Genomic DNA, 72,089 nt, shown 5'->3' with positions numbered 1-72,089 from the left:
ACTCCCAATTGGAAGCGGGCCCGACGCCTGAGTTGCTCCATGCCCTCTCTCTTAAGCAATCAGAATATCGCGATCTTGCCTCCGATGCTGCCATCGTCATGGGTAGAGAACAACAGGGTAGAATTTATGATGTCGGAGACAAGGCGGGCAAGCTCCTTGCTTGGCTTGACAGGAAGGAGAGAGCTGGCCGCGTTGTTCCGGAGGTGTTGGGGGACGATGGCCTGCTTGTCACTGATCCGAGGGCAATAGTTGAGTCGTTCTCGGACTACTTTCAGGGCATTTACACTTCGGTCTCGGACCGGTCTGAGGCCGACTCCTGTGCTCTTTTGGCGGACATAGATCTCCCGTGCCTGCCGGAGGCAGACCGTGCCGACCTAGACAGGGACATTACTGCGGACGAGATAGCCCTTGCCATTCGTTCCCTCAGGTCTGGTAAGGCGCCCGGCCCCAATGGCATTCCAGTGGAACTGTATAAAATCAAGCCAGATGTCGTTTCTCCGCCCCTACGGAACATGTTCCTGGAGGCGCAAGAGACGGGCATGCTTCCCCACGACCAGAGGCTGGCCACCATTGTGGTTATTCATAAGGAAGGGAAACCAAGAGATTTGTGCCGATCGTATCGTCCCATCTCTCTGTTGAATGCAGAGCCTAAGATTCTAGCCAAACTGCTGGCCAACCGCTTGATTGGCACAATCGGCGACTTAGTGCACCCGGACCAGTCGGGCTTTATTCCACACCGCAACACTGCCCTTAACTTCGGAGACTCCACGGAGCCCTGGCTAGGGCCCACACCCTCGAGGAGCCAGCTGTTCTGGCATCGTTGGCTGCCACGATGGCGTTTGACTCCCTTGAATGGAACTACCTGTGGGCAGTGTTGGCGAAGCTCGGCTTCGGTCCGGAATTCGTAGGGTGGGTTAAACTTCTGTATGCCAGCCCGCTGGCTAATGTGACGGTCAATGGTCGAGTTTCCGCGTCCTTTGCTCTTCAGAGGGGCACCAGGCAGGGCTGTCCTCTGTTGCCCCTTTTGTTCGCACTTGCAGTTGAACCATTGGCAGCCTGGATACGTAACCACCCTGACATACATGGCATTCGCTGGTCCCCTGAATTCGAGGACCGAGTGTCATTATATGCAGATGACATCCTTCTGTATCTCACCTCCCCTTGCAAGTCCCTCATCGTGGCGTGTGACGTGCTTCGACTCTTTGGTCAGTACTCTGGCCTGGTTATTAATTGGTCGAAGTCACACTTATACGTTCTGAGAGGGGGGACACCTCGTCTTCCGAGGGACTGTGGCATACAGGTGGCGAGACAGGGATTCAAATACCTGGGGATCTATATCTCCACTGACCCCAAAGCACGCTATGAGAACAATTTGCTTCCCCCTCTTCTTCGTCTCCGACGTGATGTGGAGGGGTGGCGTAAACTTCCTCTCTCCCTGCTTGGGCGCACGGCGTTATTTAAGATGATGTCCTTGCCCAGATTCCTGTATGCCCTGCAAAATACTCAAGACCCGGTCCCGGCCAGATACTTTGGCGAAATCGAGAGCTTGCAACATGCCCTGCTCTGGGACGGCCGGCCACGCATTGCTATCACGAAGCTCACGCTCCCGTGGTATGATGGGGGAATAGCATTACCCGACGTGCGGAGATACTATTGGGCCTCCCAGTTGGCGGCCATTAATCATGGCCTATACGGACCGGTGGATAGTCCAGGGTACGCCATGGATCGGTGGCTCCTGGATGGCGGGAAATATCATAGGGCGCTGTATACGAGATCTCTTGATAGGCGGATGTCTGGCCCAACGAAAACCGCTGTGCACATCTGGAGAACGATCACAAAGGCACAGGGGTGGAAAGACAAACTTACAATGGCAACTCCACTTTATGACTCTGAGATTCTAGGTAAACTGTGGCACACTAAGGGGTTTGATAAGTGGGACATGATCAGGATCTCTAGGGTGGAGGACATGACGTTGCGAGGGGAGGTGAAGTCTTTTGCCCAACTACAGACGGAGTTCCAGCTGGGTGGAACGGAATATTTTCGGTACGCTCAGCTGCGACATGCACTCCTGCCCGCCATGCCGGAGGGTGCGGCAATTCCCGAAAGTTCTCCCTTGGAAGACCGGGTACTGGACGGCCACATGCCGGACAGCGCTATCTCTCTGACATATAAAAAACTGATGAATGTCCTCACGGATCTTCTTCTGGGGGTGAGAGAGCAATGGGTACGGGACGTGATAGAGATCAACGACGAGGACTGGCAATGTGCTGTGTCATCCCCTAAGGAGGTCGCTATCCCCGCCAGTCTTCGATTGGTGCAACTAAAGATCCTGCACAGAGTCTACGTCACTGGCCCCAGATTAATACATATGGGACATTCGGTTGACGACCTCTGTCGGCGTGGCTGTGGTGCTCTCGCCACCTTTATGCACATTATTTGGGAATGCAGCGTGATAGCTTCCTATTGGAGGCGGGTGCACATGATCATGAGTGAGGTGACCGGGGTAGAAGTACACGCGGAGGCCCGGAGATGCCTCTTAAATATCTGGGGCCCAACAGATCACAACACTGCTCAAACCCAGTGGGTAACCCTTGGGAATATGGTTGCAAAGCGGGACATTGCACAGATGTGGGGAGCAACAACAGCCCCGAAAGTGGTACAGTGGAAGGCCAATATGGATTGGTGTATGTTCCGAGAAAAGACTGTGTATGTGGCCAGGGGTAAACCCAAAAAATGGCAGAAGTTGTGGGAGGCTTGGAACGAGTATAGGGGTGACATCTGCATACCACCGGAATCCGTTCCACTGGAAGAACACTTGACCCCATAGCCTATAACTCCAACTGACGGTTCTATATCCCTATTATCCTGTGCTTCCTTCCCCCATCGGTTCTTTGTATCTATATTGTTTTGAATCTAATTGTTATCATTGTGCCTAGCTGACTCCTCGATTAGGCCTCACTGCATAATGGGTTAATTGCCTTCTTTCTTAGCGCTAGTTTTGGCGCCTCTTTCTGTACTTGTTCCTTCTTCTTATAAAATATAAAAAATGAAAAATTATAGCCTTCACTCGTTCTCGTACCTTGCTTCTTGCACACTGATTTGCTGCTTCTTGAATTGCTGCCTAGCCTCCGGGATGTAAGGCTGAATAGCTGTGTGCACTATTTGAAAATAAAGGTTTTAAAAAATTTTTTTTAAAAAACTGAACCCGGTCAAAACCGAACTCCTCCTCATTTCGAACAAAGAAGAAAATTCACAAATGGTCGAGTGGATAAAAGCCATTGATTCGCTCAATGGGAACCTCACCCTGGCTGATTCCGTTAAATCTTTAGGCATTACACTAGACTCAAAACTGGACATGACCAAGCACATTAAGATCTCAGCGAAGAGTGCCTTCCTCAACCTGAAGCTTCTAAACAAAATAAAACCTTTTATTCCACCCAAAGATCTTAAGCAAGCCCCCCAAGCATTGGTGCTGTCAAGACTAGACTATAGAAACGCAGTACTCTCCGGTATTCCTAAAACACATCTTGCTCCCCTGAACCCAACTCTCAATGCGGCTGCCAGAATGGTCACTGGAGTAAAGAAATTTGATCATATCTCTCCTGCTTTCAAAGAACTCAAGTGGCTTCCTATAGAACTGCGGGCGAACTTCAGAATAGCCTGCCTCACCCACAAAGCCCTTCACACAGGCAAACCAGAATATCTGACGGCCAAACTCAAAAAAGCTGGTCAGAACAGGACTCTCAGAAGCTCCAGCACCTTACTTCTCATCCCGCAAAAATCACGAAAACAGAAAACCGCCGCCAGGTCCATCGTCGGCAACGCACCTAAAATCTGGAACTCTATTCCCCCTCACATCAGAACTATTCCGTCCTTCGCTAAATTCAAAAGTCTGCTCAAAATCCTTTTCCTTGACCGATCCCTAACGAACAGATATGAGCAGCTGGAGCCTTGAGATTCACACTTCCCTTCCCGGATTCGATGTTAATCAAGATCTTGATATGGACCCATCACCGTATTGTCATTGTTATTTTTATTGCTGAACTGTCTTGCCTTACTGTATTTTGTGCTGCTATCTTTTCCTCTGCTATGTAACCGATGTGAATCTCTCCGATACCCTCCGGTCAGGTTAACGCTATACAAAACTTCTTATATAAATAAAAAAATAAAAAAAATAAAAAATAGAGAGAAGTGATATAGAAGAAAAGAACCCTGAAGGGGAAAATAAACACTCTGAAAGAGGGAGAGGCTCATGCAGCAAAACTTAAAAGACAGCAAAGCCATCAATTAAAGCCACATTAAAAACAAAATCATGATAAAGAAGACTTGTTTGCGATTGTTTGGTTTCTTACCTCCCAATACCATATTAGTTCCCTAAAAAAGAGTGGTAGAATCTTCCCCACGGTCGATTTGACCAGCGATACTGTTCGTGCGCCTGAGCCTCTGTATGTATATAGTCTGTTTGTTCACAGGTGCCTGGTGTGCACGTGATCTGTGGTCTCGTGCCTAATGAGCTGTGCATATATGTGTGAGCTGGTGTGTTGGTGTGTGCATGGATGTCTGTAGATTAGTTGTTCTATGGTCATGGGTGCATGTATGTATGCTATATGTGCTGATTGCATTATGTGTGCTTGGATCCACTGTACAAAAGACACCCCTATACTGCAGAACGACCCATTTCCTTTGAACCTTTTGTTTTTCCTGGCTGATCTGGTGCTGCTTAAAGATGAGCTCTGGAGACAGCCTACAGCTTCAGCACCGAGGTAAGCCCCCGAGCTTCTCAAAGTCTCCTGGCTGGAGGTAAGCATTGCATCTTCTCTCTCATGAGAGTTAGCACTCAGGGGCTGTTCAATCTAGCTTTAGGTATTATATGTCAATGGTGGGGCTGCATACTGTAGAATTACTTTACTTTTCCCATGTCACCTGCTTGCCTTCCCTCAGCAGAACCAGGTCAAGGGCGAGAATCCTCAAAGCATCCAGCTGTGACCGCGTAACACAAGGAGCCTAGAAGTTGTCATGGATTCCAGGATGCAGTGGTTAAGATTTGCCTCAAAGCCTGCCCAGTCTTGTTTAATGTACATTGTCTATTCGAATCGATGACTCCAATGCCCTGTCCCACGCTAGCTCATCCCAACAGGCCATAAAATATGGTTATTCAGTGCAGCCATTTCAATTTCCTTATGAGCAGCTAGCATATCCTCTTGTGAAAGAGGATCTGATTACTATTCCACATACATCCGTGTGTACATCCTTTCGACAAATACCCACGACTGCAAAACGTCTCATACATAAGGGTCTCTAAAGGCCGACGTGAAGCAGCAACATCAGACCGGGTACCGGACCTTTAAAAGAGATGCTTTCAAACTACCCACTACATTTAGTAATGCAAAGATTCATATAGCTTAGCCTATTAATCAAGAAATATTGTCAGTTTTTCAAATTCCTTTCAGTGATTTATTAATGTCTGTACCCATCTGCTGCTCTCATCCTCTTATGATCTGTTTCAATCTGCCCTCTTGTCAAGATAACTTTCTGGAGCCTGAATTGAATTAACTCCCTTTTCAACTCTTGTATGTTAAAGGTATGCATATTGGAATTGTTTAATGCAAGGTATCTAGGAAAATTGACTTTGTGCTGGCCAAGTAACTGAAATCCGTGCAATTTCCCTCATTTACTAGTCTACACCATGATGTTGTTGTTTTCATGCCCCCTCCACCTTGTAGTAAAACGTGGGGGTTTTGCATAGTGCATAACAGGCCTTGAATTGGTAGCAGAGACAACAAAGATGAACAGAGAAAACAAAACAGTGTGTGTGCAACAAATAGAGCAGAAATTCAAGGATGAAGGCACCCTGTACCAATACTTAAGTAGTACAGATTTGAGGAGCAGATTCAACTGAGGAGTGTACTTGGATTACCAAAAACAGCCAAGAGGGAGGCAGCAAAGAGTGATATCTGAGTCAATAGGGAAAATACTCAACGGAATGGCATTGAAATAGATGGTACTTTAGCTTCCCAGGTTGTTGGTTCTCATGGCAGCGTGAATGGAGTTCTGGTTCTGGGGTGCGCCCCGTGTAAAGGTTTGTTTGAGAGTTCTTATTTTCTTGAAGGTTGTAAGTTCCAAGCAGAAGGGTATTGGAGCTTCACAATGAATGGGATCAGTCTGATATAGTAAGTGTGAGAGTGGATTATAGCAGATTTCTAGAATGCAGAGTTTTGCATATGTGTCTTCATAAAATATGTGAACGATTTACAGAAATATGTATGAACTTAGGCAGGGAATTGTAAAATATGGGGAGAAAATCTCTTAAATGTGCAGACGAAATTGTAAAATGTAAAGTATTTTCCTCAATTGAATTCGATAACAATAAAACAATGTACATCAAACACACTTGATGGGTTCATTTATTTTTAAGCATCCTGGAATGTTTTAAAAGCAAACTCACTTCAATCTGTTGTGCCTCAGACCCCCTTGGCCACATCTCTCCTCGGCACACTGTGCCTGATGGTGTATTTTTTGTGTGACATGTTTCTTGTCATCCTCTCTGCATCATTATGGCTTGATCTTTGCTTCCTCGCACACCGCATCTCAGCCTCCTATTGTCTGGTTTACCAAGCGAGAGAGACACACACGCGCACACACACACACACTCACTCTCATAGCTTGATCAAGATGGGTTCTTTTGAGTGACTGTGGAAATTGGGCTGAGCTTCTACACTGCATTTGATGACGCTTTTGGTGGCCATCCTCCTCAGCTCAGCATCCCACTAGACAACGTTTCCATTACAATACATCAGTCCCTCGGTCAGTGCATTCTGGGTAATCTATGCACATGCGCTGCCGTGGCCTCATTTATGTGACTCCAGGGGCAGCCATTTCTCCTTCATTTTAAGTTTTTCTGCAATCTTTCTCCTCTATCCCCGGAAAGTAAATCAGAGACAGAAGGCCTAAAAGCAACTGCAGCATATTCAGAATCTACTGTACGTTTCTAAAATGTCCAAAATCGGTGGAAAACTAAGAAACACAAAATGTCTGCATGAAAAGCTGCGCAGCAGATTTGGACTGTCCATGGTGATTGTGGTATGATTTGGTAAAATGGTTAATGCATTTGGTGGCTTTCGAAGGACGTCTGAAAGCACCACATTTAAAAATACATGAATCTGCAAAATATATCTACAAAAAATAATGGTCGGGCATAAGTTTTTTTAAGGAGTCTGCGGCTGGTGATACCAAATGCTGGGGATGCTGAACACCAAGGCTGCCTAGTTGTGATACTACCTTTTTCCACCATCCAACACTTCTTGTCTCTTTATCTCTCTGGTTGGTTCTTTCATCCCTCCTTTATGCCTTTATCACTGTTTTCCTATCTTTTTCTTTCTCCGTTTTCCTCCTTTCTCTCTCTTACTCTGGGTCAAGGTTTGATGGTGAGACACAAGTCCTGGTTCCCAAATATGAGTGCCAGCAGCCAGTACCCAACATTAGCAGAAACTGGCACAAGTTAAGCACGGCCTATCTTACTATGGTCATCATACACCAGAAAGGAAAGAGGTGGAAGAATAGGACAGTTGGGATTTATGAAGAAAGAAGGAATGATACGGGAGGTCGGTAAGGGGGAGAGAGTGAGGAAAGGTGGTGGCAAGGGGTGAGGAATAAGTATATGAGACTGAAGAAGTGTGCAGTGAGGACATTTGGGAAGAGGAGAATGGGGGAAGTGGAGTAAAGAATGAACTGAGCTGTGGACAGGAGAATATTAAAGCGAGGAAAACGTACAGTAGTGAAAGGGTAATGGAGAAAGGGTGAGCAAAATAGGGCAGTGAGAATAAGGTATGGATTGAGGAAGACGGAAGTGGAGGTAAGGAGGGGTGGGGAAGGGGGAGTGTTGAAAAGAGCTATGGGGAAAAGAGGGGTAAAAACAGGAGAGTGGAGAATAAGAGGGCGAGGAAAATGAGAGTGAAGATAGGAGATGGGGAACAGCTTGAGAAATGGTGAGCAAGGCATGGAGAATGGGGAAGCGGTAAATACAGGATAAGGGGGAAGGAGAGTAAGAAAATGGATGCACAGTGACAGAAAGGGGCAACGAGGGTCGGCCGAGTGGGAAAAGGCGAAGTTGTGTTAAAAAAAATACAAGCACTGTCCTTTTCTCCCCAGCAGAGGAAGAGGGAGGAACACAAACACAGACAAAGGCGAGGAGCGAGCCAGAGAACGACATGAACAGGAGACAGAAGCCCAAGAAGTCAAGGCAGGGCTGAGACGCGAGGACAGAGAGAGCCCGGCCCTTGGCAGGCGCTCCTCGTGATCACTCCGTGATCTTTGCCTGGCCCTTGTTTACAGCAGCGGCACTCAAGGGTACAAAGGAGAGTGCGCTGCAATTCACTGGCGTCTCTGGGAGGTTTCAGAGTGTCAAGGATGGCAGCAGCGGCGGTGACTCACTGCCGGGTGGGGGAGCAGCCAGATCCCAGATCGATGATCAGACAAAGGGCCTGCATCCGTCTGTAGAAACAAGCAGATGGGGAGAGAGGAAAGGAGAGAAGATGATGGAAGGCAGAAGAGAAGGAAGAAGGGGAGGCAGCAGACCAGCGGAAGGAAGAGAACGGGTCAGGGAAGAGGATGTAATGGGTGGGGGAGACGAAAGAGAAGAGTTAGGAGGAGAAGGCAGACCAGAGGAAGGAAGAGAACTGGTCAGGGAAGATGATGTAATGGGTGGGGGAGACGAAAGAGAAGAGTTAGGAGGAGAAGGCAGACCAGCGAAAGGAAGAGAACGGGTCAGGGAAGAGGATGTAATGGGTGGGGGAGACGAAAGAGAAGAGTTAGGAGGAGAAGGCAGACCAGAGGAAGGAAGAAAACTGGTCAGGAGAAGAAGGGAGAACAGAGGAAGCAATAGGTGGGAGGAGACGAAAGAGAAGGGTTAGGAGGAGAAGGCAGACCCGAAGAAGGAAGGGAAATGGCCAGGAAGGGCAGAGGAGGTAAAGGGTGGGAGACATGAAGGAAACGTTAGGAGGCGAAGGGGGGAGAGACCAGAGGTAGGAAGAGATGAGAAGAGAGACAAAGAGAAGGGCGATGGAGAGAGAAGGAAGAGAGGAGAAGGGAAAGAATTGATAAAAAAAGAGTGAACAGCAAAAGAGAGAGCAAGAGGAGAAGACTGATGCGAAGAGAGGAGGAGGAAGAGGAAGAGAGAAGAGGGAGGACAAGAACGGGGAGCAGAGGAAGGAAGAAGGTAGAATAGACAGGAGAAGTGACTGGAGGAGAAAAAAGGTCAGGGGAAGGGAGAGGAGAAGGCGAGAAGGAACACAGAATGGACTTCAGAAGAGAGAGTAGAGGAAAGAAGGAAAATGAGAAGAGTTAGGATTAGAAGGGACACCAGGGGAAGGAAGAGAGGAGAAAAAAAGTCGAGACAAGTGAGGAGGAGAAGAAATTACAGAGGATAAGAATCAAAGGGTCAAGAGAAGAAGCAAGAGCAAAGAAGGAATGACAAGTAAGGGAAAGAGGCAGAAGGGTAAGGGAAAGCACATGAAGGAAGAGAAGAGGAAGGTAAGAGGGGGAAGGAAAAGCAGTGGAAAAGAGGACAAGTTAAGGAAAGAGTAGAAGGAAAAGCAGAGGAAGGAAGTGAGGAGAAGAGAGAGGAGAAGAGAGGAGGAGAAGATAGGGATGAGTGAGGAGGAGTAGGGGGAGAAAAGGAAGGAAGAGAAGAGAAAGGTGAGAGGGATGAGAAAGAGCAGATGAAGAGAGGGCAAGTGAAGGAAAAAAGAAGGAGGAGAAGGGAGGCAGAGGAAGGAAGAGCTGAGAAGGGAGCGGCATAGAGAGGAGGAGATGTTAGGGATGAGTGAGAAGGAGAAAATAGGGATGAGTGAAGAGGAGATGTTAGAGATGAGTGAGTAGGAAAAGATAGGATGAATGAGGAGGAGAAGGGGAGCAGAGGAAGGAAGAGAGAAGAAGGCAGAGGAGAGACTGAAGGACAAGGACGCTCAGAGGAAGGAGAATAGAGAGGAAGAGAAGGGAGGAAGAGAAGGGAGAGGAGAAGGCAGAGCGCAGTAAAGGAAGAAGGCGAGAAAAGAGAAAAGAGAAGAGTTGGACTTAGAAGGGAACATAGAGGAAGAAAGAGAAGAAGAACAAGGAAGTAGAGATAATGGAAGAAAAGAAGTGAGTGGATAAGTGGGGAGGCGATAGTGGAGAAAGTGAGGGAGGGAGGAGAAGTCTTAGACTTAGAAGAGAGAGCAGAGGATTGAAAAGAGAAGGAGAAGGGAAAACAGGATGAGAGGGGAAGGAGCGAAGAAGAGTGGTGAAAAGATTGAGGAGGTGTACAAGCAGAAGAGTGAGGAGAAGAAGAGAGAGCAGAGGAGGTGAGAAATGAGAAGGAAGTAGAGAGGGGAAAAAGAGAGAAGAAGAGAGAGGACAAGAAGGAAGAGCAGCTAAAGGAATACAGGAGTAAGAAAGGGCAGGGGAACAGAGAGGAATAGAACAGTGATTTTTAACCTGTGGTCAGCGGACCCCTGAGGTTCCATGACCTCTTCTCAGGGGGTTCACAACTGTTCAGAAAATGAAATATTATTAGAAGTGCAGGCTTTATGGTTCTAAAACCACACTGGGCCCTAAGTTCAGGAGCACTTTACTTTAAAATATGGGATTGCAGGCACATGCTGCGGAGTTCTTTCTGTGACCTGCAATTATAAGGCGATAATACAAATATCGAATTAACTGTGGTGATTAATATACTTGCTGGAGAGGTCTGAGTTTCGTCTAGTGGAAGTTTTGATACATCGGAAAGAAAGAGGGTAAATGTGCCTGCTGCAAAGCGGTATGCAGACAAAATATTGATTTTTAAATATCGACATACTATAATGTCGATGTTTAAATATCGAAGGGACATAATATTGAAGGTAAGTTATATCGATAGATTTAATATCGATATTAGTAATATCGATGTTTTAAATATCGATGTTAGTCATATCGATGTAAATAATTTTGATGTTACTAATATCGATTTTTATACTATTTTTATTTATATTATTATGGATTTATTATGTTTTTAATTTATATTTATATAATTTAATTAATTATGTATTTTAGTACTGTAGCGGGTTGTGGGTTTATAGGGGAATAGGGCGGGAAGTAATTTAATTATACTAAATTCATTATTAATTATTAGGAATTATAAATTAATTTTAATTAATCGGTAATTCATTTTAATGAATTGGTAATTCATTTTTATTAATTGATTAATTGATAATTATGTTCTGTAGCGGGTTGTGGGTTTATAGGGGAATAGGGTGGGAAGTAATTTAATTATACTAAATTAATTATTAATTTTTAGGGATTATAAATTAATTTTAATAATTGGTAATTAATTTTAATTAATTGGTAAATAATTTTTATTAATTGATTAATTGATGATTATGTTCTGTAGCGGGTTGTGGGTTTATAGGGGAATAGGGTGGGAAGCAATTTAATTATACTAAATTAATTATGAATTATTAGGAATTAGAAATTACTTTTAATTAATTGGTAATTAATTGTAATTAATTGGTAATTCACTTTTATTAATTGATTAATTGATAATTATGTTCTGTAGCGGGTTGTGGGTTTATAGGAGAATAGGGTGGGAAGTAATTTAAATGTAATTAAGTAATATTGTTTTTAATTAATTTTTTTGTTAATTATATTATTGTTAATTAATTATTAATTGGTAATTAATTATTATTAATCAGTATTTATTATTAATTTTTTAGTTAATTATTTATTGCTAATCATGTTTTTAATAATTATGTATTGGTATTTGTAAATGGTTTATATTTATTTAATAGTTATGTTTTTTATTATTTTAAAATATTAATTTATTTATAAGTATGTTATTTTTACCTCTACGCTATCTAACACTTTCCCTACTGTTGCCCTCTCTGGAGTGGGAATAGTAATTGTTACCCCTACACTATTCAGCACTTTCCCTACTGTTGAACTCTCTGGAGTTGGAATAGTAATTTTAACCCTACGCTATCCAACACTTTCCCTACTGTTGCACTCTCTGGAGTTGGAATAGTAATTTTACCCGTACGCTATCCAACACTTTCCCTACTGTTGCACTCTTTGGAGTTGGAATAGTAATTTTTACCCCTACGCTATCCAACACTTTCCCTACTGTTGCACTCTCTGGAGTTGGAATAGTAATTTTTACAGCTACGCTATCCAACACTTTCCCTACTGTTGTACTGTCTGGAGTGGGAATAGTAATTTTTACCCCTACGCTATCCAACACTTTCCCTACTGTTGCACTCTCTGGAGTTGGAATAGCAATTTTTACCCCTACGCTATCCAACACTTTCCCTACTGTTGTATTCTCTGGAGTGGGAATAGGATTTTTTACCCCTACGCTATCCAACATTTACTGACTTTTTAAAATTTGTTTTACATTTTTATTAATTGTTATTTATATTATTATTTTATGTGTATAAATTTATTTGCAATTTATTATATTTTTATTTATTTATAAGTTATTAAAATAATGTTTTAGAGTTATTATTAATGAAGTGTATACTATGTATTATATCTATGTTATTATTCGTTTTTTAATAAAATGATTTAATAATTTTAAATATTATACTATATTTTTAACTATGTTTATTATATTTATAAGTATTATTTTGTTTATATTTAAAAAAAATATTTAAAAAACGATATATTTTTTAAAACAATATTTTGGACATCGATATTTTTTTTCCGATATTTTTGTACTTACCTTGTTAGAGATAGGGTGTCGATATTTTTTCAATCGATATTTTTGTTGCGATATTTTTGTAGGTAGATATTTTTGTAATCGATATTTTGTCATAGATCCCTGCAAAGCATAATGTTTAACATGCAGATCACAGATTTCTATTTCATGTGGATAAACCTGTGGGTTAATGATTTTGTCATAGAGATACTTTTGTTACTTGCATAAAATACAGTCTCTCTCTAATATGGCACAGTAACCAGCTTCAAATAGCTGAACACAAAAACCAGTGCATTGGTTTAGAAACTCAGGGCCTCATTTACGAGAATTGGCATAGGGCAGTGCCACAAGTTTGCTGCACTGCCCATTCCAATCTGGGAAGGCAGGAATGCACTGTATTTATGAAATATGATGCATTCCTGTCCTTTCCCCTTGCGCTGGGGCACAATTTGCTGCTAGCGCTAACGTAGGCACCCTTGCACCATGATGCAAGGGTGCCCCCGTCAGTCAGGATTGCTTTGGTGCAGGAAAGGACACCATCATGCACAAAACAACCCTGAGAGGCATTTTCCTCATTGTATGTGTTCTACAGAAAACATTTCTCCTCGTTACGCATGCTCTGGGGCGGTGTAAGGTTTTGGCGCTGCACCAGGTTTCGTGATTTTGCAAATCTGGAGCAGCGTCAAAATCCATGGGTGCTGTGTGGGAACACCCACCACAATGCCCATGGAACGCCTCCTCGAGGCAGAGTAAGGCAACGGAGCGCCTTACTCCATGTGCATGAGGCCATGCAAAGTCATGCAGGATAGCTTTGCATCACCTTATAGACGTGATTGAGAGGCTTGTGCCACAGGAGCGTCAAAAAAGTGACGCTCTAGCAGCACAGGCCTCTTGTAAATAAGCCAGGTAGTGTTTTTTCCCCTCTCCTTTTTTTATTCCGAGGTTGTTAAAAAGGGTGTGTTAGACGGACCGGGAGGGTCGGCCGAGGTTACGGGGAGAGGTCTCCAGGGAGAGCCGTCTCCAACGACTGTACAGATAAGTAACTTCCCCCCCACAGACGGACACCACACAAGGTTGAAGGTTAACGAGACTTTATATGCAATTCTTAGGTTACGATGATGGATACAAGGAGGTCTGGACTCAGGGGTCCCCTCGGTTCTAGTCTCTGGTTTAGGAAAGGGGTAGCGGGACAGTCTTAGTTACCAATGAGTACAAAATAGCTCTCAATCCTCGAGCTCGGCGTTCTAGATGATCGGGCCGTGGAGGAGCCAAGCAGGTCCCGAGATGGATGAAGGAAGGACGACGGTCCGCGGCGGAGCCTGCAGGTCCCGGTGGAAGATGACGGTTACAACGGTCCGCGGCCACGCCAGCAGATCCCGACGACGATGAAGGATGAAGGTTACGACGGCTGTGGCAGCGCCAACAGGCAGGACGATGGTGCACAGGACAGAGCTATGGCAGCGCCAGTAGTCCGTCCAGGATGAGTTCCTCTTTACGTCTCTCGACTCCAAGATACAACTGCCTTCCTGCTCTGGAGCTGCCCCAGTTATAGGGCTGGCGTGCTTTGATGTCCGGACCCTCGCACTTGGAGGTCGGGAGGTCCGGGATGGGGGAGTCCAGACACCCAGCAGGGGGGTGGAGCCAGCGCCCGGGGAGGCGATGGGCGAGCGGCACTTGGTGGGGGAGAGCCATCGGCACCTCTTTCTCCCATTGACTTGCCAAGTAGCCCGCTCACCTCCTGGGTGGAGGGTGGTGCCGGAATGTCTGAGGCCGGGCCAGGCCCAGGGTTGAGGTCGATCGGGGGCCAGGCGGCCTCGTGGTGGAGTGTCCAAGATGGCGCCCCAGGCTGGGCGCGTGGGCCGGCAGTGGATCGGACCCACGAGGTCGGCAGGCTCGAGGGCAGGGGTCCCTGAGGGGACGGAGGACGTGCAATGGTGGTGTGTGGTACTTGCGGGACTGGGCTCAGGCCTGGTTGGGCCGGGGGAGAGCGGCCCTTCATGTGGCCTGTCCAACATGCGTCCCCCCCAGCTGAAGGCGGGGAGAGTTACCCATCCTCTTGGGGACTCTCCTCGTCGAGGCGGAAAAACCGGGACAGGCCATCCGCGTTGGCGTGATCTGGCCCAGGCCGGTGTTCGACTGTGAAGTCCATACCTTGCAAGGAGATGGACCAGCGTAGCAACTTTGGGTTCTCCCCCCGCATATGCATCAGCCATTGCAGGGGTCGGTGGTCGGTCTGCACCCGAAAGTGGGTGCCGAAAAGGTAGGGCCGGAGCTTCTTGAGGGCCCATACCACAGCGAAGGCTTCCCTCTCTATGGTGCTCCAGCGTTGCTCCCGTGGTAGGAGTCTCCGGCTGATGAAGGCCACCGGTTGATCAAGGCCTTCGGTGTTCACTTGAGACAGGACTGCCCCAATGCCCTGGTCGGAGGCGTCCGTCTGGACGACGAACTCCCGGCTGTAGTCTGGGGCCTGGAGCACAGGGGCGGAACACATGGCGGCCTTTAATTGTTCAAATGCAGTTTGACACTCTGGGGTCCAGGTGACTTTCTTGGGTTGGTTCTTTGACGTGAGTTCTGTGAGGGGCCCCACTATGGTACCATAGTCTTTTACGAACCTTCGGTAGTAGCCCGTGAGGCCCAGGAAGGCTCGTACCTCGGTTTGGGTGATGGGGGGCTGCCAGGCCTGGATGGCGGCAATTTTCAGCTGTAGCGGGGCCACTAGGCCGCTTCCCACCTGGTGTCCGAGGTAGGTTACAGACCCTTGCCCAATTTGACACTTGCTGGCCTTGATCGTGAGGCCAGCTCGCTGAAGGGCTTGCAGCACTGCTCGGAGGTGGTGGAGGTGCTCGGTCCAATGGTGGCTGTATACAGCGATGTCGTCTAGGTAGGCGGCGCTGAATCCTTCGAGCCCCGCTAGGACCTGATTGACGAGCCGTTGGAATGTTGCTGGGGCATTCTTCATGCCGAAGGGCATGACCGTGAAATGGTAATGGCCATCGGGGGTGGAGAAGGCAGAACGTTCTTGCGCCCGGGGTGTGAGGCCGATCTGCCAATAGCCTGCTGTCAGGTCGAAGATGCTGAGGTAGCGGGCAGCTCCCATTCGGTCGACTAGTTCATCTGCCCGGGGGATGGGGTGCGCGTCTGTTCTGGTGACCGCATTCAAGCCCCGGTAGTCGACGCAGAACCGGAGTTCTGGTGTGGTGCCGGGGGCAGCTGCTTTGGGGACCAGTACGACAGGGCTGGCCCAGGGACTGTCTGAGGGCTCGATGACCCCGATCGTGAGCATCTTGGCTATTTCTTCCTGGATGCAGGCCCGTACCCGGTCTGGCACGCGGTAGGCCCGGTGGCGGATAGGGGGGCTGTCCCCGGTATCCACATCGTGCACACACCAGGAAGTGACACCCGGGGTGAGGGAGAACAGGCTGGCGAACTGTGATAGGAGGGCTTGACACTCCTGGCGTTGTTCTCTGGTGAGGGCCTCTGAGAGCCGGACCCCATCCACGGAGCCGTCTTGCTCTTGAGTCCGTAGGAGGTCAGGGAGAGGCTCGGAGTCGTCTTCAACCCCAGTGTCTGTGGCCATCAGGAGGCTGAGCTCTGTTCGCACAAAGTGGGGCTTTAGTCTGTTAGCGTGGAGGACCCGGAGAGGGTTCCGGGAGGATTCCATGTCGATGAGATAAGTGGCAGGACCCTTGCGCTCTATTACTTTGAAGGGCCCCGTCCATTTGTCTTGCAGGGCGCATGGCTCAGTGGGGGACATCACCCATACCTGTTGGCCAGGTTCGAATTCAATGGATGAGGCATTCTGGTCATACCATTTTTTCATGTCCTCTTGACTGGCCTCTAGGTTGGCCTTCGCTAGTTCTCTGAACCGCCGGGTCTGGTTGCGGAGGGTGAGGAGGTACCGGAAGACATCTGGAGGGTTCTTTAGCGGAGGCATCTCCCAGCCTTCTTTGACGAGACTGAGCGGCCCTCGCACTGGGTGTCCATATAGCAGTTCAAATGGGCTGAAGCCCAGGGATTTCTGGGGGACTTCTCGATACGCGAAGAGGAGGCACGGCAGCAGCACATCCCACTGGCGACGGAGGGGCTCTTCCAACCCCCCGATCATTCCCTTTAGCGTGCGGTTGAACCGCTCAACGAGTCCGTTCCCTTGAGGGTGATAGGGGGTTGTGAATCTGTAGGTGACCCCGCACTGTTGCCAGAGGGACTTCATGTATTTGGAAATAAAGTTCGTGCCTCTGTCGCTGACGACTTCTCGGGGGAAGCCCACACGGGAGAAGATCCCCATCAGGGCCCGGCCGACCACCGGGGCTGTCACAGTTCGCAGAGGAACAGCCTCAGGGTAGCGGGTGGCGTGGTCCACTAGCACCAGGATGAATCGATGGCCTTGTTTTGTGCGTGGGTCCAAGGGCCCCACAATGTCTATTCCGACTCTCTCAAACGGGGTAGTGACCACGGGAAAAGGTTGCAGGGGAGCCTTTAGTTTGCGGCCGCTCTTCCCACTGGCTTGGCACGTGGGGCAAGATCGGCAATGCTGGTGCACATCGTTTCTCATTTTGGGCCAGAAGAAGTGGGTCACTAGGCGACTGTAGGTTTTATCTTGTCCCAGATGTCCTGCCAGGGGGACATCGTGGGCCAGGTTTAACAGGAAGTCTCTGAAACGGAGGGGTACCACTAGTACTCGGTTGCTCCCCAGCTCGGCGATTCTTTGCTCGCTGTACAGCAGATCATTGTCCCAGTAGACCCAATGAGTTCCGGGGGTATCCCCTGCGCTTTGGGCGAGCGCTTGCTGGCGGAGTCCCTCGAGGGAGGGACAGGTCTTCTGTTCTTTGCGAAATTGTTCTTGCGTGGGCCCCCCTTCTTGAGGCCACTGGTCGAGGTTAGCGAGGTCGGTAGGTTGAGCTGGTTCGGCGGGAATGTTACGGTCGGTGTTTTCGGCCGGGGCGACCGGAGGCGGTGGCGCCGGCCATTCGGGTTCTTCTGGCTGGTGGTTGGCACGGGCGGCCATGGAACGGGTGGTGACGCACGCCCAGTCTGGGACGCCCAACATCCCCAGGTGTTCCTTTCGCTCCACGGCGGCCCACGGAGAGCTTTCCAGGTCATTGCCCAGGAGGCAGTCTACGGGGGCATCGTCTCGGACCGTCACTTTCAACATGCCGGAGACCCCCCCCCATTCGAAGGGGACGCAGGCCATCCGACACAGGCTCTCCGAGTTATCGGCTGATCGTACGGGGCAGAGAATGTTCGGTAGATACTGTTCTGGGGCCACCAGGTGACAGCGGACGGCTGTTACACTGGCCCCGGTGTCACGAAGGGCTTCGGCCTGGTGTCCATTGATGCTCACCCATTGGCTGTACTTCTGGGTGTTAGCGGGTAGGGGGACCCGCGGGACCATGTCTTTCCCCCCTAAGCAGGCTAGAGTCATGGCGGCTGGCTCCCACTCTTGATGCTCTTGTTCGTACTCTTCCTGTTCCTCGGAGATCTGTTCTTCCCCTAGGGCTGCAGCGGCCACTTGGCGGGGTCTTGGGCTCTGGTACTGCGGGCAGTTTGGGTCGTTCGCATAGTGGCCGACTCGTTGACATCGGTGACACGTGACATTGGCTCTGTACCCCGGTCGCGCTGGGGTGCTGCCCCGGTTGGCCGGGGGGGTGGTGTTGGTAGCGGGGGCGACCGGGGCGTTGTCTCTTCCTCGCCCTTGGCCCCCTCCTCCTCCTCTGGGTCGGTGCTGACCATTGTTGTTCCGGTTCTGTTCGTAGGACCCATTCCGGCCCACTCTGGTGATCTCCCACCGGTCAGCTTCGGCTGCGAGCTGCCGGGGATCCGTTAACTTGCTGTCGAGGAGGTGTTGGCGGAGTTCAATGAAGCAATTGTTCGACAGATGCTCCCATACCATCAGGTTAAATAGTTGCTCGTAGGTCGTGACGTTGCTTCCTCGGATCCAGCCCTCGAAGGCTCGGCTAAAGTATGTTACATAGTCCACCCAAGTTGTACCCGGGATGCGGGTGCAGTCTCGGAACCTCTGACGGTACATCTCGGGTGTGAGACCATAGCGGGTGAGGAGGGCCGCTTTCATATGGTCGTAGGAGGTCATCTGGTGGTCCGGGAGCTGTAGTAGGGTGTCGCGGCCCTCATTGAGGAATCTTCCCCAGAGACCGGCTCCCCAGTCGCTTCTATCGATCCGGTGTGCAGTCATAGCGATTTCATAGGCTTTAAACCATTGCTGGATGTCGTCCTCTCTGAAGTATTCTCGGACAACATCCTTGGGGATGTGTACCTTTTTGTCTGTGGCCCCTGGGGTGGGGGGTCGCTCGGGCACCCCTGCTTCTTTATTCTGCTTGCGTAGGTTGATCTCGGCTAGGTTTCGTTCGTGTTCGTACGCTAGTTTTTTTTCCTCGAGCTCCCTTTGTCTCTGTTTCTCCTCTCTTTCTTCTCGGAGACGCAGGTGCTCTAAGTTGATTTTTTGTTCGGCCAACTTAAGTTCAACGTCCATTTTAAGTCGGGCCATTTCTAGTTCGTGTAGTCGGGTCCTTTCTCTTTCCTGGATCTCGCCTTGCGAGAGACCCGTTCTTTGCCCTTCCGGGGCCGTGGTCGTTTTTTCTACGGTGCTTTGATCAGGGGTTCCGGCAGCCCCGGTTTCTGCCCAAGATTCTAGGGCATGCTTAAAATCGTCCTTGGTACTCAGTCCGGTGGTAGCGATACCCAGTTCGATGCAGAATTGTTTAAGTTCACGATGGTTGTACTCCTCCAATTTCTCCATTTGGAATTTCTCGGTTGATCCGCTCTCTTTCGTGGTCATTGTGACTTCGTCGTGGGGTGAGCTACTCTCTGTACGTTTATGCGGTGATTCGGATCGCGCCGCTGGCCACCAATGTTAGACGGACCGGGAGGGTCGGCCGAGGTTACGGGGAGAGGTCTCCAGGGAGAGCCGTCTCCAACGACTGTACAGATAAGTAACTTCCCCCCCACAGACGGACACCACACAAGGTTGAAGGTTAACGAGACTTTATATGCAATTCTTAGGTTACGATGATGGATACAAGGAGGTCTGGACTCAGGGGTCCCCTCGGTTCTAGTCTCTGGTTTAGGAAAGGGGTAGCGGGACAGTCTTAGTTACCAATGAGTACAAAATAGCTCTCAATCCTCGAGCTCGGCGTTCTAGATGATCGGGCCGTGGAGGAGCCAAGCAGGTCCCGAGATGGATGAAGGAAGGACGACGGTCCGCGGCGGAGCCTGCAGGTCCCGGTGGAAGATGACGGTTACAACGGTCCGCGGCCACGCCAGCAGATCCCGACGACGATGAAGGATGAAGGTTACGACGGCTGTGGCAGCGCCAACAGGCAGGACGATGGTGCACAGGACAGAGCTATGGCAGCGCCAGTAGTCCGTCCAGGATGAGTTCCTCTTTACGTCTCTCGACTCCAAGATACAACTGCCTTCCTGCTCTGGAGCTGCCCCAGTTATAGGGCTGGCGTGCTTTGATGTCCGGACCCTCGCACTTGGAGGTCGGGAGGTCCGGGATGGGGGAGTCCAGACACCCAGCAGGGGGGTGGAGCCAGCGCCCGGGGAGGCGATGGGCGAGCGGCACTTGGTGGGGGAGAGCCATCGGCACCTCTTTCTCCCATTGACTTGCCAAGTAGCCCGCTCACCTCCTGGGTGGAGGGTGGTGCCGGAATGTCTGAGGCCGGGCCAGGCCCAGGGTTGAGGTCGATCGGGGGCCAGGCGGCCTCGTGGTGGAGTGTCCAAGATGGCACCCCAGGCTGGGCGCGTGGGCCGGCAGTGGATCGGACCCACGAGGTCGGCAGGCTCGAGGGCAGGGGTCCCTGAGGGGACGGAGGACGTGCAATGGTGGTGTGTGGTACTTGCGGGACTGGGCTCAGGCCTGGTTGGGCCGGGGGAGAGCGGCCCTTCATGTGGCCTGTCCAACAGGGTGCATTTTTGTGGTAATAATTTTTTGTATGGACATGCAATTCCAGCTACTGAGGTACATTTTGAATTCTGTCTCTGTGCTACTTTATGCCAAGCACTATTAACTTTCAATTCCTACCAGTATGAATTACATGCAAAATCATACACCCTGTAGCCTTCATTTCCCATGCACTGATTTACACACTTGTATGAATAAGTATATATATATATATATATATATATATATATATATATATATATATATATATATATATATATATATATATATATATATATATATATATATATATATATATACACACACAGAACACACACACACACATATATATATATATGTATATATAAATATATATATATATATATATATATATATATATATATATATATATATATATATACACACACATATATATATATAACAAAGCTACATTGAACATTTTAAAATCCTCTGTAAATGTGAAGGAATTTGAAACTGTAGGCTAAAAGTTAAGATGATATCCTTAGCTTGACTCACGGAAAGAGCACAAGCACTTCAAACAGTGGTATGGATGATTAGTGGCCTCAGTTGAAGTACTGGCATGCTCTGACAAAAAGTGGGGATGCATTCATGGCAAGAAATACAAAGCAATGTGGTGGACCATAGCATTGACGCTATGCTTTGTATTTTAGAAATAAATGCAAATCCAGAAAAGTTTCAACCTTCCCATTAAAATTGTAAATTCAATTTTTGTTTGTGAATTAATTAACATATTTCGTAATTTGTTTATTGTTTGACATATACTTGTTTCTGTAGTGGTGTATTTTGAAAATGTTTAGGCAGGGGTCCCTGGCTTCCGCTAGTGATTTAGAGGGTCCGCAGACAACTGGTTAAGAATCACTGCTGTATTTTATTGCCTTATATTATAGTCTACTGTAGCGCTTTCTGCTGAATAATATCCCTGTACAGACTTGGTACAAACCTCTCGAAGAATGCGGTCAAATTGAGATATTGCTTGTATGTGATAGGTGGTTGGTTGGAGTCAAATTCCTTGATCTTAAATGAAGGCAAAACCAAGGTGCTGATTTTTGGCACCAATTCATCCTGGATAACAGAGTGCTGGCTGGACAAGTTGGGTCCATTGATGGGGCTAGTGAATCATACCGAAATCAGGGAGTGATTGTAGACGAAGACTTGAACTTTGAAAGGCTGTCAGCAAGGAAATAGATGGTTCATGCAATTATCATCCCGTGCATGGACTACTGCATCACCCTCTTGGTGAGCACCCCTAAATATTTAGAGGCTTAATTACAAGCCCCTTGCGCCACCGCTGTGCCACTTTTTTCTGATCCATCAGTGGCACAATAAGTAAGCCACACTGCGCCATATCTACAAACTGATGCATTTGGTCTGATGCGTTCGTTTGTAGAGGCCTACAAGACATTATATCTGCGCCAGGTATAATGTATGCAGGCTAGGCGTTCTCACGGAAAAAAACATGTAGAATTGACGCAGTGAAATTTACAACTTTCACTGCGTTGCTTTAAGCCTTCACTGCATCAAAATCCCTACGCCTGCTCAGACCAGAAGTAAGGAATGACACAGGGCTTTTTGAATGGGACTCAACTATCTGTTCTGGTGCATTGCTGGAGTTGCGTCACTTTCATGACCAACTCTAGCAATGCGTCACTTTCATGAGCAACTCTAGCGATGCATCACTTTTGCGCCAACAGATGCGTCAGAATTGCTGATGCATCCGTTAATCCTTGGGCCATGGAGCACTGTATTGTAAATATAGCGCATTCATGGTGGGGCAAGGACATTTGGTGCTGGTGCAAGGAAACTGACACATTTATGCAGATGCGCCAGTTCCTTGTAAATGAGGCCCTTTATCCATTGACTTCAACTTCCGAAAAATGCAGAACCCCAGCTGGTATTGAGCGCAGGAACACTTCCATTCATAGAACTGTGCACTGAATACATGTCATATAATCACCATGTCCTGATGAATGTGTTAGACCTTGGTAAAAATATGTATTATGCTTGCAAAATTCACATTGGTGAATTTCTAAATAAATTAATTGTGGCTGTAGAATTTTGTTCTGAGAGAGTGATTTCTCCTTGAACCATTCCTACTGCTGGTGTATGACATGGCTGGTGAGGGTAAGGTATGCCCTCATGTTCACTTTTCATCCGCCTTACCATAAAACTTTGTTTTCATGAAATTACAGGTAATTTTCATGAAATTTCCCCAGAATACATTTTTCTGGTTCGTACAGCTGTAGAATGTGTGTCACTAATATTGCAATCTAATGCAGAAACATGCTGTCTAATAGAGGGAAAGTGTAATTTACACTCTCCATCCTGCTTTTAATCGTTTGGATGGAGTATCGGCATAAAGCGATCCACCCAAACACAATTTTGGTATAACATAGGTATTTTCATGTGTGTGTACTTGCCTATTCTTTTTTTGGAGTACGTACAGGAGCATCAACTATATCATCGCTGAAGGAACTGCAGTAGTTATTAGTTGAACAAAATAAGTAAATTCAAAATGACATGTAAAGTATTCATTTCTTTCAAGGACATAGCCCGGAAGACCTCGATATAATGACTTTTCCCACCTTCAACAATACACCTAGATGCATCCTCAAATCCAGCACTACCAGTCTGGCCAAAAATGCAAAATGTAGGAGGAAGAAGAACCAGGGAATACAGTGAGAGTTCGGGAAGCTCTTCACTGGTATACCTTAGACGGGCTCGTGCCTAGCTTTCCCTCCTTAACATCCTTCAGAAAGTCTCTGAAGATAAGGCAATATAAAGAAATCTATGGCTTGTAAGGAAGCTCCTTTCAAACACAAGTCCTATTATTTTTAGGTCAGGCCCTTTGTGGCTGGTAGAAGTTCCACCTCAAGCTTCCAGCCACGGCTATCTTGCTCCTTCTCCATCATAAAGCCTGGCAATTGACTTTGGGGCATATTATCAAGAAAGGCGATAAAATTATCGCCGCTTTAGCGGCAGGAAACTGCAGCTAAAGCGGTGATAATGGGCTTGATAATATGTCCTTGTGAATTCCCATAGAAGCCCAGGTTCTGGTGTTAACCTGGGCTGCTATGAGAATTCACAAGGGCATATTATCAAGGCCATTATCGGCGGTTTAGCTGCAGTTTTGTTCCGCTAAAGCGGCGATAATTTTATCGCCTTTTTTTGACAATATGCCCCTTTGTGTTCCACCCATTTCTAGTTCCACACTGAAGTTTTCATGAAAACGTGTTCGTGCATTAGTAATTAAACAAATACATGAAGCTGTAGGAGTCTTAAGAGAAAGGTCTTAGTGGTGTTAAATTGAGACTAGTCGAAATGTATTTTATGTATTTTATAGACTATGGGGTAGATTCCGATTCGGGAAAAAAACGTCTGTACAATTTTCATCCGGAGCCATCGCCGTACGATTCGTACCCGTTTGTACGATTCGCGTAGCACGATCCGTATTCTGTCAATCCGTCCGAATCGTCCTGATCCGTACGTATTGCAAGGCTGAAACAGTGAACCGTACGACTCGTACACATGCCGTACGACCCGACGAGTATGATACGGACCGGGGTATGAGGACGTGATTCGTACGGTCTACGTCAGGTAAGGGCGATTCGTACGGAAAAGCACACAATCACCTATACACCGTATGGCGCGTACCCCCCATGATCGCAGGGGTACGGCGCTAACCCCTGCGATCATGGGGGGTACGCGCCATACACCCAGCGTACATGGGGTACGCAACGTACACCCAGCGTACATGGGGTAAAAAGGGTCGTACACTGCGAACCCGACACGTATTGTACTTGCTGGGTCATATAAACCAGCCGCGAACCATACATATGTCGCGAACAACGGGTTCCGAGTAAGAATCGTACGGAGATTAGAGTCGTACGGTCTCCGTACGATTCGTACGGAGTCCACCTGCTGAAACGAATCGTACTTCGTGGTACCTACGGGGGACGTTGCACGGTACGAATCGTACGGAAAAAACGCTCCGAACGGCTATTCGGAGCGGTTTTTACCGGATCGGAATCGACCCCTATATAGAGCTTTAGTTATGTGCATTCATCTCTACTTCACTAATGTATTTTATTGTTTTTTTCTGTAATCCTATCTAATTTATGGTAATTTACTGTAATTTCTATGCAACACCTTCATCCACCGAAAAAATGGGGTTTGAGGAGAATGTGGAAAATTATGATGATAAACTCATTGGATAGGTATCTCCTGTCTAAAATGTCTTCTCCCATGTTCTCCCCTCTGTACCTACCTCTTTCCTTTAAAAAGTACTGATTCTGCCCCAGAAGAATAGACCTACAAGAAAGATAAAAGAGATTAGAAGGGCAACTGCCTGGTGCCCACCCCACCCGCAGAGCAATTATTGCATGCATTCCAAAAGAGAAGCTTGCTATCCTTTAGAACCTCGCGTCTGCTGTGAAGTTGGTAATATAAACATTGAGTTTCCTATCATTCGATACACCCGAGTAGATCTAACTGGAGCTTCTCTTCCCTTCCTTAGTTCATTCTTGGGGATGGAGTACATTTTGGGAGCCGGGATAGATCAGAACTCTTCCCAGGGTCTGGGGCAGAGGATAAAGTGCCCTGTGAATAAAAGAAGATTACATGAAGGAGGAAATATATCGATGTACTGCAACACATGGTACTAACATGTCCAGATTTTTTAGTAGGTCAAAAACAATGGTAACAGCCTTTGAGGCATATTTACAAGCCGCTTACGCCACAGGAGCGTCACTTTTTCTGAAGCTCCGGTGGTGATGCTCCATACCCCATATTTACAAGGAGGCTTGAAACCACTTAACGTGGATTAACTACACTTTTTAAATATGTCCCTTTCATCAGCAATCCGCTGCGGCAAAGGGGCAGGCTATGGGTGTTGCAGGTGTCCCTTCCTGCACGTATATATTTGCCCCTATAGGGCAGGTACCCTTACAATATGGCGCAAGGATGCCTGCGCGGGCACTAGGCAGCCTTTTCAGTGCCAGCCCTAGGGAAAATGCAGGGGCTCACCATATTTGTGTAAATACGGCGCATCCCCGTGTTTTGAAAATGTTGGAGTGCGGTGGTGCCAATTTTGGGGATACACTGCACTCTTACATTTTCTTGTACATATCCCCCTGGTCTAAAAGGAGAAGGACGCCCGATCGTGTAGACGGGACTTTGTACAAGCAAATACATTTATGACACCGACTCCATAAGGAAAATAGCAGAGAGCCTGGTGAAAGGAATGCATTAAAAGACAGAATATTTTACCTGCCTGCACACTATGAAAAATATATTCTGGAAGCTCTAATTGAATTGAGTGACTGACTAGATAACACTTTGGAAGCAGTAGTTTGATGTTTTGGAGTAACTGAAGTATCCTGGGGTGCAATTAATGCCACCAAGTGAAGAATACAAAGTGTCTTGCAAGTTCTTCATGCACACATACATATGCCTTGAATAACAAACAGATTACTGTTGTCATAAAATTAGAGTCCTGAAGAAGGTGGTCCTATTGAGTTTCATCCACCGAAGCGCCCCGTCGACAATTCTATGGTTTTGGTTGTTTCACTTGTACATATAGATAGCCATATGCCAGACAACATTGTGCTTTGTTAATGTGTTATTGATGATTTAATATGTGTTTTTAATCTATGTACATTGATGTATAAATTGTACCTGTATATATATATTTAATGATAAATCACTCTTTGATTAATAGCAGAATTTGTTAGGCTGGGTTGTATCAAAATAAGCACTGTTTTTAATATTTTTACACTACTAAAATGTGTTGGACTTGGCCCTTCTGGCAGGTTCACCCCTAAACTTTTTGCTTATGAATGTGAATTGGTGGTAGTTATTTTTGGTTTCTGCGCACTTTACCACTGTGTCCCAGGGTAAAGTGTGTGCATGTAGTGAGGGTGGCCTGCCCTCTCATAGGAATGCATGGGGAATGTATGTGTCCATGTTAGTTCCTGATGCGTGGGGAGTGCAAGCTTGAGTTTGGTATGTGCGGACTCGTGTGATTAAATGCTTCGCGATGATGTGTCCGGCATGATTGTGTCTAGTGTGGAAGTGCCACTTCTAGAAGTTGGTGTGTCAGTGCAGTGAATGTGCTGGCTTGTGATTGACTGGAGCTGGCTGGTGAGCCAGGCTCCAGGAGTCAGGATGGGTGTGCCCCAGTGGTGAATGGGAGATCTGCATGTGTGATGGCTGGGGAGGAGTGCACCTGGGACCTGAATAGGGCTGGGCTTTCCCCACACAATGGTGGCTCCGCCCCTTGTTGTGCGACTGATGACCCTAGCCTGCCTAGTGAATGGTGAGAGGGGCTGAGCATAACAGAGTGCTCCAAAACCAGCTGCGACTGGTTTTCCCCCCACCCTGCACCTAAGGACAAAGGGATTTAATGTATAAAACGGGGCTGTGTACCCTTGAAAAAGGTTCTCTTGCTGATCCTAATTTTGAGGGGGGCCTGCTGCTGCTGGGTGCCAGGAGGACCGCCACTGGGATTGCCTCCCTGCCTGGAGGGCCTTGTGAGCTGGCACCTGGGCCCAGCCTTGCCCCCCTCTGCCTTCCTACAGAACTTTGCCCTGGACTTTTGTGCATCAAGCGCCTGGGAGTTGCTATTTCCTGAGTGCTGGGAGCACTCCTACTCTTATCTGCAGCTGCTTTCGCCTACCTCGAGGGATTCCCCGGTGTGGGGATCCCCCTTTGTGGCTCTTGTTTTAAAACAGGTGCCCAACCTGCGAGTGGCCCCGCAAATTGGCCGAATTCACGGCACGGGTGCCACCCCGTGATCTTGCCGAGTCCTTGTCGCCCCTCCCCTGGCAGGTGCCCACCCTGCCAGGGACTTTATATTTCATTATATAACGGGAGCCTACCCCGTGTTCTACCGCCGCAGACCGTGCCGCAAGAATAGCCCCTGGCCCGTTGCCTAGTGCGACCCGGAAGTGCCAGCCTCCAAACCCCAGGGCCGCGCTGCGATTGGTTACCGCAGCTGCGACCCGGAAGTACAGTGGGCCAGGCAGGAAGCGGCGGGAGGCCACCCCGCGCTCCTGCCCGGCCAAGAGAAGAAGCCCAGCACCCTGCCCGCGGTCGAGAGGAGAGCCCCGAAGGCCCGGACTGACGAGAGGGCCACCGGCCACGTGGAGGAGCAGACGGGGGCCTGGGGTCACCAGGAGAGAGAGCCCCGCAGCAACAGCAGCCGCCGCCCCAGAGGAGTCCCGCGAGACCGGTGAGTGCGGGCTGCTCCTTTACACGTGGGCATTGGGTTGTGTTGAGCCCCCAAGGCTCCAACGTCTGGGCGTTCCTGTACATTCGGAGTCCCCAGAGGGGGGACTCCACCACGGGAGCATTTGTTAGAGCCCACGAGGCTCAGGAGGCATTTTTCCTTTTTGATTCCCCCGAGCGGGACTCCAATGACGGGCCATATTTGTTTAGACAATAAACAAAAGAAGAGTGTCAATGAGACAAAGAACCACAAAAATGGAGCTCAAAGAACAACCATACTAGGATGTTTAGGAAAGCCCTCACTCACCACCTAGTGATGACATGCTTCATCATTGGGCTCCACCAAAGAGACCGAGTGTCTCTTTGGTGTGCTGCAACGCCAGGATTACTGCGGAGCTGGTAGGTGGGTAAAGGGCGTGTTGAGTGAAAATGAAAATTAGTGAGTGTTGAGGGTATTTTTTAAAAAATTGTCAGTAGTGTATCTGAAGCAATTTTTATTAGAGATCACTAAAGACAACAAGTATAAAATATATGTGAGGATCCAGTCCACTTTTAATTGAATGGTGGGATCCTAGAGAGTAGTAGTCAACATGTTTCTTGCCATCGAAACGGTGTCAATTTACCGGGCAATTCGTCAGGACTGGGTGTGATAAACCCTGGCGGTATGGGCGCTCTAAGGCCCACCCTCACCTAGGGACGTGATATGTGAAAATAAAGAAAAAGTGAAAAAAGTGCGAAAAAATTAGGAATATTGGGTTGATTCCTAATTACTCCGTCGGGGTCCAGTACGAGGACGACGTAGGTACACCACGGGTGCCGAGCGTCGAGGGCGGTGTGCCAAATACGCTCCCACCCCCCTCCTGAGACCCATGGTGTTTATCCTTAACACCCCAAAAGTGCAGAAAACGATAAGTTGAAGCCTCCTAAACCAGGAGTAATTAGGAATCAACCCAATATTCCTAATTTTTTCGCACTTTTTTCACTTTTTCTTTATTTTCACATATCACGTCCCTAGGTGAGGGTGGGCCTTAGAGCGCCCATACCGCCAGGGTTTATCACACCCAGTCCTGACGAATTGCCCGGTAAATTGACACCGTTTCGATGGCAAGAAACATGTTGACTACTACTCTCTAGGATCCCACCATTCAATTAAAAGTGGACTGGATCCTCACATATATTTTATACTTGTTGTCTTTAGTGATCTCTAATAAAAATTGCTTCAGATACACTACTGACAATTTTTTAAAAAATACCCTCAACACTCACTAATTTTCATTTTCACTCAACACGCCCTTTACCCACCTACCAGCTCCGCAGTAATCCTGGCGTTGCAGCACACCAAAGAGACACTCGGTCTCTTTGGTGGAGCCCAATGATGAAGCATGTCATCACTAGGTGGTGAGTGAGGGCTTTCCTAAACATCCTAGTATGGTTGTTCTTTGAGCTCCATTTTTGTGGTTCTTTGTCTCATTTACACTCTTCTTTTGTTTATTGACTATTGACCGGGGAATAAGAGTGTCCTACTACTCTCCCTACCTCTCTTTTTGATATCGCATATTTGTTTAGAGCCCACAAGAGGCTCCGGGGCCATTGTTGGTAGAGGGGGCGTCGGGGCACATTGTCGGTGCCCGCCCCCTCCTACCCGTGCTATCTGAGTTCCGGGTCATTGTTGTTCGAGCCCACGCAGCTCCATCCCTTTGGGGGCATTTCTCTATGCAGAGGCTCCTGGGGGCATTTTTGTTTCTAGAGCCTACGAGGCTCCCACATAGCTCTTGGGCCCCAGTATTCCTTCAGAGAGCCCAGAGGAGATCCCCAGCTGCCCAGCACTTAGTGGGCAGCTCCTGTGTTTAGGTTGTGCGCAATCTTCCTTTGGCTGCTCTGCGCAGCCTGCCCTGACATTGTTGGACACAGGGCATTTCAGCCCCTGAGAGGCCAGTTGGCCTGGGGACAATTTATGTGTTTTTGCCTATGTGATATTCTGCGCAATTGTGATTTACCTGCCTAATGTGATTGCTGCATCATGTGTAATGTTTTATGCCTCTGAAGTATGTGATGCTTAGGAGGTTGTTTTTTCCCAACATAGGTGATGCTAATGATTCCCTGCATGATAGTTTCCTACGGTGGTTAGGGTTGCGTAGGTGGTACTTACCTCTTACCAGTGGTTACTGTTTGTGTGCTTTATTTCCTATTTGGTGCTACAGTTATTATTGTCCTATGTGCTATGCACTATTCCTACAAGAATTATTATTCCTACAAAGTGCTTTTTCTAACAAGTATTCTAAGTCTAAAAGTGCATATTCCTGACAGTGGTCCTTGTGGCCCTGTCCTGTACATACATCCCCTGTAAATTCTGCCCGTGCCTGTTGGCACATTGTAAAGTGTGTGTCTTTATCTAATGTGTTTACTATAATACAAAGGCTATTTTTATACATAACCTTGTGTGGAGTTTCCTTTGTGGTGGGCCTTGGGTGTTGCTGCTGGGTGGGCGCGCAAACACTTAACTTACATAGCCTCCGTGATAAGCCTTACTGCTCACGCCACGTTGCCTAGAGGGTGAAAAGGGTTATCTTTGGCGTGTAACTCCCTTGCCGTGACTAGAGTGGTGGTTTCTGCCCGGCTTTGGTGCAAGCCTCAGACAACTGGAAATCCCATTTCTAACATTGGAAGGCAGCAGAAGGGATCCGGATTTGTGTTTGCGCTGTACCGCAGCGGCAGCTGGCCGCACCACAAAACTCAGCATTTTTAGATAAATCACATTTTGGGGAATATTGTTTAAACTGTTCTAAAAGTAATTTCTTGGGAAATGTGTTTCTTGTGTACTGTGCGTTAGGTGTCACTAGCTCTGGGTGGTTTCTATCCCCTAAGTGCAGTTTGAATTTTCTGGATTCACCAGAGGGTGGGATCCAGTGGTAGCAGCGTAATAGTGTCCAGTATATTTGTCCCCCGCCCCGCTCCCAGAGTTTGGTACCTGTGTCACGTGTGGTCAGGTTGAGAAATCAGGGGCGGTAGAAACTGCCTTACCAGTCCGAGTGGGGGTTGGGTGTAGAAGAATGGTGTGTGGCACTAGGAAAGTGAGTGTGAGTTCTCTGGGATGGGGAGCTTGCTGAATTTTTGTAAATTGTGTACTCTTGCTTCAGCTCAGACTGTTAGGTCCCCTGTGTTGCACGTGTCCCGGAGCGTCCTGCCAAAATGGAGTCTGCTTTTAATTACTGTGGTCTGCTTAGATACAGTATGGATGAGTTCTGTGAAGAAAGAGATATAGCAGGGAATGGGTCAGACACCCCGTCCAAACTGAGGGACAATTTGATCCTATGGCAGAAGAATGACTGGGAACGTGAGCGCAGTGAGGTAGATAGGGCCCGGGCCGCACGCCATGAGGGTGGTGGGTCTGTGGGGAGCCCTGAAGAATCTGAAGAAGAGGAAGAAGATGACAGTGCATGGGCGCCAGCAGATAGTGAAGACCCCATGGATAGGGAGTCCCTTGCTGGGTCCAGTGTCAGATGCAGCACCCCATCCCTTTCCCTGTCCCTGTCCCTGTCCCTGGAGGAGTGGGTAGATAGGAGGGAGGGGAGGGAGCACCAGCTGGCTTTGGAGAAGCTCAGGTTAGAGCATGCCAAGGAGAGAGCGTGGCTGGGTATGCAGGAGAGGATGGCGGAGGCTGAGAGGGCCTTTGCCAGAGAGAAATTAACTCAGGAGGGTAGATTGTCCCCTGAGCCCCGTTATAATTTTCTGGATTCCCCAGGGAGGGTTGTGTCCAGTAGTGGCAGCTATATGAACTTCAATGCAGGAAGTCCCACGCCCAGTTCCCAGAGTATGGTACCTATTTCCCGAGAAGAGAAGTTAAGGTTGAAATTCCGGGGAAGTAGGAAACTGTCTCACCAGTCTTGGGAGGAGTTTGTGGATGAATGTGATGAAGCAATGTTTGATTAGGTAAAGGTTCACATGGAAGGTAATTTTTACACACTGCTCAATCTGGTTGTCAAAGAGCAAATGCTCCTGTATTTGTTGTTGGCCGGAGTTGCTGCAGCACCTGTTGAGGTTGAAGGACTGTTATGTTATGTTATGTTAGATAGGTCTTTTATAGCGCACGGCTACTCCGAGGAGTGTCCCGGCGCTTTGTACTACATGACCTAAGAGGGGACAAGCAAAACATAACAGTAAAGTAAAGAGGCAAAGGGACCAAATTCAAGACAAGAGCAGGAAGTCTCAAGCAAGTAAAGAGCCAAGTCTTTAAGCCCCTCCTGAACGCAAGCAGATTAGAAGTAGATCCTTGGAACCTTGCAAAGGAAGCAGACATCTGGGAAAGGGCCAGAGGTTCTGGAGAGTCATTAGTGAGTGATTTCAACAGTAGTGGTTCAGGTATCCTCCAGCCCAGGGTGGTGGAGGAGTTTCCGAGTAGCCCAGCTATGTCCCAGTATAGCGAGGGGGGTACAGGGGCTTACTACCTGTCTCAGTGGAGCGGGAGTGAGTGGGTGGCTGAGAGTCCCCAGATGCCCGAAGCCCTGTCTCAGGACCTGGGTGGTTTTGTAAGGGAACACCAGGTTGGGGACCTAGGCTGTCCTGTTAGTCCATTTGAGGAAGATCACCTAGTGTCTAAGGAACCTTGAGCATCTGTAAGTAGAGGTCCAGGGGTTCCAGTGTCCGGCAGTGCTACTCCAGTTGGGAGGGTACAGAGTCCGAAGTGAGGAGTGATTGGGGGATGAGTTCCCCAGTGGAAGAACCAGTGGGTCAGGGACTACCCAGTTGGGCTAAGTTCCCGTGTAGTGACCAGGGTGACACCACTCCTGTTCTGGGGGATCTTCGCGCACTGTCAGGTGGACAGGGGATGGGAGATCTGCGCCAGACAGACAGTCACATGACATATGAGTCATTTGTTAGCCTCAGGGGGATGGTGGGTAAGTCCCCAGAAGTCCTGGAGTGCCAGGCAATTATTCCACCAAAGGTGCTATACCAGAGGTTGGAAGGCCAGGTTCAGGATCCGCCTGACCTGAAGGGTAGGGCGCCTGTAACCAGCGTCCTGATCGGTTCATCTTCCTGGGGTACCACTCCAGTTGGGAGGGTGCAGAACTCTGGAAGGGGGTGCAGAGGGTGGGAGAGCCCGCCTCTGACCCCGGTGCAACCTGAGGGGTTAAACCCTAGATTGTGAGAATGGCGCTCTCAGGAGGATTAGGAACCCTAGACGGAGAGGTAGGGGGAGGAGAGCCTCCCCTGAGACTCCTGGTCTGCCTGAGGGTGTAGACCCTAGGCTGGATAACCAGTGGCAGTCTAGCCCTGTCCTACAGACAGGAAGATTGGAGAAAGGCTACTATGTACCAGGGGTTACTATCCCCCACTCTGTCAATAGGCAAGGACCAGTGGCACCTGGGTGGCCTAGGGCCTGGTCCTGGATGCGGACAGCTTGGGAATACCAGTGGGGTAGCCCAGTTGTTCCAGACATTGGTTTTAGAAAGAACCCCATGGTTTCACCGTGGCGTAGAACAGGAGGGTGTCCCTGTAGTTGCAGGCCTGCGTCCGTGTTCTATCGCCCAAAGCAAGGAAGCCCATCACGGTGGTGATTGGTCTGCCCTGCGTTTTGGCTGGAAGGGGGTTGTGTTAGACTTGGCCCTTCTGGCAGGTTCACCCCTAAACTTTTTGCTTATGAATGTGAATTGGTGGTAGTGATTTCTGGTTTCTGCGCACTTTACCATTGTGTCCCAGTGTAAAGTGCGTGCATGTAGTGAGGTTGGCCTTCCCTCCTATAGGAATGCATGGGGAATGTATGTGTCCATGTTAGTTCCTGATGCATGGGGAGTGCAAGCTTGAGTTTGGTATGTGCGGACTTGTGTGATTAAATGCTGCGTGATGATGTGTGCGGCATGATTGTGTCTAGTGTGGAAGCACCACTTCTAGAAGTTGGTGTATTTGTGCAGTGAATGTGCTGGCTTGTGATTGGCTGGAGCTGGCTGGTAAGCCAGGCTCCAGGAGTCAGGATGGGTGTGCCCCAGTGGTGAATGGGAGATCTGCATGTGTGATGGCTGGGGAGGATTGCACCTGGGACCTGAATAGGGCTGGGCTTTCCCCACACAATGCTGGCTCCGCCCCCTGTGGTGCGACTGATGACCCTAGCCTGCCTAGTGAATGGTGAGAGGGGCTGAGCATAACAGAGTGCTCCAAAACCAGCTGCAACTGGTTTTCTCCCCACCCTGCACCTAAGGACAAAGGGATTTAATGTATAAAAAGGGGCTGTGTCGCCTTGAAAAAGGTTCTCTTGCTGATCCTAATTTGGAGGGGGGCCTGCTGCTGCTGGGCGCCAGGAGGACCGCCACTGGGACTGCCTCCCTGCCTGGAGGGCCTTGTGAGCTGGCACCTGGGCCCAGCCTTGCCCCCCTACTGCCTTCCTACAGAACTTTGCCCTGGACCTTTGTGCATCAAGCGCCAGGGAGCGCTATTTCCTGAGTGCTGGGAGCACTCCTACTCTTATCTGAAGCCCGGAGCTGCTTTTGCCTACCTTGAGGGATTCCTCTGCGTGGGGATCTCCCTTTGTGCCTCTTGTTTTAAAGCAGGTGCCCACCCTGCATTTGGCCCCGCAAATTGGCCGAATTAACCGCACCAGTGACACCCCACGATCTTGCCGAGTCCTTGTCGCCCCTCCCCTGGCAGGTGCCCACCCTGCCAGGGACTTTATATTTAATTATATAACGGGAGCCTACCCCGTGTTCTACCGCCGCGGCCCACGCCGCAAGAATCACCCCCGGGCTGCTGTCTAGTGCGACCCGGAAGTGCTCACCTCCAAACCCCAGGGCCGCTCTGCGATTGGTTACCGCAGCCGTGACCCGGAAGTACAGTGGACCGGGCAGGAAGTGGACGGGAGGCCACCCGGCCAGGAGAAGAAGCCCAGCACCCTGCCCGCAGTCGAGAGGAGAGCCCCAAAGCCCCGGACTGGCGAGAGGGCCACCGGCCGCCTGGAGGAGCAGGTGGGGCCTTGGGGTCACCAGGAGAGAGAGCCCCGCAGCAACAGCAGCCGCCGCCCCAGCGGAGTCCCGCGAGACCGGTGAGTGCAGGCCGCTCCTTTACACGCAGGCATTGGGTTGTGTTGAGCCCCCGAGGCTCCAACGTCTGGGCCTTCCTGTACATTCTGAGTCCCCAGAGGGGGGAACTCCACCAAGGGAGCATTTGTTAGAGCCCACGAGGCTCAGGGGACATTTTCCCTTTTTGAGTCCCCCGAACGGGACTCCAACGACGGGCCATATTTGTTTAGAGCCCACAAGAGGCTAGGGGGCCATTGTTGGTAGAGGGGGAGTCAGGGCACATTGTCGGTGCCCGCCCCCCTCCTGCCCATGCTATCTGAGTTCCAGGGCATTGTTGTTAGAGCCCACGAGGCTCCATCCCTTTGGGAGCATTTCTCTATGTAGAGCCTGAGAGGCTCCTGGGGGCATTTTTGTTTCTAGAGCCTACGAGGCTCCAACATAGCTCTTGGGCCCCAGTATTCCTTCAGAGAGCCCAGAGGAGATCCCCAGCTGCCCAGCACTTAGTGGGCAGGTCCTGCATTTAGGTTGTGCGCAATCTTCCTTTGGCTGTTCTGCGCAGCCTGCCCTGACATTGTTGAACACAGGGTGTTTCAGCCCCTGAGAGGCCAGTTGGCCTGGGGACAATTTATGTGTTTTTGCCTATGTGATATTCTGCGCAATTGTGATTTACCGGCCTAATGTGATTGCTGCATCATGTGTAATGTTTTATACCTCTGAATGTATGTGATGCTTAGGAGGATGTTTTTCCCAACATACGTGATGCTAATGATTCCCTGCGTGATAGTTTCCTAAGGTGGTTATGGTTGCGTAGGTGGTACTTACCTCTTACCAGTGGTTACTGGTTGTGTGCTTTATTTTCTATTTCGTGCTACAGTTATTATTGTCCCATGTGCTAAACGTTATTCTTACAAGAATTATTATTCCTACAAAGTGATATTTCTAACAAGTATTCTAAGTCTTAAAGTGCATATTCCTGACAGTGGTCCATGTGGCCCTGTCCTGTACATATATCCCCTTTAAATTCTGCCCGTGCCTGTTGGCACATTGTAAGGTGTGTGTCTTTATCTAATGTGTTTACTATAATACAAAGGCTATTTTTATACATAACCTTGTGTGGAGTTTCCTTTGTGGTGGGCCTTGGGTGTTGCTGCTGGGTGCGCGTGCAAACACTTAACTTTCATAGCCTCCGGGATAAGCCTTACTGCTCGCGCCACGTTGCCTAGAGGGTGAGCAGGGGTTATCTTTGGCATGTAATTCCCTTGCCCTGACTAGAGTGGTGGTTTCTGCCTGGCTTTGGCGCAAGTCTCAGCCAACTGGAAATCCCATTTCTAACACAATAATAATAAAATGAGACATTATTACATATAATTGGGGTTCAGTGATTTAGTTTGGCATGGTAGAGGTGTGAACAGGGGAGTATCTGGCATGTAAGGAAGCACAGTGTTACGTGGGGGACTCTACCTTGATTCTTTGCAATGGGATTAGAGCCACAGCTGATGAAATATTTAGGCAGTGTGAACGACGCACATAAATTCTGATTGAATTAATGGTTTTAGTTCGATAAAGGATTTCAGATTTGTGTGTACGTTAAATAAAAAGGTGAAAAATAACTCCATGTTCAATTGAATGTAAGCATGTGATTTTAAACATATCTTAAACAAAATGTATTTTAATTTATTGTATCACTGCCATTCAGAATGATGCTTTGTATCCAAATATATGTTGCTCCTGTTGCCGTGGAATCAAATTAGAACAAATCAATGTTGCTGGCAGGGTGGTGTTAGGATGAGTTGCTAAGCCCCCCACCGCTGCCCCCCAGCCAGCCACGTCCCCATGTGCTCAGCTTGATAGCTCATGTCAGCTCACAGGTTGCTTACCGCCCTCCACCTCTAGATTTATGTGGCGTCTTCACCCCACCTCCCAAGATGGCGCCTTCTCAGTACTCGTATGTTTAGTTGGGGGTATCCTTCTTCAACTAAATCCTAACCCTGAAGATTTGATGTAGGAATTGCACGTGAACATAAACAGATGGGATGGACATCCTGAAAATCAATTTTCTAAATAAACTGGATGATGAAGCAGTCTGTTGTTTTCTGTTTGGTTTTTCGTTTTTTTTTTTGCGCATAAATTTATTGGACCAGGGAATGGGGCACTTTTAGAAATACAAGTTTCCAGAGGGGAAGCTTTCCCTGAGCCACCCCGCAGGGAAGAAGAGTGGAACATGAGAGCAGCATGATTGATGTTTCTTCCGAGCCCCCCTCCTATATGATGTGATTATAACCAATACTCAAATTAATCACCACCAGGAAGGAAAATGCCCATTGCAGGAAATACCAGGGATCACTACACAGGAGGCTGTCTGTGATTTATGAGAAACAAATTTGATTTGAACATATCTTTCGTGAAAAGAGCGCAAAAGTGAGACTCCACAAAAAAAAAGTAAAAACATGAATAATGCTCATGGCACAGATGACTCCCGACTCTACCGTCACCCCAGAAAGAACGGTGGATCTGAAGGAGGCTGTTTTCATTGAAATAGAAAGGAGACAGCCTGAAGTGAAAATATAACGATAAAGTCACATGTGTGTCACTGGCCACACGCCATCATCATATTGTAGCAAGTGGGGCAGAGATGTGTGCATAGCTCTGGGGAGCTTTTCCAAAGGAAAATCAGCTTAGAACTGCTGTTGCTGACTCCAGTGTTTTTTAAAGACACACAGCGCTGCGGGCTGATTTAGGGGCAGTCACCAATGTCATCTCTATTTTATTTTTTATTTATTATATTTAATTGCTTATTTTGTTGGATTTTTTAGAGGAAAGACAAGTGTGACAACAGAGCACTTTACAAAGAAGAGGAACATTTACACATGCACACACAAACACAAATAGCTCCAGTGGTAGCCAGCAGGCACCTGAACACCAGCAGTGCACAGTAGACAGCAGTGTCGCCCAACCGTTCTCAATTCTTCAAAGGCCCTCTTCATACAGAAAGGACACGGTACTCAGGAGTCAGCAAGTCAAATAGTTTATTTCATAAGACGTGCAGAGGTGAAAATAGCGTCAACGTGTTTCGGCATACTCAGTCTTGTTCACAGTCGTGGGATGAAAAACATTTTTTGAAATTTGCTGCAAATTTGCATAGGTTCCGGAAATTTGTGGCAAAGTTTTTAAAAAACAGAAGCGCAGGCTCCCGCACTTGTTTTATTAAACACCCTGGGGTGGGCCAGGGTCCGGAGGGTATCGATGCATGGGTTTTATTTGGGGGAAGAGGGCCTAGCCCCCCTCCCTGAGCCATTAATGGTCCCAAGCACCACATCCCCCAGGACCGGCTCACATACTGTGTCCTGGAGAACCCACCCCAGGACAGGACACAGCAGTTTCCCTGTTCGCACCAGCACTGGCAGGGAAACATATGTTTGCTTTTGTCTGGGGAAAGCATTTTCAAATCTCCCGCTAAATGGGGCAAAAACAAAGCCTGCTCCTTGGAGTGAGAGTTTTAAAAATACTCTCACTGGTGGGGAGCAGACTTGTGATCTGTTTCCCTGCCTGCACTGTTGCGGGCAGGGAAACAGAAAACATATTGCTCCCGCCCAGCGGGAGCTGCATAAATGTACCTGCTCTCTCTGGTCAGGAGCAATGCCAGCGACCTCACCATTTATATTTCGGCGCCTGGGGTTGGGGTCCTGGTAGCCTAATTAGGCTCAGGGAGGGGGCTGTACTCCCCTCTCCCTTTATTAATTACTCAGACCCAGGGGATGATGTTCCTGGGGCCTAATAAGGCTTGGGGTGGGGAGCTGCATGGTCACCTTTCTATTTTTGTTGTATTTGGTCCTGTGGGGTCCCTGGGGACCAAGAAGGCTCAGGCAGGAGGATCACACACCCCTTCCCCTGTTTAATTGTATTTGGCCCCAGGGGATGGGATCTTTGGGTCCTAATAAGGCTCAGGAATGGGACGCCTGGCCCTCTGCACCTTTTTTTATTGGCCTTGACCCTGGGGAATGGAATCTTCAGAGGAACTCTGCATGCCCTCCTCCTCTTAAAAATTGTCCCTGTGGGGTGCGGTCCCTAGTGCCTTTTGAGGCTCAGGGAGGAGGGCTGCATGGCCCCCTCCCTTTTTTTGTTGAATTTGGCCCCAGGGGATGGGGTCCCTGGAGCCTATTAAGCCTTGAAGAGGGGGCAGCATGCCTTCTTCCCTTAATATATACATTTTGACTCCGGGCATGGTGATCCCTAGGGCCAAATGCCAACCCTAAGCTGCGTCACCAAAGGTGCTCCGTGGCGTGGGATTGGCTGCCTGCAGAGAGTTAGCTGCAGGGCCAGGCTGAAGGCCCTGCGTAGCGTGTTTTTGGCTGTTTGGGGGAAGTGACCACAGGGCCTGGTCACAGGTTGAGCCCTGTGCCCAGCCCACCTGCCGTGCATAGCGAAAGGCCGCATGCAGTGTTGGGTTTCTGCATGCAGCAGTTGACCACAAGGCCTAGCCGTTTGCCCTATGGCCAACCTCCCGCTGTTGGCGGACAAATGCAGTGTACAGCATGGGGTTGACTGCATGCAGGGGATTGGTCATAGGCCCAACGGCTGTATGCCGTGGGGGGGTTGGATTTACATATGATAATAATATTTTACCCCACATATTACATCACTCATTACAACTTCTATGACATCCTTTAACCCCTCCCATGCTCGTGACGGAACAGTTCCATCACGAGCCTCGGGTGGACTGTGCTGGTGACGGAACGGTTCCGTCACGGCCCGTCGCCGCGCCTGCGTGGTGCGAATTCTGCGCCTGCGCTGACGTTCTGAAGAGCGGGCGGGCCGTGACAGAACCGTTCCGTCACAAGCACAGCTCACCCGAGAGCCGTGACGGAGCGGATCCGTCACGAGCACGGGACCGCCACGGGCCCCACCTCCCCCTTAGCGCTTCGGCGGAATACCCGCCGCTGCGAAGGGGTTAAAATATCACTGCAGCATTTGCTCTAAAATTATTGATGAGAAAACTGTGCATGACGGGGGGACTGGCTCTGTTTTTCGCACGTTTATCACCAGGGTGTCTATTTATATCATGACAGGTGTCCCTGGCTGAACCACGGGCCTGTTTCCAGTCTTAGGAGACCGTGCGGTTTTACAGGAATGGCTAGGTTACCTGTAACAGCTTTCCAGAAAGTCTTCTCATAATTTCCCCAGTAACAGAATCTCCTTCGCGAGAGGCCGCTCTCTCTCCCAGGTCCAGCGCGTGTCTCAGCCCAGGCAGAATGCCTTCCTACCCCAGAAACTGGCAGACCCTGCGCATTCCTGGCTCCGCAGAGGCTCAGATGGCATCAGAGTTCACGTCTGGCCTGCACGCCAAGCCTGAGTGAGTCGATCCGGGGCCACATTCTTGCAGAAGAGGCTTGGCCACCAATCCTGGATTGTGAAGCCGTGATTGGCTCAGGAGGGCGCTGGTCTGGCGCGGCCGCGCTGCAGATTCCATTCCTCGCTGGAGGCAGTCTCGGCACCCGACAGGAGGGAGGCCACGTTCATCAGCTCTCTTCCCAGTATCTGGGGGTCCCTTCAGGCCCCTTGGCCTAGTTTCCATAGGGCTGAGTGACTCGCGCAGCGGGATCCCATTAGTAGCCTCTGTTCTCTATTTCAGAGCCTTCCTCAGCATCGCCCCCGGACAGAAACATGTGTCCCATATTTCTGAATGAGTTAAACTCACCAGCTCTTGTTGAGAAAAATTCCAGGATGAAATTAACTCTTAAAGAAGTAGGAACCATTCACGGAAGCCCTTCTTTATCTCTACTAAGTAAAGAATTTGAGCAAACAAAACTAAAAACTCATAATAACTTTCCCTTTATGTTGTGCTGCGTGACGAAATTCTCATAGCATGTGACTGTTGCCCAGCTTCAAGGCACTTATATCACCATCATCAACATGCCGAGTGGGACCTATCGAACTTTGGTCCGTGAGCAGCAAATTGTACACACAGGTTATTTACAGGATGTGCATTGAGCAGCTGAGCTATCTTGCCACCTTCCACACTTTTCTTAAAAAGTGAAAGACGATGTGTTGTTGAAATATTCTGTCAAGCCCTCAATCCTCCATCTAAAGAAGAACAGAGAAAGCAAATAGGACTTTCCTGATCAAGGTATTGGCTTTGTCAATGTTTTAGACATGTTGTACAGTAAAGAAGCAGTGAGTGGGCGGATGCACGACACAGTAGAATAAGAGAGGGCGGAGTGGCAAACAACTACTGAAGGAGGGAGGGTGTTCATGTCATGGTCATCCAGAAAACAACATCCCAGCTAGCCCTGAAAACCCCCGCCCCCCAAAAAAAACTACAGTGAACATAAGTAGGTGGACATATCAGATGCACATATAGAGACACAGCGCATGGTCATCCATAGCCCCAGGCACAAACAGCATATATAGTGCACAGTAACAGGGATAACATTGATTATGTGTCTTGTCCCATCCGAATTGTACGCAAAATGTAGCCAGGGAACCAAGGGAAAGTAGCATGTTAAGCATGATGGCAATCTAGTATTGTGGCAAAAGTATCTAGAAAGAAGTGCACTTACAAGTGCATAAAACAAACGTTGATTTTCCAGAACCTGCTAGAAGCTTCCAGAACCCACTAGAAGCTTCCAGAACATGGCACACAAGCGTTTAAAATCTTGGTGGCCATCTTGGACAAAGAACAGAAAAAATATACCACAGAGCGAACTACACCCTTGCTAGGCAATTCGTGTGTCCAGAGAGCACAGAGATCTGGTGGAGAACTTACCTGTTGCCATCCTTCTGGAGCAGTGTCAGGTCCAGTCATCCAGAGATTCAGCGATTCACCTCGCGGTCATTGGTTGAGATCAGTATCTGTGCGAGAGGAGAAAAAACAAACAAGTTAAGGTGTTTGTCGACTGTCCCGATGTAGATCATTTATACTCAAGAGTGCAGACATTCTAGAATTTGCTGTGTCATAGCAAATAAAAACTATTGAAAAGCTAAAACTAGGAGAAAGAAAGAAACTTAGAAACATTTTACGAGAAAGAAAAGACTTACATGAGATGCAATTACGCACTTTGGGAAACTGAAACCAGAACTGGAACGAGACCTGGAACTATTCTAATTATATATTAGGGAAAATGAAAACAGAACTCTTAAGAGACATTTGAACTTCTCTTGAGCAATCAGGGAGAGTTTGGTGATTCACTGGGAAAGGTCAATAAGACCTCACAGTTGTAGACATACTTCTGTCAGTAGTAGTTGGAGATTATCAATCAGGTATTAACAACATCAAGGGTAAGTGTGATACTAGTGATGTGATGGTATGACGTATAAGAACTGAACTAATATTTGAGGGTGTGTATCCTTCTACAGAGTTACACAAGGAGGAATCTCCTCACCCCACGAAAGGAAGATATTCTGAAGGAGATTCAGGTGTAGACATTGCTAGGACAGGGATTGGTCAGTTTGTTATTTTTTTCCCATACCCCATTGCTCCAATTGTGAACCTTAACTTGATGGCCACTCCGTGGACCACTGACGGGCACGGTCGGACTCTCATCGTGCAATGCTGTGGCTGGGCTGGATACCTCAGATTAGTGCTCCTGATCAGACGTTCACCTTGGGTTTTGAAAGGGAGGGCAAGCAACTATCAAAGGAGGAAGGGCGTGTTGGGAAAAATGTGCATTGGCACAAGCAGCGTCCGAATCATTGTTGTATTGGGGTGAGGTTAGTGCGGTGTAAGCAACAAACGGAAGGATGGAGGGAAGGCGGTGTGAAAGCAACAATGGAAGCAGGTAGGAAGAGAGGGAAAAATGCACTATGAATCACCCAATGATGTCTACATCAGAGAACGTTTTTTGTTATGAGGAGTTAAGCAACAATGAAAGGAAGGAGGGTGAGTGTGTGCATGCAGCAACGGAAGGAGGGAGGGTGGGTAGAGGGCAAACAACAATGGAAGGAGGGAGGAAGAGTGGCTCGCAAGCAATAATGGAATGGAGGGAGGAAGGGCAGGTGGGGCAAGAAGACGGACAGTGGAGGGGGAGAAGTACACACGAGAGTGAGCTGATAAAGATGGACTCTGATATAGTGCTTACTCAAAAAAAAAGTATTGCTTTCAGAGTAATGGCAGAAGTAATGTATCCATTTTCCAGGCGAGGTCAGACACACAAAGAAGAAGGAAGCCAATGGTAGCTGACCAATAAGAAGCAAGCAAATGAGAGTGATTATGAAGCCAGCCAATGTTGAGCAATGGGTGGTATTTTAATCCCACTGACAGAAAACAAAAGGTCTTGAAAAGACAGTGCATTCGTTGTCTAGGTGAGACTTAAACAAGAGATGCTCTGCTTTAAAACAAAAAACAGCAGGATCACCAGTCTAATTGATCCAGTGTCACACACAGTATAACCATAGAGAAGTGACCACAAACACAGAGCATGTCGCCCAACTGGCATGTGACCATGTTTTCTGTTAATCTATTTTGCAATATGTTACATTGTGTTATTGACATTTACATAGAGCACAGTCTGCCATTAACATGGCACTGCCACTTTTTGTTGGCCTGAGATGGCTTTTGTTAAAAATAAAACAAAGCACTTCGGAAAGCCGAAAGTCCAACTAGTGTTTAATGCAAAACCGTAGGCAGCAAAGAAAAAGAGCAGAAGACAATTGACATTTCAACTATCTAGGGTTCTCACTAGAAACTGTTCAGTTGAAGATAGCTGCTAAAAACATGTAAAATTGACGGGTTATAAGAACAATTTCTCTCTGTATAAGTCAGTTTAATATGACAATGTGGCAGTAACGTGTTGCTCTCCGCAAAGACGTATCTAATTTGCAGACATCAAATTTTCCCCTGAAAGAAGCGCATGAGGACCTTTAAGGGGAGATATCATTCATATACACAATATTAGCTCCATTATTTTAACAAAATCCTGCTTCCCTTGCCATGCTTGGAAACGAGGCTGCACCACTGGAAATGTGCAATGTACAAAACGGAGCATTAAGGCTTTTGAGTCTGCTAAGGCCATGAAAGGTTTGCGATTAGCATAATGGAATGGGAAGCTTCAAGCAAATAGAAAGAAACATCCATATTTGATTAACAGTGGATACATTTGCAATTACATACGTAGGGGGTGATTACGATGGCAGTGAACCTGCCACCGGCAGGCTGCCAATGACGAGTTCACCACCATTGTACGGCTTTTTTTCGCCCGTCATATCAGGATGGCGGGCAGAGTGCCTGGTGGACAGAAAGCCCATCCGCCACGGGTCCGACAGAGGCATTCGTTAAGATCGCCTGTCGGACCCACCACGCATCCACAAAATGGTTACGGTGCCTAGCAGGCACCGTCCACCAGATTTGGATGCTGTATCCCCGCCACATTGTCAATGGCGGTTCAACTGCCATTGAAAGGCTGGCCGGGATGTACTTTGGGGGCCATTGCGGGACCCCCTTGTACAGGGGCATGTGTATTTTCCCCTACAGTTCCCTGCACCAGGTGGTAGGCACCGCGTGGTGCCTGCCATGTAGTGCAGGGAAATGCACAACATGCATTATAAACATTGCTGCGGGTGCTGCAGCCAGCAGCACCCGCTGCAATGTTAATAATGCCTTTTGCGGTTGCCTTGGTGCTGGCTGCACTGTAATATGTTGTGCGGGACTCCCGCCATTTAGGTTTATGGTCCCAAACCCCGGGACGATGGGGAACGGACTTAAGTCTGTCCGCCATTGTAATCACCCCCATAGTTATGAGTATTTCTCTTTATGAGTGAATTTGATCAAAATACAAAAACATTTTAAGTATGTTTTCACACTCCCCCTTTTTTCCAAGAGGAAAAACTTTGGATTACAAGAATTTTATATAATACAATCTCACCCTCTCTTTAGTAATTTCATTATGATCCCTTCCCTTATCATCCTGAGAAGTAGCAAGTATAAACGTGTGGTCAACACCTTTATTTTTGCAAGAAAGTAAACAAAAACTTGATGAGTGGGATGCTTGATGTAATCACAGCCACTGGTAATTACTCGGGCACCTCCCAGTCCATCGTTTTTGTGCCCACAATGCCACCTCAGATTAGACCAATATATATGCAAACAGTCGTATTTGCTGTGTCTTCTTTAAGGGGGCATGTTGAGGAAAAGAATGATGGTTTGGAATGCTACCTTGAGTGATTAGTTAGACTTATTGCAAAGAATTTCTCCCATCATGTTTTGTGTGTTTGATGTAACTCCTTAAGTCGCCATGGGTATGCCTAGACATGGGACATGTGCTCACTGTGCCACTGTAACCAAGCTGCACTTGACTGACGTGCCCCAATCAGGGTGAAACCAGTCTTGGGTTGCTTGTGTTCTGGTTCAGAGAGGACTTGGCAGTTCAAGCTGGATTGTTCCTATTGGACCACAACCATGACTGATTTGCATATAGCTGGGTGTAATCTGAGGTAGCATGCTGAGCAAAAGAACAATGGGTTGAAATGCTACCCAGAGCGATTACCAGTGGTAAGACTTATTTCAAGCATTCCTCCCCTCACCTTTTGTATGTTTTTTTTGTAGGGGTGCACATTGTCAGTCTAATAGCAACTAAATGACAGCCACAATTGGGAGAACGCAAATGTAGGTCTCGAATATCTTCATGACCACAGGACAAAAAAAAACCTCAATGCCTGACGTCATTGGACCCAGGTCACGTCTACTTTGAATCTTGTGTAATTTCTTCACACTCTCCTCACAGTTCTCTAAGTGCTTGTGTATGCTAAGGTAAGTGTTTAAAAGGCAAGACCAGCACTCACTCCAAATAATTGCACAGACCCCCCTCTCTAGCCACTAGAAGTTCATCTAAAGCCATTCTTTTTTGGATCAGCATGCTGGCATGAGCATCTAGTTGTTCAGTCATTAAAACCAGAGCTACTGCCATAGAATTCGCTACTTATTCTAAGATCGCTGGATTCTTTTTATTTTATCTTAAGCCACAGTCATTCCATCCATAGGAATTGGAGCTGAGAAAAACAAGAAATAGTTGAAACAGTCCACCTGCTCCTTTCTTGTTGTAAAGGATGATCATCAAAATGTCTTATGTCGGGAACAATGTACGCTGGGTAGCAATTTTCCATCAGTCTGAAGGCAGTCATGATCCGTAAATGACGTTTGAGGAACAACAGTCCATGGGGAAGGCAATACTCAAAGTGAGGTGATTGAAAAGGAATGTTCTCTACAGTTAAGTCACATTCACTGTGTCTGACAAATATATTGGAGACATTTGTTCCTCGGTGCTGGCAAATAAATACATTAAATAAAAAAGTCTGTGGTCAATCATTGCAAGATGGATCACATCTAACTTGTAACAATTAAAGAGATTGTTGAACTTTATAAGGTATGGGAAGGAAAAAGGGGTAACCCTAGCACACTCTGGCAACATATGCCCAAGTTGAGAAAGCTTCAGGCAAGTGTTATTAAAACTGCTTGCAACTCCGATCGAAGGGATACTATCTCCTACATCAATTGATATGTATGTGCAAATACAAGAGGAAGAGTTAATGGTCTGCCTGTCCATTTTCAGTAGTAACAGGTTGAAGTTACCCTTGTATGCTGAGCCGCAATTTCTTACCAGGGGAGATTCAGCACAGGAAGTCTAAGAATAACTCCCTGTCCACACCACCCCTCTACCAGCCTGATACTCAAGACAGCAATAAACATTGTAGGCCAGACCCACCGAGGAATCCGTTATCCAGGAAGGAGACGCTGCCTACAATGAAGTGAGGCAGTGTTGATGAGAGGCTGATGGGGCATCATCATGTTGTGGTGGAGGAGACAGAGTAGGTGAGCACAAAGGCCTTTGGCCCACCTACAGATGAGGCGGCTGTAGCAGATCCAGTGTCAGGAGATTTTTGAGAAACAGATCTAGTTCATGAAGCCAAAGACACACAAATGATGGACGGGATGCAGAACAAATCAAAACATTAACCCACAGTCAAGAGATCTCAGTTAAATTCATTGTTCTTTTACTCACCATGCCAACCCAGTTTAGGCTCAGCCATATGCAAATCAGTCTTGACCCTGTTCCTCATGAGAACAGTCCAGCCTGAACTGCCAAGCCAGGTCCTCCCTGGACTGGAAGCAAGCATCCTGGGACAAGTTTCTGAGTTTCACCCCTCATCAGCCAGGCTAGCTTGAATCCAGTGGCACAGTGAGCCCGGTACCCATGTCTGGGCATACCCAGTGCACTTAGGGCGGGAAAGCAAAAGACACACAAATGATGGACGGAATGCAGAACAAATCAAAACATTCACCCCCAGTCAAGAGATCTGGGTTAAGTCCATAGTTCTTTTGCTCACTATTTGCATATGTCTGTATCCAAACCGGCATGGCGTGGTGAGCAAAAGAACAATTGATTTAACCTAGATATTTGTGGCTGCAGATGAATGTTTGCATTTGTTCCTTTTGCTCCAGTTCATGAAGCAGCAGCAGGAACACCTTTGTTTCTAGAAGGACCAACTCACTTGCAGAGGGAAGAGTAGATCCAGGTCATTTAGCTTAGGCATTTAACAACAGTGTTTGTGATAAGCAGTGGGGCTATAGAGCAGTCTTCCTCTGGTGGACGCTTACACCCAATTGCTGGGATGGAGGGAATAGCAGGCCTCAGTCAAATACTCAGGTAATGTATCCCACACCTGAGAATAGAAACTGTAGAGACATTATATAAGCTTTCTAAAATATTCTAATACAGAATCATCATTTAACAACAGATCTAGTTTGCCTGAAGACAAAGGTGGGTTTGAGGGTAGCATCATGGGTCGGGCCATGACTATTTTGTACGGGTCTTGCTTAGAATTCTAGGAAGGGATCATTCTCAAAGACTATAAGGCTAGTGACAAGGCATTGTGCCATTTTAACTGTCACTGAGCATACCTTGCTATTGGATTCCTGATAGCCCCATTATTGTTTTTCCTGTACCCACCTGGATGATAAACACAATGGAAGTGCAGATCTATTTCTAGTGGCTTACAAACTGCCAGTATTACTGCAGCCATAAAACGTGTTCCTTGGTCACTTCTACTCTGGGTTTATATTTTGAACCTATGGATAAAGTCGCTGAGTAATCATTTAGCAAAGGTGATGGCACAGGGCGACACTTCTACCCATCCCGAGAATATGCACACTATAATAAATATATAAGAGTAATGCACACATATAGGTAGTCGTATAAAACCAACCTTGATGTGAACAAAAGGGCTTCAATAGAGAAGGTGAGCTGCAGAGGTGGCCTTAACGCCCTTTCCAGCATTGAATGACAGGCATATGGTACAGGATTAGCAATACGTCTAGGTTATGAAAGAAAAGAAGGGCACATACCAATGGGTTGCAGCAGCATGTATCATGCCATCCCTAACCATGTGGCCTGCTCAATGATACACCCTGGCGAGGATGGGAAGTAGAAATTTCGGTGCAACCACACATTCAGTGCTGTCTCACCGCACCCCTCAGGCTTTGTTTCACATTGCTGCTTGAACCAAAATTGCTTTTAATTTCAGAGGCTTGTTCCTGAAATTGAGACAAATGGTTTAGTACTGTACAGAAAATAGTTTAGGTTTCACAATATACATGACAACATCAGAAGTCTTAGACAATGTAGGCCCTCAGGGCTACCCCTTAGGGTTTGTTTCACATTGCTGCTTGGTCCAGAATTGGTTTTCAGTTCAGAGACTGCTACCGCAATTGAGACAAATCATTTAGCATTGGTACAGGAATTAGATCAGGTTTCTCAATATATATGACAACATCAGCAGTCCTAGACAATGTAGCATTGTTAGCAGCTGAATCGGATAGGGCATTGCCTCTTGAAACATCATCAGAGTTACCACAACTACCTTCTCTAGTAAATGCAAAGCATTTAAAAGAGTTTGAACATACTGCCCTTTTTAGGGCTCGCGCCGGCGTTGCAGTGCACAGCACTGCTCGCGCAGCGAGAGTCCTTTTGTATAATGTTTTGAATGCTGACCACACGCTTGTGTGTGTGATCAGGCTTTCGCTGGCAGGCATTGACTTTCGCGTATTTTTTTTATTTTTAAAAAGGCACTCGATTGGGCAAAGCGGGCACATGTCCTGCCTGTACAACGCCCATTCCCGACCGTGTCTAGCATGCGCAGCAGCGAGCGTTCGCCTATCTGCCGTGCTCCCTCCCCCGCTCCTCTGTGGTCCGCGCGCACCACTGGTTCCCCCACTGCTCGGGACTGGCCTGGCCCCTCACCTGTATCTGCGCATAGAGACCGAAGTACGGATCGCGACCCCCCTGCCCTGAGGGAGACACACGGAAAGTGTTCCGAGGCCCAGCAACAGCAGCCAGTGGGCGGCGGTACCATGTCTTACGCGTATCTTTTCAAGTATATTATCATCGGGGACACAGGTGAGCGACGCCCAGCCCTCTGGTGAGGCGTGTGGTGGCCTTATGGACAGTGCAAGCATTTCCGTACTGTTGGAGCTAATTACGTGGGTCAGAGCGGACCCGCACCGCCTCCCACACCCAGGCCTTCCTGATAGCGCAGGAGGGATCTCCTCTTCTGTGTAGGGTACCCTTTTCCAAGGCTGGCCCACAACAAGAGAGCATATTGCAGTTCTGGGGCAGGCAGGTTACTCTTCTTCACATTTATACTAGAGCAGGTGTTAATGGGTGCTTACAAGGATGTGAGTGATAAGTGCAGCATGGAGGTACCCTTGAGTGCATCTAGCACTGCACAGATATCCCAGGGTGCTTGTTCCTCTGAGAAATCATTTATAGATTATAACTTTGACTAGCTTGGGGAATCGGGTTTGAGTGCATTGGTTTGTACTGGGACACAGGTAGAGCATGCATGTAATGTTTCAGATTGAGGTGCCCTGGATACTCGCACCAGGGTGCTAAGTAGCAGTGCTGCCTACCGCTGGTCACATGAACGTTTAAGTGCCTAATATTACAGGTAGTGCGTCTGAGTCATAAGGCACCGATCACCTTGGGAGGGCTCGGGGAAGCGATGGGGACGGAGAGCATTTTAGTCCTGACTTGGCAGGGCAGGTGTGAATGAACATGAGAATACTACGTTTAACAAGTGTTTCACTCAGATTGGAGGCCAGTAACTAGTTACAAACAATAGAATATTTTAGTAATTGTTGGTAAATGAAAGCCCATTAAAATAGTTGGGACCATGCAGGTGGTTGTGTTTTTAAAGCGGGGTGGGTGGGGGTGGTTGAGAGGGCGGTGTTTTTATAGTCCAGATTTAAGATAGTGGCAATTACCAGTCGTAATACCTTCCTTCGTTTTTTTCCTGTTAAAGAATCTGTGTCCTACATAATGGTTTCTGCAATATCACTTAAAGTTGAACTCTTTCATCGAACAAGCATTTGCAATGCAATAGGTCTCGCATTATTAAAGTTTGAACTATTTGTGTTGCTTTATTTAGCAAAGCCCATAGCTCAAACTTTAATAATGCGAGACCTATTGCATTGAAAATGCTTGTTTATGGGAGTCTCTGCCGATGTAAGGAATCCCCTTTGCATCCAGAGGAACCCAAAGTCATGTCTCACTTCAAATGTGTAATTTGTGTCTGTGTATACAGTTACAGTGTTTTATGTGACTGAAATTCAAGTTCTGGTGAGCACAATGAGGTCCAGAACCTTTATTGTGGGCAAGTTACAAAACAGCAGTACATTCTTTGTTTCTGAGACAGTAACCATCAACAAAGTAAGCTAATTCACATTCATTAAGGAGTTAGACTAATGTGGCTTAGTAACCTCTGCAATTGTTAAAATAAATTCATACCTTTCTCCAACTTCACTGGTGAGCATCAAAGTGGATCAGTGAATCAAAGTAATATCAGAGGCAGATAAGAGTGAGAGACAACTGTGCCGTGGACAGATGCTGAGTTTTTTTAGTAAGAAGAAGTGCAACCAAAGAATGGGGCACAGCAACAGTAAGTGGGGAACTTAAAACAATATTTCCAGATGCTTCAACAAGCATTGTAGAATCTGCCACAGACTATAAACATGGTGGGAACCAAGCTGGTACTGGGTCCTGCTTTGAAGAACAATAGTCAATTGGTCTTTTCTGATCCCTGTTACTTTGCACCAACAACATTCCAAATGCAAATCCATTTAGTTTATGTCTATACAAAGCAGGGCTCGAGTCGGGGTACCACGCGGGTGGACGGCGTCCCCCCACCTATTTAATCGGGTGGACGCTGTCCCCCCTGCCAAAGAGCTGGACTTCACTCTTTAGCCTCTCTGGGACGAGAGCAAGCCACCTTTCGTGACGCCACTACCTGTTGTGACGTCACTCCCGGTGACAGCGTCCCCCCACTTTTTTTTTAGTTCTTGTGCCCTGATACAAAGTAACTATTTTTGTGAAATACGAGAACTCTAAGGTGGGTGCCGAAGTCAGTACCTGCTTTATCTTTGCAAATGCATTTTCTGCTTCACTAGAGCATTGAAAGGGTTCAGGGATGTCTTTCCTGACAATTTCTTGTAAAGGCAGCATAGTTCAAAATCCATTGTTTACAGTAACCTTCCGTTATGGGGTGAAAATAGCAAAGGCCATCCCAACAGATCTCCCCATCATCTATCCCTTTGATCTATGCCTGCTCAACACCATAAACGTTAAGCTAAAAATCTCAGAATGGACAAGCCTGTGCAGTTAGTTATCAGCTTAATGGACTATGATCATATGAAAAACCTAAAGGGACCTGCAGTACTGTTCAAAGTTACCAGCTTACTGAAAACCATAAATTGCATGCCTCACTCTCACACTTTGTCATCCATCACACTGCTAAGCACAGCATCCATAACACGCTTGTGACAGTGGAGGCCGGCATGGCTCGCAGGGGGCGGGGCTGTGGCAGGCGCAGGGGGGCTAGGTGTCCTGGGGGGTTCGCAAATGGGGGAGTCGCTCGTGGAGGGTGTGCACCATAATAAAAAAATAATAATAATAAACGTACCTTGCCGCCGGTTCCCGTGTCTCTGCTCCTGCTTTCCTTGTCGAACTCGAGGGACAGGAAGCACAGCCAGGCCCAACTGACCAATCACAATGCTGTAATGCAGCCTTGTGTTTGGTCTGAGCGTCTTGGTTGGATGCTCAGCCAGGGAATGGGGGCCTGGGCATGTTCTCCATGCAGGCTGTAATGCAACCTGCATGGAAAATAGGGAAAGAATGCATTACTGTTTTGGGCGGCCCGAGAGGGCCGGCCAAACAGTCATATGCACTTAGGAGTGGGCAAACCACTCCTCCCCAGCCCTGCTCCGAGAGCAAAGCAGCCCCCCTCCACCCGCCCGCAAAGAAGCTCAAAAGCATAAATTGATAATAATTCAAAGTTATTATCATTTTATGTTTCTACTTCGTACTGCTTAAAAGCAGTGCGGGCGACGCTCCTCCGCCATAGCGGAGGAGCCACCACTGGCTTGTGATCATCACACACAACATGGCAATACTTCCAACCTAGGAACAAAACAGAGCCTACATCCTTCCAGAACACACCATACACCCCATAGCATGCTACCCCAGTAGGCACATTAATTGGCGCCCTACATAGGTGTAGTAAGCGCTACATAAATGTTACAATACAATAACCTTAGGTACAATGATCCCCACAGTGCCCTCAAGCAGCCTTGTGTTCCATCCCCTACCTACATGACTATTCGCCCATTTGTTACCTTCTATTCATGTAGGTCTTTGGCTCTGTCAAGACATATATTTACCTCTCACCTCATGCTATTGGCTATTTGGTGTATTGTTTCCCCTATGGAATGTTATCACTGCAATGCATGAGGGACTTTTTAAAATCTCAACATACACTGAATCGCCACACATTAAGTGAATTGTCTTTTAAGTGTATTGCATTTAGAAAGCAATAATCTTTTGTTTTGATTTTTCTTCACTCCAGCAGCCTTTTTTATTGTTTTTGTCAGGAATCCAAATGTAAATCAGACTTATTGGTCCTTCCAATATTTGTTATTTTTGGGTGTATCATCTAGCTTAGGTGTCATTGCATCTTACCAAACTGCCTTCTGGGTAAGGTTAACCACCATATCTTTGCTATTTTGAATTTTCCGGTCCTCTCATTTAGTGGGTGCTGTGTTCTTTACCCTGTCAAATTGGTGCCCCTGTTGGCCTATCAGTGTGGCTGCCCCCTGCATTAATGAGTCTTGCCTCGCGCAGCGCTTACTGACCCTTGCCTCTTTGTTTCTCATGGGATCTTTTGAAATATGTGAGGTAGATAGGAGGTACTGAACCATGTGCTTCCTTTTCACTTTCTTTGACATACTTTTGTTAACTAGGAATGATCCAGTCTTCTGGATCATGATTGTATCTTTTGCTTAAATATTAACTATCTGCGACTTCTTATTGGGGGAATTCTCTTGTGTTGCTCGAATAAATGCTTACAGCAAGGATGGCCTTTACGGGTTCTGGCCTATCATTATATGTGAAGTGAAAAGCGAGTGGTGGGGAAGCTTGCATGCTCATCCTAATACTGCTACGTGTTTTCTATGAGAAATTCTGAAGGACAATTAAAAAACCATGCTTCTACCACCAAAGCCATTAATATTTACATTGACACAGCCATACTTTCAAACATTCTTACTACCAGACGTCAGCTCAAATATCCACTACTCTACCTGCACATCCATGTCTATTCCCCAATGCATCCTAGAGTCTGCACATCCATACATCATCCCACTCTTCAATGCTTTGACCCATCCACACTTCAATGCTTTCCATGGACCTCATTTTATCAACTTAAGTGACATCACCCACCCCTTGACCCCAATAACATCACAGGTTTAAACAGTTGTCCCTCCACTAGCCCCTGAACAGCCCCCGTCTGGTCTGCTGCTGATGTCCAAAGGTAGGACACAAGAGCAGTCTAGTAACCCTACCATCAATAATGATAATCCAACTGCAACAAACAGAAACCAAACTCTGGCAAATGATCAAATACTCAAGACCGGGATGTGAAGGTACAGGAGCTCCGACAGCTCTGCGAGGCCATACAAAAGGAAGAAAGTGCGATATGCATATTTTTATAACATAAGATACAGCATAGCATAGCACAGCATAGCATAATGTTTGTATTTATTTATTATGCACTATTTATACCAGGCATCTATGGCATCTAGTCAAAAGAAGGCAAGATTAAGAGAGATAGGAAGAAACATCAAAGTGAAAAGGGGAAAGTAAGGCAGAAGGTAAGATAGCTGCTGAACAAGACTTGATTATTCTAATGAATACAACAATAACAGAACGATGGGTTAGTAGGAATCCGGCACAATGGTATTCATTGAGTGTGTTTTCAACTTCTTGAGGGATGTGGCTTGAGCGTTCCATAATTCAGGGTCTGTTGTGGGAAGCTGCTTCCCTCTGAGGCTTTTCCTTCTCCATTTGTCGGTGGATAGCTTGAAGACTCTGCTGGATCGCACATTTCTCTTTTACTTTTTTAGGGTAAGCAGTTCTGAGAGGTTTTTTAGGTCTCGCCTGTCGATGCGCATGCGCATCGAGCTTGCGAGACTATGGGGGCTTAACCACTCTTTAACTGACTTGCAAGGAATCGTGGCGATTCCTTGCAGTGCCCGTGACTTTTAAGCTCAATGCGCATGCGCATTGAGCTTAAAAGCGCGTGCACATCAGTTCCCTCAGCCGCACTCCAGGCCCCCGCTCCGCCCCCTCCCCTGCCCGCCGTGCAAAGGAAAGGATTAAAGCTCTTGATATTACATGCTTACTCTCTGAAGCACCTTTAACACCCGTAAACAGAATGTTCGACATCTGCCCGGACCCATTGTTTGATTTCCCACTTGACCAGATATGTTTCGTTACAACTGAGAAGCTTCACTGGATCATACTTGTTAGTAAACGTCCTTTAATCCTGGTTTTTTATCTTGGGCATTGTTTATCGCTACCTTTCACGCAGTGCTGTATCTACAGCGCTCAACTGTTCTGTCGGAGTGTTTCGTGAGCGCCATGGTATTGAAGTGCCTCGTCTGCCCAGCGATTACTATTTGTAGCGACGCTCTCACCCTGGAGTTGTGATGTTATCTGAACTCACCTTGCCTAGTGATTGCAATTGAAGCGACATTCTCCCCCTGGAGTTGCGGTGTTATCTGAACTCTCTTGGCCTTGTGCCGCTTCCGTCAGTTGTAGCCAGTGGTTTTGAACAGATGGCTGCCTAACCCTCCCCTGCCCGCCGTGTCGCATTTCTCCTCCCCCCTCCCCTTATCTGCCTTCCCTCCGTCTTTTTTTTTTTTTTACCCGCTCCGCCCCATCCCCCAGCTCACATCTCCACACAGTGATTCCTCTCAGCGGGAACTCTCTTGCCAGAGCGTTCGGCGGCCTCCCGCCTAGTGTGCGCTCAGCTATTGGGCCTCAGCGAACGTTCTACCCGCTGTCTTCCTTCTGGGACTGAGTTTTTACCCGTGCAGAGCGGTGTTCTGCACACAGCGGGAGCTCTGTTTTTCAGATTTCTTCAAAGGCAGTCACGAGTTCTTAGGCCACATAATCTTATCTATTTCTCCTCGCAGCTGGAGCATATTTCTTCAAGTGGCAGTCACGAGTTCCTGAGCCACAGAATCATTATCGATTTCTTCGACCTGCAGCACGGTCAAGTTACCTTACTCATGTAATTGCCTGCCAGTTCGACATCGCTGACAGGCACAGCTCATTCTAGAGTGGATAGTTCTTACTTGGCTGGCTATTCTGACACTTGTTTTCATTCTTAGAGGCTCTCTTTAGGTCTCGTGACCTATCAATGCGCACCGCTCTTCCGCAGTACTGCAACCTACACCCTCCCTCACCCTCACCCTCACTCACCCTCAACCCCTCACCCTCACTCACCCTCAACCCCTCACCCTCACTCACCCTCACTCACCCTCACCCTCACTCACCCTCACTCACCCTCACTCACCCTCAACCCCTCACCCTCACTCACCCTCACCCTCACTCACCCTCACCCTCACTCACCCTCAACCCCTCACCCTCACTCACTCACCCTCACCCTCACTCACCCTCACTCACCCTCACCCTCACTCACCCTCAACCCCTCACCCTCACTCACTCACCCTCACCCTCACTCACCCTCACCCTCACTCACCCTCACCCTCACTCACCCTCAACCCCTCACCCTCACTCAACCCCTCACCCTCACTCACCCTCAACCCCTCACCCTCAACCCCTCACTCACCCTCACTCTCACTCATCCTCACTCACCCTCAACCCCTCACCCTCACTCACCCTCACCCTCACTCACCCTCACCCACCCTCAACCCCTCACCCTAACTCACCCTCACTCACCCTCAACCCCTCACCCTCACTCACCCTCACTCACCCTCAACCCCTCACCCTCACTCACCCTCAACCCCTCACCCTCACTCACCCTCAACCCCTCACCCTCACTCACCCTCAACCCCTCACCCTCACTCACCCTCAACCCCTCACCCTCACTCACCCTCAACCCCTCACCCTCACCCACCTTCACTCACACTCACCCTCACTCACCCTCACCCTCACTCACCCTCACTCACCCTCACCCTCACTCACCCTCACCCTCACTCACCCTCACCCACCCTCAACCCCTCACCCTAACTCACCCTCACTCACCCTCAACCCCTCACCCTCACTCACCCTCACCCTCACTCACCCTCAACCCCTCACCCTCACTCACCCTCAACCCCTCACCCTCACTCACCCTCAACCCCTCACCCTCACCCACCTTCACTCACACTCACACTCACTCACCCTCACTCACCCTCACCCTCACTCACCCTCACTCTCCCTCACCCTCACTCACCCTCACCCTCACTCACCCTCACCCACCCTCAACCCCTCATCCTCACTCACCCTCAACCCCTCACCCTCACCCTCACTCACCCCCACTCACCCTCAACCCCTCACCCTCAATCCCTCACCCTCACTCACCCTCACTCACCCTCAACCCCTCACCCTCACTCACCCTCAACCCCTCACCCTCAATCCCTCACCCTCACTCACCCTCACCCTCACTCACCCTCACTCACCCACACTCACCCTCACTCACCCACACTCACCCTCACTCACCCTCACTCACCCTCACCCACCCTCACCCACCCTCACTCACCCTCACTCACCCTCACCCTCACTCACCCTCACCCTCACTCACCCTCACCCTCACTCACCCTCAACCCCTCACCCTCACTCACCCTCAACCCCTCACCCTCAACCCCTCACTCACCCTCACTCTCACTCACCCTCACTCACCCTCAACCCCTCACCCTCACTCACCCTCAACCCCTCACCCTCACTCACCCTCAACCCCTCACCCTCAACCCCTCACTCACCCTCACTCTCACTCACCCTCACTCACCCTCAACCCCTCAGCCTCACCCTCACTCACCCTCACCCTCACTCACCCTCAACCCCTCACCCTCACTCACCCTCACTCACCCTCAACCCCTCACCCTCACTCACCCTCAACCCCTCACCCTCAACCCCTCACCCTCAACCCCTCACCCTTGAACCCTCCCCCTCAACCCCTCACCCTCACTCACCCTCACTCACCCTCACTCACCCTCAACCCCTCACCCTCACTCACCCTCAACCCCTCACCCTCACTCACCCTCAACCCCTCACCCCCTCACCCTCACTCACCCTCACAACACATATTGTGTTACAATAGGTGTCACATTTGCGAAAGATAAAACTATTGGCATTGTAAATAACAAAGCTATTAATTCGCTATTTTCAAAACAAGCACATAAATAAAAAATGTGTCCTTTACAATACCAATAGCTCAAACTTTCCTAATGCGAGACCTATTGCATTGCTGTGCTTCTCTCCCCTGCTGCACTCTCCTGCTCTCTAGAGATGTGGCCTAACGACCAGAGCTGCCATCTAAGTCACGTAAATACAAAACATGTTGCATTCCAAATGCTATAGGTGTCACATTCGCGAAAGTTATAACTATTGGCATTGTAAATGACAAAGCCATCAATTTAGCAATTTTAAAAACCAACAAATAAATACAATATGTCATTTACAAGACCAATAACTCCAACTTTTCTAATGCGAGACCTATTGCATTTCCAATGCTTGTTTAGAGTGCTAAGGTGTGTGGCTTTCCTAATGACACAGAGGGTGTTTCGTTTACTGACTGACCAGAAGCCATTTTAGTTTGGCTTTACTAGGATGAAATGCACTTGTGTTTTTCAGACCAAAGATGGTTCATCTTGCTCCGTTTTCAATCATTTGCATTTTTGTCAGGATCATATCATATGAGACCAGAGGTCTCGCCGGGTCAGTGCCAGGGTTTCCAGTGGACAAGCCATGGTTCTTCGACCTAACACCAATTCTTCAATACTTCCACCAATCCTTCACTAAGCTGACCACAATTTAAAGACCACGCTCTCACCCACACTCCCACATCTATACCACCAACCCTCCGTCCATCCTTGCACCCAGGGCCGGCTTTAAGTAATTCACGTCCTCTTGCTATTCGGAGGAAGACTTCCCACTACTGATATTTTCTACTTTCCATGACCATGGGAGTGCCTTCCGAGTGTTTTCCTGTGGTGGGAGTGTCTGCCTTTTTGCAGTATTCTCCACGTACTTGTGTTCGGTGCCCTTTTGTAACATGCACACAACACTTTGCCCTTGTAACACACGGTTGCTACCTCTCACATGTTTTTACCTTTGATACTTGCACAAGTGCCACCTTGCCTACGTAACGCCTGTTCTTGTGCCTAGCACTTATTGCAGTATTATACCTCAAATTATACTCTGTTTTCTCTTATAACTGCACACTTGTCACTTTTCCTCGTGCACTTTTGACTACCTCATGTATTTTTGGTTGTTCACAATTTTTACTACCTCAAGTATTTTGTTTGCTCACAATTGTCACTATTACCTTTACTACCTCATGTATTTTTGTTTGCTCACAATTTTTACTACCTCAAGTATTTTGTTTGCTCACAATTGTCATTATTACCTTTACTACCTCATGTATTTTTGGTTGCTCACAATTTTTACTACCTCATGTTTTCTGTTTGCTCACAATTGTCACTATTACCTTATGTAAGTAACGTATGTTTTAGTAATCTGCTCTTCTGTAATGTTTCTCATTATGTTTCATTTCTGTTCCTAATGTGAAGCGCTCTGACGCCTTCGGGTAAAGTCCGCGCTATATAAAAATGCATAAATAAAATAAATAAATAAATAAAATAAAATAGGGCAGTGCGACCGGTGCAGCCCTGCTGGGTGCTGACCTGTGGAGGGGCCGCTGACCTGGGTGTAGGGGGGGCACTGGTTTATCAAGAACTGAAGAGGGGCACTGTGTTTAGCAATAACGTATTATTGGAGAGATGAGTGGTACTTTTACCTGGTGGTGGTAAGAGAATGCGAGGAGGTGGTCATGGGAGTGGGGCGACAAAAATGATTTTCGCACTGGGTGCCACCGGCGCAAGCCAGGCCTGCTTGCACCCTCTCACCTAGCGTCACTTCCGCCTCCGCCCCGTCGTGCTTCCGACCACCCCGTGAGTCCCTGCGCTCGTGTCCTGTCAGCTCGGCCGCTCATGGATGCTGCCTGTGTTTTCCAGTATGATGCGCCACCGCTTCTTGGGCTTCTGCCAACTCCGGAGCGTGTTGATGAGTTCCCGAATCAGCAGCTCTCAAGGTCGCAGTGGTGGGTGGGGGCGGAGGGTAAAGAGAGAGTGAGGTCAGCGAGGGACGTGTGAAGAGAGGCGAGAAGAAACGTGCAATGGCGGGAGAGGCAGGGAGGCGGTCAGTGGCTGTCTGTCTCCTACCAGGGCAGTTTCAGTCACGCAGGAGTTTCTTGCCTGCGGTTGTGGTGGCGGGAACCATTCAACGGGCATGTGCCTTGGTGGCAGGGGTCGGTGGAAGGTTCTAGAGGTTAAATGTTAAACATTAGTGAATTAATAGCCTGTTCACACTCTGTGCACGTGTACTTGCATACCTGTCTAGCACCTCGCCAACGCCCCACACGCACACTGCTGAGCAGGGTTGGCCTTGGGCATGGGCGTGCTGGGTCCAGGCCCGGGACGCCAAATATTCAGAGGGGCGCAGCAGGGCCCTGCCTGACTTAATGTATGTAGGGGAGAGGATGTGGTCTCTCGGCTAGAATGCCGACCTTGGAGCTGGGAAACCAAGGTTCGAGCCTCGGGACGGCTCCACATCCTGTGATTCTGGGCAAATCATTTAATCTCCCCTTGCCTTTCAAAAAAATAAAAATTAATGAATGTGTCCCTGTGTAACCTAACTGGTGGTCATGTAAAGCGCTCCAATACCTTCGAGTTCGCAATCTGCAAAAAAAAATATGTCATGCAAACAGCAGCTCGTCCATCCCACTTGGTGTCAATCGGGTCCTGTTAAAGCCCTTAATGTTCCTCGGCGTAATTTATAGAACTCAACCCCCTGCCCTCTTCCCATTGTCCTCATACCTCCTGCCGTCACACCGAAGTGACCACCCCCGCTTCCACAAAAACCAACCTTCCTTACCTACCGCCCAGGACTCCGTCCTGGTCAGTCGGATTTAGGACCGGCCCTGTTGCTGAGTGATTTCTGATCAAATCTCCACTCTAGCTAGCCACTGAACCCAGGAATAAGGTTCTTCTAGTACATGGGCATTGTGCATAGAGCTGGAATGGTCTGGGCCAGAAGCCCACCACAGCTTCTCCTGATGGGAATGCCCTGGCATTCAGCAGCATCATCGCTGACAAGGGTATCATTGTACCTGCTGCCGAAGTAATCCTGGTACAAGGCACCACAGGTACTGTGTCTAGTAAGAGCCTGGTCCAGGCTATCATGGATCCTGGTGCAGACATGGCCTGGTCAAGGGAATAATGAATCCTGGTGCTGACACGGCCCTGGTCCAGTGGCCACGTTATCTGGTACAGACATGGCCTGGTTAAGGGCATCATGATGCTGGCATGGACCTGGTCCAGGGAGCGAAGTATCCTGGTGCTGATGTAGCCTTGGCCAAAGACATCATAGGTCCTGGTGCTGACACGGCACTGGGCAAAGGCACAGTCTTTTGGTGCAGACATGGCCTGGTCAAAGCCATCATGGACCCTGGTGCTGATATACATACCAGACCATGGTTTCTGGTGCTGGTAACTTCCTAGTCCAGGACGCAACGGTTCACAATCCTGGCACAGCCCTTACTGGGGCACTATATGTCCTGTAGATTGAACAGCCCTGACCCCTTTCAATATGTCCATGGTTTAAGTACTGCACTGATCCCTTGCATCATGCTTCCTGGTGGTTGTAATAAGGGCTTTAAGTGGGATGTTAAACCTGGGGAGGTTCGCTTAAGGGGGCGTGGTTGGTGTAATTCAATTTCAAAGCTTTATTCGATTATTAAAAACAATCATAAAAGCATACAATATAAAAAACACAAGATACAAACATTACAGTGGGGACAATAGCTCATCAGTATTAGGATTTAAAAGTATTAAAACAGCAGACTTTTCCTATGCGAAACAGCTTTGAGTAGAAAGGTAGCGGTAAAAAAACAGATATCTGCAGAATCAAGTGCAAATAACAATTTCAGGGCTTGGGCTGTAGTATACACTGAGTGTTTTAAAAACACAGGTCTAAGGTAGTAACGACGAAGGTGCAAATAAAGAGGGCAAATAAGCATAAAGTGCAAAGTGCTTTGCCTAGACTGGCCATCACAGGGGCTTGGGGATTGGCTATGTAATTTCCGCACTGGGAAGGCCACTAGGTTATGTACAATACCAAGTCTAAACCTCGTAAGAACAAACTGATGCGATTGCTTGGTTATGAATTTAAGGTACATAGGCATGCCCCTGTCTTCCAACATATTAGAATAATAAAATACATGAGCAGACATGGAGCTGAACTTCGCCTTGCGTAAGTCAGATTTGGTCCCAATAAAAACATTTTTGAGTTCCTTTTTTGGTACAGTAACAGCACTGTGGGGGTCGTTGACAATATCTAGGTTAAAACATCACTATAAGAAGAAGAGACATAGTTTAACCAGGGAATCTTGTAGGCTTTGTCCAGTTTAAGGCAATCTAAAATAATCTGTCTGGTAAAGTCAGTCTCATCTTTAGCCCAAATAGACCTCCATACCATTAAAGGTCTCATTCCCATTAAATCCGTTAGATAATTCATGCTCACCTCGCTATGACACAATTCAATGGAAGCCGAGGGAGGTAAACAAAGGAGTCTTTTAAGGAACCCATTCTCAGTGACTTGCAGTTCCCTATGCTGACAGTAGCCCCATATACCAGAACCATATAGAGCAATAGATACACACCTATGCCTGTAAATATCTAACATGTCTGGTATGCGGCGACTACCTAGCTTAGATGCGAATCGAAAAACTCCAGAGGAGCTTTTGGCCATCCTACCATTTACATTTAAAATCTCTTGTACCCAAGTCCCTTTATTATTAAAAGTTACCCCGAGGTAGCAGAATCTGTCCACCACCTCTATATTATGATTATTAAAATGGAACGGCATTAAGGGTTTCATCCGTTTACCACAGGCCATAATAAAAGTCTTGGAGTTGTTAACTTTCAGTTTTCTCTCGTTAATAAAAATATAAAAGTGATTCATTAGTTTTTGAAGCCCCCTTGGAGTGCGCGAGAGCAATACCGTGTCATCGGCATAAAGCAGGACTGGCACAGGGTGGCCACCAACCTGCGGGGAGTCTGCCTGTACCATCTTCAGTTCCGATTCTATAGAATTAATAAAGAGGGAAAATAGCAGGGGGGCCAGCACACATCCCTGCCTTATGCCTGATTTAACCCTAATTTTCTCTGTGCATTCGCCTGCCTGGCCAAAACGGATCTGGGCTGATAACTTATTGTAGAGTCTGGCCAGGAAGTGAATAATTGCTGGGGGAGCACCCATACCCAGTAAAGTGGACCATAACAAATTATGGTCCACAAGGTCAAAGGCACTCGAAAGATCAGCAAAACAGAGAAATAGGGAGCCCTGTTTCGCTCTCGTGTACTTTCCAATGAGGAGGTCAAGATTAATGCACTGCTCAATTGTCCCCAATCCTTTGCGGAAGCCATATTGGGATTCAGCCAAGATTTTGTTTTCCTCTGCCCATTCCTCCAGCCTCATCAGGAGAACCCTACTCATGATCTTGAGGGAGGAATCAAGAAGGGAGATAGGGCGGTAGTTCTTAGCCTCTCCTCTATCTCCCTTCTTGTAAGTGGGATGTTAAACCTGGGGAGGTTCGCTTAAGGGGGCGTGGTTGGTGTAATTAAGGGTCTGACTTAAAAACACATAAACTGAAAATCTGAGCTTAACATAGTGTGCCACCCTACTGGCATTTTGTTGCTTCTGTCACTGCATTCAGCTATGTAATACAAGTAACATTACACCTACAACAAGCAAGGACTATTGGCGTTGACATTGGTTGCTAGCTGCATAAGATAAATAAGCAGCGACCATGGCATCGTAGTATAGCATATTGAAAATGATTCAGTTCTGAAATGATGAGACTGAAAGAACTATAAAGAGTCTCTTCGAAGTTACATCAAGGGCATTGAAGGGTGACACTGCTGCAGAGTTAAGATTTATCTTTTTCACCAAGGGTGAGAGCAAAAATGGAGAGCCCGATAGGGTCCTGTCTTAGCACTCGCTTTTTAGAACTGCCGGCGCGGACTCCGGTAGGACCCGGCCCACTTAAAGCCCTGGTTGTAATGATACTAGTTTTGAACACTGTGATTTCTGGTAAATTGGCCAAACCACAGTAAGCTTCAAATGTGTGCGCTTGTTCCAATCGTGAGAAAAGAGAGCATGTGAGGGAGGAGAGATGGGCCCTCCATTGGCTGCCGAAACGGGCTAGGATTCGCTTCAAGTGCTCGTGTTCAATTCAGATGTACTTAGAGAACAGCCCTAGTTATCAGGGCTTAACTTCCATTGAGACTGCTGCTCTTGGCAGGGCTGAACTTGTTGTTCCCTGTCTCTTTTAATCTTTCCAAGACCTGTAAATTCTTTGCCAGACACTACAACTAGAAGCCAAAGTTCAAAGACTCAAATGAGGGTTCTAGTCTCTGCTGTTTTAATTCACAGGCAAATAAAGCTATACAGACCAGCGCCTAGATACCACACATGTTGTAACAGAGCACTATGGAAATGCCTTAATGTCAACTATGTTGCTGGTTTAGATCTGGCCTTCCATGAAAACGTTTCTGGTGTTGGTGAGGCCTGGTTTTTTGCACTACGAGATCTGGTGCTATCTCAGTACAGATCATGACACCCTAGTTTTGAATTCCAGCAATTCTCCTGGTCTGAATTGTCCGAGTTCCTGTTACTGACTTAGCCCTAGACTGAGCACGGTGGCTCCCAGTATCATCCGCCATCCTAGTAAACAACTCCAGGGATCCTGGTTCTGGCAGGTCCAGGTCCATGGCACCATTTTCCACTGTAACAGAGGGTCCCTGGTACAGTGCATCAAGGTTTTTGCTTCTTGATGTTGCCCATGTCAGGCAGTCTTGTTTCATGATTGCAACAGCTTTGGGCTGTAGCTGTCATGTTCTTGGATTTAGGGTTCTTGGTAACGCTACAGTTTGGGTCACCAAGGTTCTAGGCAGAGGTAGCTGTCCTAATGAGAGGCTTTATAGCTTTTTGTTCAAATCTGTTTTTATTGTGAACACAGCGATAAGCCTACAACCCCGTGCCGGGGCCGGCCGCGCAGAAAGAGAACGTGCGGGCTTACGCCCTCCAGGGGGGGGGGGGGGTTAGTGAAGCGTTAACACGGCGCCCTGCCTACAACCCCACGTAGGGGGCCGGCCGCGTGGCTTAGGGGCATTGATGGCGAGGTTAGTCCATAGGTGAGTGCCACATCGCTGTGCGGGGGAGGCATGCATAGAGATGCTAACTGCAGTGTCACGTTTGTCCAACGGCCCAACGGGGCTCAAACTGCCCCTAAGGGGGGCGGAAGCCAGAGTGGCAAGTGGGAAGGAAGAAAAGGCAGAAGGAGATTAAGCAGAGTCGAGAAGAAGAGGAGGCAGGGGAGAAGACATCGGCCGCCGGCAAGGGAGCAATGCATAGGTGGGTGCGGGACGCGGCGGGGCGCAGCAGTGCCAGTGTTCAAGGAAGTGGTCAAGGGAGTAGTCTGCTCGGGTCGGCAGGGAGAAGGGCATCTTCAAACAGATGTAGAACGCGCAGCCTAGGGGGCATGTGGCGCGCATAGCTGATGGAGCACAGGTGGCGCACTAGGGGTTCCCACACTGCCTTGAAGCGCACGCCTCTCAATTGTATCCGCGCCGTGAGCAGCTCCATAGCCAGGACCTGCCAGAGGCGCACAAACCAGGAGGCTATCGGCGGCGCTTCAGCCCGCTTCCAGTATAAGGCGATAAGTTGTTTGGCAGCGCCTAGCATGTGTAGTGTGAGGATCCAGTCGCTGCGCGTGAGGGCCCTGAGCGCAGGGGGTCGAATACCCAGCAAGAGCGTGCAGACCTCTTCAGGCAGGGGGAAGCCCAACACCTTCCTGATGTGACTAAGGACCTCCTTCCAGAAGACAGATAGGGTAGGGCACGTCCACCAGATGTGTACAAAGTCGCCAGTCGCAGTGCCACATCTCCAGCACAGCGGCGAGGCAGCCGGGAACATTTTGCTGAGCCTCAGGGGGGTATAGTACCATTGCGTTAGCATCTTGTAGGCGTTTTCCCTCTGCGGGATGCTGCGAAAGGTTTTGGGGATGTCGGTCCACAGCCTAGCCCACTGAGAAGGTGTTATGTCAGCACCGGCCACCGACTGCCACTGTCTCTGGTAGGGGTGAGCTGGTGGCGAGGTGGGGTGCTGCAGTATGTTGTAAATCTGGGAGATAAGTCTCTTCAGCCCCCCTAGGGAGCGCGCCAGTTTCTCAAAGGGCGTGTAGGCCCTGGTGGCGGCCCGGTACACGTCGTCGCCCATGGTCCAATGGCGCAGTTGGGCGTATTGTAGGCCGGCGGTCGAGAGGAGATCGAATTCCTCCCTACAGTCGGGCCACGATTTAGGTGACCCGTCGAGGAAGAGGTCCCCTATGACTCTGCAGTCCCCTTGTACCCAGCGCTCAAAAGCGCGGGTCCGAGCTGCGGGGGGAAAGTGCGGGTTACCAGCGATGGGGGTGTGTGGAGAGGGAAACGTAGTAAGGCCTTTGGGCACCGCTACCCTGTCCCAGACGTCCAGAACCGTTTTTGTCGGAACAGCCATATACGCACTTCTTGAGCGCGCCACTCGCGGCAGCCAAGGCAGGTCCCAAATGGTGCGCCCCGTGACCACCCGGTCCATGTGGAACCAGTGCTTGTCGCTCTCGCGCACACCCCATTCTATGACGAACCGTAGGTGCGCCGCCCAATAGTAGTGGAGAAGGTTCGGGCAGGCGAGACCACCCCTGTCCCTCGGTTCCATGAGAACTTTCTGCGAGAACCGGGGGCGTTTGCCTCCCCAAATGAAGGACGTGAGGTCGCGTTGGAGGCTTTTAATGCAGTGGAGCGGGATTGGGGTGGGCAAGCATTGGAAGACATAGAGAATACGGGGGAGGACCGACATCTTGACCGCGTTGAGCCGCCCCAGCCAGGAGACCATCAAGGGCTTCCATTTCCGTAGGTCCGCTAGGACTTCTTTGCGGCAGGCCGCCCAATTCCGCGCGGACCAGGTGTCCAGGTGGGGCGTCAGGTCTAATCCCAAGTATTTTATGTGGCTCTCCGCCCAACGGTAGGGCATCGTCCCTTTCAGGAGGGTGATCTCCTCTTCAGGGACGGTGAGGTTGAGCGCCCAGGATTTGGCGTGATTAATTTTAAGGCCAGACGCCTGCTCAAAGAGGGAGAGGGTATCATGCACCGCCGGGAGGGAGTCCCGAGGGCGGGTAAGAGTAAGGATGAGGTCATCCGCGAACAGCGCCACCTTGTTGTCGCGCCCCCCGTGGGGGATTCCGTGGATATCGGGATTGCGCCTAATCAGTGCCGCTAACGGCTCCACCGCGAGGGCGAACAGAAGCGGCGAGAGTGGGCACCCCTGTCGCGTGCCCCTGTGTATCGAGAGCGGCGGCGTCAGCTGTCCGTTGACCCGGATTCTGGCCTGAGGGCCAAGATAGGGGGCCATGCACCTAGCGATCATTGTGGGGCCAAAACCGAGTTTCTGGAGGACTGCTCTCAAGAAGGTCCAATCGACCCGGTCGAAGGCCTTCTCTGCGTCCAGCGAGAGGAGGCAGGCCGGGATGTCCCAGTGTCGCACCTTACCCACTAGATGCGCCAATCTGCGTACGTTATCGGCCCCCTGGCGATCCCGGATGAATCCCACCTGGTCCGGGTTGATCAAACCCGGCATGTACGGGTCCAGCCGCTTGGCCAGGATCTTGGTGTAGATCTTGAGGTCGGTGTTCAGAAGGGCGATAGGGCGATAAGAGGCGCATAGAGCAGGGTCTTTCCCGGGTTTAGGGATCAGGGCGATTTCCGCCAGGCCCATGTCGGAGGAGGGGCCGGTGGAGTCGGAGAAGGAGCCGTATAGCCGCAACAGGTGCGGGAGGAGCTGGGTCAGAAATACGCGATAGAAAATTAACGGTAGTCCATCCGGGCCCTGAGTTTTCCCTGGAGGGAGGTCCTTGACGGCCGCAGATATTTCCTCCTCCTGCAGGGGGTCCTCCAGCGCAGCCGCACACGCCGGTGACAGCGGGGATCCCTCGAAGTCTGTGAGGACGGCCTCCCGCGCCTCTGCAGAAGTAGGCTCCTCTCCGTAAAGGGAGGAGTAATAGGTGACAAATGCCTCTTGCTTGGCTTTTTCAGTGGCGGCGCAGGTGCCATCCTGCCGCCTGATGTTGGCAATGTGGGCTCTGGCCGCATGTGCCCGCAGTCTGCCTGCCAGCAGGCGTCCTACTTTGTCCCCGCTCTCGTAATAGCGTTGTTTGAGCGCCAGTAAAGAGTGCTCAGCCTTGTTGGTGCGCAGCATGCGGAGTTGCCCCCTGAGGTTGGCAAGCGTTCTCTTAGTCGTCTGCGAGGGGCAGTCTCGGTCTCGGGTTTCCGCTTGCTTGATCTCACTGGCCAGGTCATTTTCCAGCTTAAACGCCTCCCGCCTGCGCGCCACCGCCAGTGAGGTAATGTGGCCTCTGATGGTGGCCTTAAAGGTATCCCAGACCGTGTGGAAGGGCAGGTCTGGAGTGTCGTTGATGGCGAAGTACGAGTCTATGGCGTCACGGATGCTAGCAACATCCTCTGGGTCTCGAAGGACACTCAGCGGGAGAGCCCACCTCCGTTCCCGAGCAGGTTGGGTCAGCGGATCTTGTAGTAGTCGTTCCACATGCGCGTGGTCCGATAGGGAAATATCGGAGATGGCGGCGGCCAAGGAATCTCGGGTCAGATCAAGGGACGTAAAGAGATAGTCGATACGGGAGTATGTCCTGTGGGAGTGGGAATAGAAAGAGTAGTCCCGGGTGTCCGGGTTGTGGTAGCGCCACACATCCACAAGCCCCAGGTCTGTAATCTGCGCCCGAAGGGCAGAGGACATTGCCCCCGCTCCATTAAAGGGGGCCCCCGCTCGGTCTAGCTCCGAGTCCCACACTAGATTGAAGTCCCCGCCCAGGATCGTGCATGGGTCACCCGACGGAAGCTGGTCCCGCAAGAGCGCTTGGAGATATTTGTCCTGCGACTGGTTGGGCGCATATACACAACCCAAGGTGAACTGCACGGTTCCCACCTGCACCGAGGCTCGGAGGAAACGCCCGTCTGCACTCCTGAAGGGTTTCTTGGGTCCCCGTCTAATGCCAGCCCTGCAGAGAATAGCTACCCCCGCTGTTTTAGTGTCGGAAGAGGCCCAGAACTGTGTGGGATACCTAGGGTGCGCCATGCGCCTGGTATCCCCCTTCAGAAGGTGCGTCTCCTGGAGGAGGATAATGTCGGGGGAGTGGTGTAGGAGATAGCGCCAAAGCTGGTTCCGCTTGTTGGGGGAGTTGAGCCCTTTAACATTGAGTGACAGGACCTTCAGGGGTGTGGGAATGTTTGCTGTCATCGCGCTAGGGGGGGCGGGGTCGCGCAGTCACCCATGAAGCATCTCCCCCCTCAGACAGGGCAGCGGTCGCCACCCCCCAACCCCATAGCGCCAGCACCCGCAGGGCCCACCGTGCCACCAGTCCGCCAGCGCCGGGGGAAGACCATGAGAAAAGGCAGCGTGAGAAGAAAGCATGGAAAAAAGAGAGAGGAGGGAAAGAAAAGGAGTACAGGAGAAACACAACCAAAACAGGCCAACAGGGCCATCGTACAGTGTCCCAAGTACCGGACATCCTCTACCCGAGGGTTTGGATGACCACAGGAATGTCACTTCCTACAGGACAAGGTGGAGGAGCGGAGATCTGGGTGGGTGAAATCTGGTCGTCTCGCTGCCCATCCACCCCGCTGCCACAGGGAAGTCCGGAGGAAGTACGAGTCTAGAGGCCCTCAAGTCCAGGCCAGGCACCTAGAGGGCACCCAGGTACAGCAGCGGGATAACCGTAGGGGCGGTCCGCATGGGAGGGGGGGATCCCACCATCGCGAACAGGAGGGCAGGTTCGCCGGGGCATGAGGAGACCAGTCCAGCCGTCCAGGGGTCGAGTGCAGGCTCAGGGCAACGTGAGTCTCATTGGTCGCGTTCACTGGTCTCCCGTGGTTGAAGGACAATCCTCTCCCCCAGTGCCAGAGTCAAGGAGCTGGGAGGCCTGCTCCTCACGGTCTCCCTCGAGGGAGCGTATGTGCGCGATGATGTCCTGTTTGGCCTGTGAGGTGGAGAGGCTATCCACTGGGGGGGACCTGCGACGTCGGCGCACCGTGGACCAGTCGGGGCGCGGCGGGGCCTTCTCTGGATGGTGAGGGCGAGACGGGCTGTGGTCCGGGGATTCCGGCATGCCGAGCAGTTGTGCCGCTTCCCGGTAAGATCTGAGGGCCCTACGCTTGTCCTCCCACCGAAAGATGAGGGCAAAGGGGTGTCCCCACTGGTAGGAAATATTAAGGGCTCTGAGTCTCTCCGTGATCGGGCGGAAGACCTTCCTTCTGTGGAGCGTGGTGGGAGCCAGGTCGTGGAAGATCTGAATCTTGTGTCCCTCGTAGCGCAGGTCTGGGTTGTCCCTCGCCGCCCTCAGGATGGCCTCCTTCTCCGTGAAGTAATGGAGCCTGGTGACGATGTCGGGTATTGGGCCAGTTTTTCCCCCTTCCCTGAAGACCCGGTGCGCGCGGTCAAGGCGCGGTGGGGGGGCGTCCTCCTCGCCCCATACCGCGTGCAGGAGTAGGGCCACATAAGCCATGGTATCGGACCCCTCTTCTCCGAGTGGCACACCCCGGATGCGGAGGTTGTTGCGGCGCCCCCTATTTTCCAAGTCCTCCTGCTTGATCTGGAGCTGGATATGTTGTTCCTCCAGGGTCGCCACCCTCTGCCAGATCTGCTCTAGGTCCTCGGTGCGGGAGTCGACCGTTTTCTCCAGGCCATCAACCCGGTCGCCCAATTCCGTGACCTCCTTACGTAGCTCCTTGACGCATGTGTGGACCTCCGACCTGAGGGACCCAATTTCAGATTTTAAGTCAGCCATGAAGGAGGACATGAAGGCTTGGGTCACCGGAGGGGAGTCGGCAGGCAGTAGAGGTTTCCCCCCCGACGTCGAGGGACCCCCGGATGAGGGCGGCGAGCCCGCCTTGCCCCACATGGCGGCCACCGACGTGCCCTTAGTCGTCGCCGCTGGGGGGTCCGGCTTGGTCCCTTTGCCGCGGGTCATGGTCCACTCGAGGAACCCGGGCACTGAGAAAGGAAGGGCAAGCTGACACGGTCTGATCCCGGACCGTGGCGGGAAAAGCGTCCAAGAGAGGCCCCACGAGCGCCTCAACGGTCCGGCAATAGAAGGCCCAGGGTCAGGGGCGTCAGGCTGCTGCGAGGTATAAAATGGCGGAGGCCCCCAGGGTCCCCGCAGGCCGGAGACAGGGCGGCCCAGTTAGTAGTCCACAGGGCACGTGAGGGCTGCAGGAGAGTGGTGTGCAGGGGGGCTGCCGAAGCGGGTGTAATGGCTCCTCACCTCGCCTCAAACAGCCAGCCAAGGGGGCAAGGCGATGTGCAGACAAAAGGGGATCGGAGACGTCCCGCTGTGATCGGGAGCTGGGTCTCGCAGCGTTGGGGCCCCCGGCAGCTGTTGCAAGTCCCGGCCTTCCTGTCCCTCCAAGGCCTGGGCCTCTCTCGAGCGCAGCGTCCGATCAGCCTCCCGGCCCACCGCCGATGTGCCCCAGGGCAGCAGGGAGCTCGCAGGCAGGGGTCGCGTGTACAAGGGGGCCGGTCCACCACCTCCAAGTGCGTCGCCGCAGAGGGCCGATCAGGGGGAGAAAATGGCGGGCAGATCTGCGGCAGGGCCCCCCTATCGCCGGGCCCCTCCAGGGAAAGACAGAGGGAGGGGGGGCGGCGCGCTGCAGCTCACCAGGTGTGTCCCGCGGCGGGCGATGAAGTCGGAGTCGAGTCTCGTGGGGAGGGGGCCTCCGGCGGCCTCACCGGGTCGGGCCTTCTGTTCCCGCCAAAGCCGGGGCCTCTCCTAGCCGCGGCGCCCAGGCAGTCGCTGCATCCTCCGCCGGGGGCAGTCCGGCACCAGCAGCCTCGGCGTATCCGCTCAGGCAGCAGTCAGGCTCCGCTGGAGGGGTTCTGCCGCATATGGGGCTCGGGGGGTACCAGCGTCTCTCCCAGGCCGGCAATCAGGCCCGCTCCGTGGGAACCAGGCCAGGCAACTCGGCAGCAGACCCCGCGGCAAGATGGCGGCCAGAGGCCGATCGCGGAAGTCCCGGGGCTCCGATCGTCTGCAGCAGGGACTTCAACGGCCGAGGCTCGCCTCCAGAAGGGATCGCTGGCAGGGTCGGCAGTACACAGGGGGTGCCCAGGAGCAGAAACCCCCCGGACTTCGCTGAAACAGGCTTAATTAAGCAGCGGGGGCGACGGAGCTCACACGAGACGCGTCTGCTCACATCGCTGTCTCGGCCACGCCCCCCCTTTATAGCTTTTTGAACGTGCAGGGGCCCTTGGCAGGGGTACCATGGCTGCTAATTGTGGCTTAGATTTATGCTTCATGGTTCTTGGTTGTGGAAGCCTTCCTGGTTGGGTCACCTCCATTCCTGCAGCTGGTACAGCTCTCCGCTGAGGCATCATGAACTCTGGTGGTAGCACAGCGCTAGTCCTAGGCGCGCATATCCAGTGCTCGCATGGACCTCATTCGACGCACAATGCTGCTGGAAGTCCTGAACCAGAGGTCCAGTTATGGGAGTTGGCTTAAACCC

Source organism: Lissotriton vulgaris, chromosome 9, assembly GCF_964263255.1.
Source record: "Lissotriton vulgaris chromosome 9, aLisVul1.2, whole genome shotgun sequence".
In the NCBI taxonomy this organism is placed as follows: Eukaryota; Metazoa; Chordata; class Amphibia; order Caudata; family Salamandridae; genus Lissotriton; species Lissotriton vulgaris.
This window is presented reverse-complemented; position numbering follows the sequence as displayed.